This window comes from Salvelinus fontinalis, chromosome 3 (assembly GCF_029448725.1).
Source record: "Salvelinus fontinalis isolate EN_2023a chromosome 3, ASM2944872v1, whole genome shotgun sequence".
Lineage (NCBI taxonomy): Eukaryota > Metazoa > Chordata > Actinopteri > Salmoniformes > Salmonidae > Salvelinus > Salvelinus fontinalis.
Genome location: NC_074667.1, coordinates 48,196,142 through 48,268,230, shown reverse-complemented (window position 1 = coordinate 48,268,230; position 72,089 = coordinate 48,196,142). Strand labels below are relative to the sequence as shown.

At 44.4% G+C, this 72,089-nt stretch overlaps 1 protein-coding gene across 1 annotated transcript; it reads left to right on the top strand.

Annotated features, from left to right (window-relative positions):
- The first annotated feature begins 14,017 nt into the window (after positions 1-14,017).
- On the top strand, positions 14,018-58,184 carry LOC129851027 (A disintegrin and metalloproteinase with thrombospondin motifs 9-like). The gene is made up of 28 exons (XM_055917191.1): positions 14,018-14,396; positions 14,654-15,051; positions 17,346-17,508; positions 23,467-23,762; positions 24,312-24,395; positions 24,537-24,661; positions 25,015-25,055; positions 25,253-25,358; positions 26,060-26,206; positions 26,618-26,759; positions 27,162-27,266; positions 28,536-28,681; positions 28,844-29,025; positions 29,301-29,437; positions 30,062-30,179; positions 31,310-31,405; positions 38,047-38,213; positions 38,330-38,459; positions 43,319-43,445; positions 43,570-43,780; positions 43,867-44,034; positions 44,756-44,920; positions 46,433-46,552; positions 49,101-49,208; positions 49,309-49,476; positions 51,749-52,024; positions 53,121-53,282; positions 53,573-58,184. Exons 1-28 carry the CDS (start codon positions 14,297-14,299, stop codon positions 53,759-53,761), a joined length of 4,377 nt encoding a protein of 1,458 aa, XP_055773166.1. The 5' UTR covers positions 14,018-14,296; the 3' UTR covers positions 53,762-58,184.
- The last annotated feature ends 13,905 nt before the right edge of the window (positions 58,185-72,089 follow it).

Sequence of the window (72,089 nt, the reverse complement as noted above, 5' to 3'; positions counted from 1 at the left end):
CCAGTTCCCCGCAACTGTATTGGGAAAGAGGGTATGGCAGTCCACACGGGACATAGAGTCCCGCAAACTGTCCCCCCATTTCATTGGTCCATTTCCAATCTTAGAGTCCTTAGTTCCACTGCTGTCCGTCTCTTCTTACCCTGTATCCTCCATATTGCCCAAACAGTTCGAACTTCTAATTTTAAAAATGAATCTCTCCAGAAATAAGTCTCTCACTGTTGCCGCCTGCTACCGACCCCCCTCAGCTCCCAGCTGTGCCCTGGACACCATCTGTGAATTGATCGCTCCCCATCTAGCTTCAGAGTTTGTTCTGTTAGGTGACCTAAACTGGGATATGCTTAACACCCCGGCAGTCCTACAATCTAAGCTTGATGCCCTCAATCTCACTCAAATCATCAAGGAACCCACCAGGTACAACCCTAAATCCGTAAACATGGGCACCCTAATAGACATTATCCTGACCAACTTGCCCTCCAAATACACCTCTGCTGTCTTCAATCAAGATCTCAGCGATCACTGCCTCATTGCCTGTATCCGCCACGGGTCCGCGGCCAAACGACCACCCCTCATCACTGTCAAACGCTCCCTAAAACACTTCTGCGAGCAGGCCTTTCTAATCGACCTGGCCCGGGTACCCTGGAAGGATATTGACCTCATCCCATCAGTTGAGGATGCCTGGTCATTCTTTAAAAGTTACTTCCTCACCATATTAGACAAGCATGCTCCGTTCAAAAAATGCAGAACCAAGAACAGATATAGCCCTTGGTTCACTCCAGACCTGACTGCCCTCGACCAGCACAAAAACATCCTGTGGCGAACTGCAATAGCATCGAAGAGCCCCCGCGATATGCAACTGTTCAGGGAAGTCAGGAACCAATACACGCAGTCAGTCAGGAAAGCAAAGGCCAGCTTTTTCAAGCAGAAATTTGCATCCTGTAGCTCTAACTCCAAAAAGTTCTGGGATACTGTAAAGTCCATGGAAAACAAGAGCACCTCCTCCCAGCTGCCCACTTCACTGAGGCTAGGTAACACGGTCACCACTGATAAGTCCGTGATAATCGAAAACTTCAACAAACATTTCTCAATGGCTGGCCATGCCTTCCTCCTGGCGACTCCAACCTTGGCCAACAGCCCCCCCCCCCCCCCCCGCTGCTACTCGCCCAAACCTCCCCAGCTTCTCCTTTATCCATATCCAGATAGCAGATGTTCTGAAAGAGCTGGAAAACCTGGACCCATACAAATCAGCTGGGCTTGACAATCTGGACCCCCTATTTCTGAAACTGTCCGCCGCCATTGTCGCACCCCCTATTACCAGTCTGTTCAACCTCTCCTTCGTATCATCTGAGATCCCCAAGGATTGGAAAGCTGCCGCGGTCATCCCCCTCTTCAAAGGGGGAGACACCCTGGACCCAAACTGTTACAGACCTATATCCATCCTGCCCTGCCTATCTAAGGTCTTCGAAAGCCAAGTCAACAAACAGATCACTGACCATCTCGAATCCCACCGTACCTTCTCCGCTGTGCAATCCGGTTTCCGAGCCGGTCACGGGTGCACCTCAGCCACGCTCAAGGTACTAAACGATGTCATAACCGCCATCGATAAAAGACATTACTGTGCAGCCGTCTTCATCGACCTGGCCAAGGCTTTCGACTCTGTCAATCACCATATTCTTATCGGCAGACTCAGTAGCCTCGGTTTTTCTAATGACTGCCTTGCCTGGTTCACCAACTACTTTGCAGACAGAGTTCAGTGTGTCAAATCGGAGGGCATGTTGTCCGGTCCTCTGGCAGTCTCTATGGGGGTACCACAGGGTTCAATTCTCGGGCCGACTCTTTTCTCTGTATACATCAATGATGTTGCTCTTGCTGCGGACGATTCCCTGATCCACCTCTATGCAGACGACACCATTCTGTATACTTCCGGCCCTTCCTTGGACACTGTGCTATCTAACCTCCAAACGAGCTTCAATGCCATACAACACTCCTTCCGTGGCCTCCAACTGCTCTTAAACGCTAGTAAAACCAAATGCAAGCTTTTCAACCGTTCGCTGCCTGCACCCGCACGCCCGACTAGCATCACCACCCTGGACGGTTCCGACCTAGAATATGTGGACATCTATAAGTACCTAGGTGTCTGGCTAGACTGCAAACTCTCCTTCCAGACTCATATCAAACATTTCCAATCCAAAATCAAATCTAGAGTCGGCTTTCTATTCCGCAACAAAGCCTCCTTCACTCACGCCGCCAAACTTACCCTAGTAAAACTGACTATCCTACCGAACCTCGACTTCGGCGATGTCATCTACAAAATAGCTTCCAATACTCTACTCAGCAAACTGGATGCAGTTTATCACAGTGCCATCCGTTTTGTTACTAAAGCACCTTATACGACCCACCACTGCGACCTGTATGCCCTAGTCGGCTGGCCCTCGCTACATGTTCGTCGTCAGACCCACTGGCTCCAGGTCATCTACAAGGCTATGCTAGGTAAAGTGCCGCCTTATCTCAGTTCACTGGTCACGATGGCTACACCCACCCGTAGCACACGCTCCAGCAGGTGTATCTCACTGATCATCCCTAAAGCCAAAACCTCATTTGGACGCCTTTCCTTCCAGTTCTCTGCTGCCTGCGACTGGAACGAATTGCAAAAATCTCTGAAGTTGGAGACTTTTATCTCCCTCAACAACTTTAAAAATCTGCTATCCGAGCAGCTAACCGATCGCTGCAGCTGTACATAGTCCATCTGTAAACTACCCACCCAATTTACCTACCTCACCCCCCATACTGCTTTTATTTATTTACTTTTCTGCTCTTTTGCACACCAGTATCTCTTCTTGCACATGATCATCTGATGATTTATCACTCCAGTGTTAATCTGCTAAATTGTAATTACTCGATTTATTGCCTACCTCATGCCTTTTGCACACATTGTATATAGATTCTCTTTTTTTTCTACCATGTTATTGACTTGTTTATTGTTTACTCCATGTGTAACTCTGTGTTGTTGTCTGTTCACACTGCTATGCTTTATCTTGGCCAGGTCGCAGTTGCAAATGAGAACTTGTTCTCAACTAGCCTACCTGGTTAAATAAAGGTGAAATAAAATAAAAAAAGAATAAAAATATTCACCCTACTTTCCATGTGGGGATTAAGCCCGAGTCTCACTGTTCTTTGTCTTCTGTTTCCAGACCCACCCCCTCTCCCCGTGTCATTGATGGCCATCCGGCATACACGGTAAAACGCCTCATGGGTGTTCGACCACGGGGCAGGGGTTTCCAATACCTGGGGTGGGGGGGGTACTGTCACATCCTGATCTGTTTCACCTGTCCTTGTCTCCACCCCCTCCAGGTGTCGCTTATTATTCCCGTTGTATATATCCCTGTGTTTCCTGTCTCTGTGCCAGTTTGTCTTGTATGTTTATCAAGTCAACCAGCATGTTGTCCCGTACTCCTTTTTCTATTCTCTTTTTGCTAGTCCTCCCGGTTTTGACCCTTGCCTGTTTTCTGGACTCCATTTCTGCCTGCCTGACCATTCTGCCTGTCCTGACTTTGAGCCTGCCTGCCCTTCGGTGCCTCCTGGACTCTGAACTGGTTTTGACCTTTTGCCTGTACACAACCATTGTTTTGCCTACCCTTTTTGGATTATTAATGAACTTCAAAGACTAGCCATCTGCCTCCTGTGTCTGCATCTGGGTCTCGCCTGGTGCCCTCATTATGGGGTATTGTGTGTAGATTGATGAGGGAAAAAAACAATTTAATCAATTTTAGAATAAGGCTGTAACGTAACAAAATGTGGAAAAAAGTGAAAGGGATGCCTAGCCATCTGACATCGGAGGTACAGGAAATATCTATAGAAATGTATACAGAAGAGGAGCTGTGGTCAGCATGTCAATGCCTCTGGGAGCGCGGGGGAACGAGAGCACAGTACCAATGCAGACATTGTTCCTCTTCACAGCTGTGTTTTCAACTTAAATCCACAAGTCAATACCTCAGCAAGGCAGTAGCTGAAACTGAACTGCTGCCTCCAATTCATACAGTCCATATTGCATGACTGGCCTTTCGCTCTTTAATAAAGTTTTATTGTTTAAGATATTACAATGTTTTAGGATGGAGTTTGATATTTTGCTGTGTGATGCTCAAGTTCGTTTCTCAGTGAGTATAAATTGAATGCAGGTCTATGAGGGCAGCCAGCTACAGTACAGAGGCAGAGGTAGGATCCTGTACTATATTTCAGATGTGTTGGTTTTGTTTGAGTTCAGCCTGAAGTGGTTATAGAGGTGACTGCACTGCACCATGCACAGAGACAATATGAAAGCATTAACACACAACAGACAGTGCATTGTCAGGAAATAACTCACCTCAGCAGTGTGAGACGGCCCTCTGCAAACCCTCCTCGGTTAGTCCTCCATGGTGACAATGTTATTGGGGATGCAGGAATTTAGATTCGTCTTTTTAACAGAGCCATGAACCCCTCATACGAAGCCAGCTCCTCTCCTCTTTCCCAGACGGCCGTAGTCCACTCCAACGCCTGCGCAGTCAGCAGAGAAATAACCGTGGCAACCTTGGACCTCTCAGTGGTGGGGGCTCTCATCTAAATAGAGGGAGCACTGGAGTAGGAAGCCACGGCATTTAGATGGGGTTCCTTCATATTTATTCGGGAGGGACAAACGGGCATCACTGACCTGGGCGGACTGCTGATTGGACTGATGTTCTGGCTCGCTGGGTCGACTAGTGGAGGAGTATCCTCCGCAAATGGAAGGCAACACCTCTCGGGCATGTTCGAGACTGCGAAGAACCTCTTCCATAGCCGACCCCAGTTGCGCCATGCAGCTGGTCGTGGTACTTACAAAGTAAGTATCCTGTTAGTCGACCATCTGGGAGATGTTCGGATTTCCTGCTGCTTCCATTTGGTGAGGCAATATTCTGTAACGTGGACACTGGGAAGCAAGTGGCGAGTTTAATAATAAACGGCTCATGGACCTGAACCACGAGTAGCGTACATACATAAAACACATAGTCAATACTGCCTGGAGAATGGTACTAAGGGAGTGACAGATATAGAGGTGGTAATCAGTGAAGTAATGGAGTGCAGGTGTGCCTAATGATGACATGCAGGTGCGTGTAATGACGAATGCCAGGACCGGTGGTTAGTAAGCCGGCGACTTTGAACGCTGGAGGGGAGGAGCGGGAGTAGACGTGACAGCAGTTAGGTGATGTGGCCTTTAAATCAAATCAAACCAAATTTTGTGTTATAAGCACCACTGTGTTTGAATGGTTAAAAAACCTGCAGGGGAATTTTCAGGGGGGATTTTCCTAGATTAAAAAATGAGAAAGTAGCTAGAAGGGCAATTCTTAACATTTAAAATAAGATACTTTAAAAAAAATCTAAAACGGCACCTTTCTCATAGGAGGGCAAAAGTGCAGGTGCTCAGGAACCCCTAGATCTCTATCTGTGCACGTGCCTGGGACAGGCCAAAATTCTATGCTTTTTGTATATGCCAAGCTGTACTGTTTATAGTTTAAGAGTTAAATATCTGTGGTTCATCACCTCCATGGAATGAAAAACTGTTTAACATTCAAATACTGCATGGTTTTGACCAATAGCATCCTTGTTCTCTTATGAATTCTTCCAGCCAATGAAACAATGACCCCCCACTTTGCATCACTGCATTGCCATCAGACACAATTTCAAAGTGATTGTGCCAAACTTCAGTTTGACTTAATTCTAGTCTGTTTAACTGTGAAGAAATTGCATTACAGTTACAGCATTAACAGCGGGCCAGGTTCCTGGCAGCCCATGCGGTTGGATGTGATAGTAACACGTTTGGGAGCTTTCACGCTGTCAGTCACAGCCGTCACTTGGTGCCACTCACCCTACGGGGTTAATACCATAATCACATTATCAGGCCACATTGAATTCAAAAAGTCTGATTTGGGAAAGAGACGTTCCTTTGTGAGCAGTAATTCAGCAGATCCACTGGGCGCTCTGAAAGATTAGGCTAAGACATGGTATCCCTGCCCACTTCAACAGACTGTCTTTGCGGCTACTCTTCCCATCAATGGCTCCCATCCAGTTGACACTATTGAACTCAATGTTGGTTTTTAAGACTGTTACAATTACAAGTCTTGCACAAGGTCAAAAGTGTTCAAGCCATCAACAGTGAAAATGGTTTATGTGCAGCTATACAACATACCGGAAACTTTTTTCTACTTTCTTCCTACTTTTAAGTGAACACTCTAAGTGTGACATGAGCGTTGGTTGGACTTGGAAAGGTCATCATTTCTATTGTGTTTTGTTCCCTCCCATCCAGCAGGGGCCCCGTGCACACTGCTGTGCAACTGTCATCTGCAGTAAGCCTGTCGGTCCCTGGTGGTCCCTGTCGGCCCCTGGCGGTCCCTTTCGGGCCCTGACACAGTGGGGCTGCCAGCGGGACCCAGGCCAGCTTATTTTCCAGGCCTTGACAGCTACAGAATAGAGCCCCTGACCCAGAACACTAAACTATATCTAATATGACAAAGGAGCAGGGCCCAGGCAGCTGGAGCAGTGGGGGGAAAATTAAGCAGGATTTGTGGGTTTAAAGAGAACCCTGTGCCCCTCCAACCGCTCCTGTACGTACATACCCTGTTTACTGTGATGCTCAGTTCAGGTCTGTGCTGTCTTCATCTAGTTAAGGTCATTCAAGAGACCATGGAATAAAAATGTCTTAGACACTACAATGTATTTTTAAAGTTTAGAAGCATCACTTCTGTATTATGAAGTTTAATTATTGAGGATAAGAATTATGTGGTCCTATAAACTATCCTACTTTGATGTATTTTAATTGAACCTTTCTTTAACTAGTCAAGTCAGTCCAAACCCTCCCCTAACCCAGACAGCGCTGAGCCAATTGTGCACCGCCCAATGGGACTCCCGATCATGGCTGGTTGTGATACATCCCGGGATAAAACCAGGGTCTGTAGTGACACCTCTAACACTGAGATGTAGTGCCTTAGACCGCTGCGCCACTCGGGAGCTGACCTGGCATGAGAAACAGAACACACAGTGCTCACAACGATAATTAATTTAGGACAAATTATCGCACTGTATTTATTCTATTGATTTATTAAGTTTATTTGAGCAGGGACAATTATTTGAGCAGGGACAAAAACAGTCTGAGTACACTTGAGAGAAGACTTAGCTAGCAGCTCATTTCCATCTGCAGTCCCATGTTTGGCGCCCAATCAAAGGATCAGAGATAAATAACACTGTTTCTGCTATATTCCTTTTACTCCTCTTGACATCCAGCATTTTTGGAGTAAGGAATCTAAAATAAAGGCTGTTTTGAGCTAGAGGAAAGGTGCTGATAACCCCACGCCTCCCCCTACTCCCTCTCTCTTTCTCTTACACTCACACTCCTTCTCCAGCTGCCTCATATCAATACACTGGCTTGGGCTGGAAAGGGTGTTAGGTTATCTTTTTAATTTCTCTCACAGCTGAGAGTGATTAGGTCATCGTGTTGTTAAGCATGGGACGACAAGTGAGAGGGGGAACAGGCCCAGTGCTGCTAACTGATGACATACAGAACTGATACTACTACTTTCTCCAAAGTGGTCTGTCACATCCATTTCCAGTCAAACGGGGTGCTTGGATGTGCTGTCTCCAAACTGCGGTGTTACACCCCTCCCCACCTCCTGTCCCCAACACCACACCACAGCGCCACAGTCCACTGTGTCCATGTTATGAAATAATACATGCCCTCTGAAACCTTCAGCAGGAGAAGAATGACTCACTAAGTCTTCATTTGCCCCACTGGACATGTAAACAGAGGATTTGGTGGAAGTGTTGAGAGGTTTTTGGAGACTACATAACTGGAGGCTTTCTTAGTGTGTTGCACATCCAATCCCACTGGGTACAGATGTAGTTTCAAAGTCTAGCTTTAATTTACATTGGGTTGAGTTGTCAACTAAAGTGAATTCAACGTGAAATCAACAACAAATGTCACCATGTCATTAGATTCAAGTTTAAAGTTTTGTGAAAAAAATAAGAAATTCCCTTAAGTTCATGACTTTTTACAAATTAAATCAGTTTACCATGTTGATATAACGTCATCACATACATTTTTTGTTGTTGAAATTACATCATCATTTTTTGATAAATATGTGCTTTGGCATGTTGCTATTGTTGCCAATCCATAGGCAACTTCGATATCTGGGGACCATTCAAATTTAGGAAAGACCCCCTGAGCGCTGCACTACTACTTGGGCAGTGTCCAGACCAGAGGAGGCTGGTGGGAGAAGCTATGGGAGGACGGGCTCATTGTAATGACTGGACCGGAATACATTTAATGTTGTCAAACACATCAAACATTTGGAAAGTTTGGAAACCCCGTTTGACTCCTTTCCATTCAACTGCCGCGGTTCCGAGGAAAGGCAATTTACCATTTTCTCACAGAGAATAATATTATGTGAAAAAGTCAATACCCCCGGTGTGTCACAGTAGTAAAGAGAAACCAGTGTATTTCTCAACAACTGTCCCCTGACAGGATCCCAGCTGGAAAGGACAACGAGGCTACTGAGGTTAGAGCCTTGTGCCTCATACAAAGATGTAATGTAGGCAGCAGCATATAGCCATTTGTCAATGCATGTGAATAAAAAGTCTATATTCTCCTATCAGCCCTATTTGTATAAAACCAAAGAACAGAAGAACTGCTAAGCACTGAATACTATGGATGACAAATCACAATGGCAGGTAGCGGCAGGTAGCCTAGTGGTTAGAGCATTGGGCCAGTAACCGAAAGGTTTGCTAGATCAAATCCCTGAGCTGACAAGGTAAAAATCTGTCGCTCTTTAGTTAAATAATAGTAAAATTTTAAAAAACAGCACACATGGACCTCGCCCAATAATGAAGACAAGTTCAGTATGCCAAGGAAGTTAGTCATACGGGGAGGGGATGTTAAAAGCATAGCAATTATGTTTCTCTCTTTGAAAACCCAGGCCAGGATTTAGCCACCATTCAAGCTTTCCAGTCCTTATCGCCTGTCATCAGAACTGGAGGGGAAGTGAAGTTTACACTGTCATGAGGAGGCTGCCCTCTGTATGCTGTCAGATGCCTGTTACTGTCCCTGCAGGCCAGGCCAGGCTCCGTTGACCTCAGTGACTATCCACTGACTGTGCATTGAGAATAACTACCGGGTCTGTGAGTACCAGTCTGTTGAGTGAGGCCAACAGTAGCTAAACAGCCTCTTCAGAACAGCACAATGACAAAAACAAAATCCCACTATACAATAAGTGAACTGCCAACCACCAAGGCAACTGCCAACTACCAACCACCAAGTCAACTGCCAAACACCAGGTAAACTACCAACCACCAAGTCAACTGCCAACCAGCAAGTCAACTACCAACCACCAAGTCAACTGCCAAACACCAGGTAAACTACCAACCACCAAGTCAACTGCCAACCAGCAAGTCAACTACCAACCACCAAGTCAACTGCCAAACACCAGGTAAACTACCAACCACCAAGTCAACTGCCAACCAGCAAGTCAACTACCAACCACCAAGTCAACTGCCAAACACCAAGTCAACTACCAACCAACAAGTCAACTACCAACCACCAAGTCAACTGCCAACCACCAAGTCAACTACCAACCACCAAGTCAACTACCAACCACCAAGTCAACTGCCAAACACCAGGTAAACTACCAACCACCAAGTCAACTGCCAAACACCAAGTCAACTACCAACCAACAAGTCAACTACCAACCACCAAGTCAACTGCCAACCACCAAGTCAACTACCAACCACCAAGTCAACTACCAACCACCAAGTCAACTGCCAAACACCAGGTAAACTACCAAACACCAAGTCAACTGCCAACCAGCAAGTCAACTACCAACCACCAAGTCAACTACCAACCAGCAAGTCAACTGCACCACCACCATTGTATTTAAAGCTGAATGTGATGCCTTGTGGCAATATAGATATTTGTATCTTCCCCAAGACCCCTGTTATAAAAAGGTTTATGGAGAGTTCTGGGAAAGGGATAATTGTAACTGATGGGTTACATTTAAAGGGGTTAAGGTTACTGGATGTAGGATCCACCACTGTACTGGGCCCACAGTGCATTTTAATAATAGTGTGTTTTACTGTCTGTTCATAAGTCCAACATAGCAAGAAGATCTAGAGGGATCATGGATCCTGTCTTACTACTGCATGTTTGGAGAGATTGTAGGTATTTAAAAGAATCTGCCGTTAACAACAGCAAAAAAAGAAACGTCCTCGCACTGTCAACTGCATTTATTTTCAGCAAACTTAACATGTGTAAATATTTGTATGAACATAACAAGATTCAACAACTGAGACATAAACTGAACAAGTTCCACAGACATGTGACTAATAGAAATTGAATAATGTGTACCTGAATAAAGGGGGGGTTAAAATCAAAAGTAACAGTCAGTATCTGGTGTGGCCACCAGCTGCATTAACTACAGCAGTGCATCTCCTCCTCATGGACTGCACCAGATTTGCCAGTTCTTGCTATGAGATGTTACCCTACTCTTCCACCAAGGCACCTGCAAGTTCCCAGGCATTTCTGTGTGGAATGGCCCTAGCCCTCACCCGCCGATCCAACAAGTCCCAGATGTGCTCAATGGGATTGAGATCTGGGCTGGCCATGGCAGAAAACTGACATTCCTGTCTAGCAGGAAATCATGCACAGGACGAGCAGTATGGCTGGTGGCATGTCATGCTGGAGGGTCATATCATGATGAGCCTGCAGGAAGGGTACAACATGAGGGAGGGGGATGTCTTCCCTGTAATGCACAGCGTTGAGATTGCCTGCAATAGCAACAAGCTCAGTCCGATGATGCTGTGACATACCGCCCCAGACCATGACGGACCCTCCACCTCCAAATCGATCCTGCTCCATGGTACAGACCTCGGTGTAATGCTCATTCCTTCGACGATAAACGCAAATCCGACCATCACCCCTGGTGAGACAAAACCGCGACTCGTCAGTGAAGAGCTCTTTTTGCCAGTCCTGTCTGGTTCAGCGACGGTGGGTTTGTTCCCATAGGCGACGTTGTTGCCGGTGATGTCTGGTGAGGACCTGCCTTACAACAGGCCTACAAGCCCTCAGTCCAGCCTCTCTCAGCCTATTGCGTACAGTCCGAGCACTGATGGAGGGATTGTGCATCCTGCAGGTGTGATGTTCGGATGTATGGATCCTGTGCAGGTGTTGTTACACGTGGTCTGCCACTGCGAGGATGATCAGCTGTCCGTCCTGTCTTCCTGTAGCGCTGTCTTAGGCTTCTCACAGTACGGACATTGCAATTTATTGCCCTGGTCACATCTGAGGTCCTCATGCCTCCTTGCAGTATGCCTAAGGCACGTTCACGCAGATGAGCAGGGACACCGGGCATCTTTCTATTGGCGTTTTTCAGAGTCAGTAGAAAGGTCTCCTTGGTGTCCTTAAGTTTTCATAACTGTGACCTTAATTGCCTACAGATTTTGTCATAATTTAGAAGACAACAACTAATTATTTATAAAATGAATCAATAGAGGCTTGAACTTGTACAAGCTGGCTGGCTATCATAATTTTGTTTGACTGTTTTCCATCTAAAAATCCCTTGCTATAATGTGTGTTTTTCTGAGCCTACCACAGCCATTTCCTATGGGGCTATTGTGTAACGGCTCTCGTCGAAAGGAGTGGACCAAAGTGCAGCGTGGAAAGTGTTCATGATTTTCATTGTCAAAAAACACTCAAACAAAATAACCAAAGTGAAAAAACGAAAGCGCACAGTTCTGTAAGGCAAAGAAACTATACAGAAAACAAGATCCCACAAAACCCAAATGAGAAATGACAACTTATATATGATCCCCAATCAGAGACAACACTAGACAGCTGCCTCTGATTGGGAACCACACTCGGCCAAAACAAAGAAATAGAAAACATAGAATGCCCACCCGAATCACACCCTGACCTAACCAAATAGAGAGAAAAAAGGCTCTCTAAGGCCCAAAGGTGCGGACTCCGGCCGCAAAGCCTGACTCTATAGGAGAGGGTCCGGGTGGGCATCTATCCTCGGTGGCGGCTAAGGTTCGGGACGTAGCCCCCGCTCCGCACGCTGATCCCTCCGCCTCCGTGGAACCGAACCGTGGATCATCGCCGGAGGCTCTGGACTGGGAACCCCCGCCGGAGGCTCTGGACTGGGAACCCCCGCCGGAGGCTCTGGACTGGGAACCCCCGCCGGAGGCTCCGCTCTGGGGACCGTCGCCGGAGGCTCCGGACTGGGGACCGTCGCCAGGGGCTCCGGACTGGGGACTGTCGCCGCAGGTTCCGGACAGGGGATCCACACTGGAGGCTTCGTGCCATGGATCATCACTGCAGGCTTCGTGCCATGGATCATCACTGCAGGCTCCGGGCCATGGATCATCACTGGAGGCTTCGTGCCATGGATCATCACTGGAGGCTTCGTGCCATGGATCATCACTGGAGGCTTCGTGCCATGGATCATCACTGGAGGCTTTGTGCCATGGATCATCACTGGAGGCTTCGGGCCATGGATCATCACTGGAGGCTTCGGGCCATGGATCATCACTGGAGGCTTCGTACGTGGAGCCGGAACAGGTCTCACCGGACTGAGGAGACGTACTGGAAGCATGGTACGTGGAGCTGCCACAACGCGTACTGGCTGGATACCCACTTTAGCTCGGTGAGTGTGAAGAGCTGGCCCAGGACGCACTGGGCTATGAAGGCGCACTGGAGGCTTAGTGGGTAGAGCCGGCGCAGGATATACTGGGCCGTGGAGGCGCACTGGAGGTCTGGAGCTTAGAGCTGGCACAATGCGTCCTGGCTGAATACCCCCTGTAGCACGACAAGTGCGGGGAGCTGGAACAGGCCGCACTGGGTTGTGCTGGTGAACTGGGGAAACCGTGCGTAGAGCTGGTGCAGGATATCCTGGGCCGAAGAGACGCACGGGAGACTAGGAGCGCTGAGCCGACACTATCCGTCCTGGCTGAATGACCACTCTAGCACGGCAACTGCGGAGAGCTGGAACAGAGCGCACCGGGCTGTGAATGTGTCATATTGTTTTAGGTGGGCACCTGCAAACCATGTTAATGGTTCTCATGGCCATGTGTGTTGATTGTACCAAAGGATTTAGCTGTAACGTCCCATCTGCTAACATTTATCACTACGTAAGGTCTCTGAGGAGGAGACCATTGAAATGCGTACTTCTAGCCCTGGTTTGTGTTGTAACAAGGATATTTAGACTAGTTTTAATCTCAAGAATATGACTGCCTGGTGAAAACGTATTTCATCATATCCTATTTTATGGACAGAGCCTTCTAGGCTACTTATCTTTCACGTATGATAATGTTGAAGAACAAACTGTGTCTTTGCATAATATGATGATGTCTATGTGTGTGTGTGTGTGTGTGTGTGTGTGTGTGTGTGTGTGCGTGTGTGCGTGTGTGCGTGCGTGCGTGCGTGCGTGCGTGCGAGTGTGAGAGAGAGTTGGGGAAGACATTTAAAGGAACTCAATGACTTTCAATTCTAAATGTAGATCCCCCCCCAATCCTCATTTGTGAAGACACAGTGAATGAGCTAGAATCTGTAGAATAGCCCGAGTAGGCTAAATGTGGAGTAGCTTGAAGCCCTTTGAGCTTAACTGCGGTGTCTATACAAAGGACCCAATGTAGGCTAATGTCAGGAGGAGGATGTAACCTAATAAAGCAACTATCAGTAACAGTAAACAATGCCATTATAATGTATTTTTAACTCAAATGTTGACATTTCTCATTGCTTATCCAGCTACTACCTTCATGGTTTCTTCATGGAGAACTGCAACACCACCGCCAGCAATCATAATTGAAGATGTTTCTCAAGTAATTGCAGTGATACCACAATAATAAGTCAATTATGTCTGTCAAGTCACTCTCTAAGAAACGGGAGTGGCTTGGTTGAGGGGCGTGCTCCAGTAATGTAGCCTACCTTTTCACTAAACCCGCCCTAACATCGGCAGTCTGGTGCCTGCAGTGTAGCCCACCATAGTTGTCTATCTGTAGCCTACAACTGGCCCCTCTCTCTGCAGTATGCATGTTCGCCAGGGGATCCGCGAACCGCTCACGACCCAACGCACGTTACCGGTGAGAAACCCCCCAGCAACCAAGAGTCAAGCATAATCGATTTGGATGTGGCAGATGCACAAGCACTTGAGAATTGGAATACGTTGGAAAGCCCGAGCGACCGGAGCAGCTGTGTGCAAGAGGAATACTTGTATTCGGGGGTGCTGCTCTCTACTTAACGTGGACAATCATGCATGTGCTGTTTTGGGGACTAGGGTTTCTGCTATTTCTCCCTGACGTTTTGAATGTAGTGTTATCCACGGAGAAATCGCTATTGAATTCAAGAAAAGGTAAAGTATTTCGACCTGCCCCAAAAACATTTTTACCCTGTGATGTGTTATTTTGTAACCGGCAGATGGAGAATGAATGACTTTTTTCAGGATCAGCAAAGCACATGATTTACAATACATGTATAATGGTCTTATGTTTCTTGAATGGCTTCATTTCACAGGGCAAACGTAATTAACTCATATAACATTATTATTATTGTTATTATTTATTATCATTGCTTATGCTATAGCCGTTAAACCATGGCTTTTTTCACCAGCTAAAGTGTCTGAGCAGCTTGGCGCATACGAGATTGTAACTCCGGCGCGAGTGAATGAAGCCGGTGACAACTTTCCCACGAGCGTGCACTTCAAAAGGAAACGGCGGAGTGTGGACGATATCCCTGGCAACTCCTCTGATCAATGGGACTCTCCAACAATCCATTACAAAATATCTGCTTTCGGACAGAGCTATCACCTCAACCTGACACTCGAGTCCGGATTTATTGCTCCGCTATACACTGTGACAGTACTAGGAGCACTTACCGATAGTAACATAACGGATTTCACACCGGAGGTGGATTCGGAGGAGGATACGGAGTATCAGCATTGCTTCTATAAAGGACATGTGAATGCTCAAACGGAGCACACCGCAGTCATCAGTCTCTGCTCTGGATTGGTGAGTCCAAGCACGTTGAGTAGCCCTCCCTTCATACAGTGTGCTAGAATGTTTCTCTAGTTTGCACTATGATAGGTGCACATGTTGTATGACGAGATATGATACTGTAATGCCAAATGTTTACTATGTAGCTGTTCACATAATAATACTATGGCAACATGAGAACATTAGGGGAACCTTACCCTGGCAACGGAGTGCATTTCTACTTCTGCACAAAGCGTGCCTGTCCAGTTTTGTGGATTTGTGTTCAACATGCAATTGGTGACTGTTAGTGAGAATAAGGCATTATGTTAGCTCTTGTATCCCTGACAATCTAAAACGAGCTGCTTCGATAAATCACGTCGAGACTCGAGCATAGAAGTCCTCTCTCGTGCTCATCCACTTCATCCATCATTCACTCTGCATGCATGCTCCTCCGGTCGCTGGTGACGTCCTACGCACAATAGTGAAGAGGGAGCGCCAGTGGTGCCGACGTCATCACGATTCAGTCCGACTCCGAACATAATCTCCATGCATGCATGACGTTGTGGAGTAGAAGCAGTGGTGGAAAAAGTACCCATTTGTCATACTTGAGTAAAAGTAAAGATACCTTCATAGAAAATTACTCAAGTAAAACTTAAAGTCACCCAGTAATATACAAATTGAGTAAAAGTCTAAAAGGCCATCATTGTAAATAAGAATTTGTTCTTGTAAACAAGAATTTGTTCTGACTTGCCTAGTTATATAAAGCATGTCAAAAAATTATATTTATTTATTTTGTTTTAAGTATACCTAAGTATCAAAAGTAAATGTAATTGCCCAAAAATACTTAAGTACAAAAGTAAAAGTATACATTATTCCAAATTCCTTATATTAAGCAAACCAGACTGCACCATTTTATTTTTGTATTTAATTACAAACAAAGCATGTTTAGTGAGTCTGCCAGATCAGAGGCAGCAAGGATGACCAGGGATGTTCTCTTGATAAGTGTGTGAATTGGACAATGTTTCTGTCATGCTAAGCATTCAAAATGTAATGAGTACTTTTGGGTGTCAGTGGAAAATATATGGAGTAAAAAGTACAGAATTTTCTTTAGGAATGTAGTGAAGTAAAAGTAAAAGTTGTCAAAAATATAAATAGTAAAGTAAAGTACAGATACCCCCCAAAACGACTTTAAAGTATTTTTACTTAAGTACTTTACACCTCTGAGGAGAAGTCCCCTAGGGATACTTACAGATTGATAACAGTTATTAACTAACTGCCTGATGTGAACATCATTGACGTCATCACAAATCAAACAAATGAGGCTTGCCTGCACCGTAGGCCTAGTTGGTATGCTTGTGGATATCATTTCACATTGAAAGAAGCAAAGTTAATGTTGGTCTGGGTGTGATTCAGGCCAATAAAATGCACTGTTAAAAGTTGAAAATTATTAAGCATTTATAGTCTATTTATTCATACATCCAAGGACTTGTAAGTTGCTCTGGACCTAGTCACAGGGAAACAGTCAGAAGTAGGTATATGCACACTGATAAATTATGAATCATATCCACTTACCATGAATAAACCACTTTCTCATTTCAATTCCACTTTGCATTTTAATATTACATGAGTCATCATCCTCCGTCATAATGAGAGTGGCTCCCACAACTAAATCAATACTTAGTGTTGTCATTATACAGTATCTTGTTTACATGTGAGCACAATGGTGAATATTCCCGATGGTCATTACATTTAGCATACCTACAGTATATTTATGAGATTCCCTTTTCCCTAATTTGAGGTGGTTTCAATCTCATACATAAACAATGAAATGCATTTTCATGGAGAATAAGGTTCACTCTGGGCCACCCTATTGGTCGGTAGCATTACCCAGTGCAGCATTGTCCAACTCAATCTAAATTAGAAATGAGTGCTGTTTCCACATTGCTTAGCTTTGTACTTTGCTTGTCTGGTGTAGTAGTGCAGCCTGTGCTTTGTGAAATGCAACAAGGCTTCCACCAAGTCTACCAACTGTGCCAAGAAACAAACAATAATAGTTGCATTGTTTTCTGATAAGCATCATAGGCCTCATTGTTCTCCTTTTCCCTATCTTTTTCAGGGACCATTTTACTAATATGCATGCAAATACATGTATTTCAACACATTCTCATCAAATGAATAGCTGTGTAAAAAATCCTAGCCAATGGGGCCCTGGCAAGGAGCATTTCAACTAATCTTTGCTTTGGACTGTGTCCATGCAGTACGAATCCACGCTCCAATGTTACTGCAGTTATTTCAAACAATTCTGATTCCTCCTTTTTTATCTCCCTCAGCTTGGCACTTTCAGGTCACCAGAAGGGGAGTTTTTTGTGGAGCCCCTTCACAGCTACAATGGAGAACACTATGAAGAAGAACACACCAAACCTCATATTGTGTACAGGAAGAAGGCCCCCAAGAAAGAGGCAGCCAAGGAGGACACTGCTTGTGACACATCAGGTACAATGAAATTATGAGAGGAGAGACGCAATGGAGATTTTTGTTCTGATGATTTTTTTTGAGAGAGAGCGCGAGAGAGCAGAGCGCGAGAGAGCTGAGTCAGTTTCATTACGTAAGCCATTTGATCAGCTGACAGACTCAACCTTCACCTGGTGTCTGATGGCTCTGAGTGGAGAGGAGAAGAGAGAGGATGGGACTCCCTGTTGAGAGCTGCTAAATGTGTAAACAAATGTGTGTGTGTGTCTCAGTCTGCCTGATAACACACCCCTCGTTATCCAGACTAACAAGTTCACACAGACATAAGCAAGGAAGGATAATAATTGTCTCTCAATTACAGTATTATATCCCAAAAGTTCAGTATATGATTCGCAATAGGAACTTATTATAGTCATTTTACAATTACAGTCATGACCAATGACCATACTACTGTGCTTGTTTAGACTTTGGTGTAAAGCGGTGGCATCATTTTGCGGTGGCATCACATTTCCACAACAAAACCCAATATCTAACAAATTCCACAACAAAACCTAATACACACAATCTAGTAAAGGAATGGGATAAGAATATGTAAGTATAAAATATATGGATGAGCAGTGACAGAGCGGCAATAGATAGTAAAGAATAGATAGTGAAGGATACAGTATACATTATATACATATGAGATGAGTAATGCGAGATATGTAAACATTCTTAAACTGACATTATTAAAGTGACTAGTGTTCCATTTATTAAAGTGGCCAATGATATCAAGTCTGTAGGTAGGCAGCCGCCTCTGTGTTAGTGGTGGCTGATTATGGCCTTGAGATAGAAGATGTTTTTCAATCTCTGTCCCAGCTTTGATGCACCGGTACTGACCTCGCCTTCTGGATGGAAACGGGGTGAACAGGCAGTGGCTCGGGTGGTTATTGTCCTTGATTATCTTGTTTGCCTTCCTGTGACATCAGGTGTTGTAGGTGTCCTGGAGGGCAGATAGTTTGCCCCTGGTGACGCATTGTGCAGACCGCACCACCCTCTGGAGAGCCATGCGGTTGTGGTCGGTGCAGTTGCCATACCAGGCGGTGATACAGCCCGACAGGATGCTCTCAATTGTGCACCTGTAAAAGTTAGTGAGGGTTTTCAGGTGACAAGCCACATTTTTTCAGCCTCCTGAGGTTGAAGAGGCACTGTTGCACCTTCTTCACCACACTGTCTGTGTGTGTGGACCATTTCAGTTTGTCGGTGATATGTACACAGAGGATCTTAAAACTTTACACCTTCTCCACTGCTGTCCCGTCGATGTGGAAAGAGGGGTGCTCCCTTTGCTGTTTCCTGAAGTCCACGATCATCTCCTTTGTTTTGCTGCCATTGAGTGAGAAGTTATTTTCCTGACACCACACTCTGAGGGCCCTCACCTCCTCCCTGTAGGATGTCTTGTCATTTTTGGTAATCAAGCCTACCACTGTTGTGTCGTCTGCAAACTTGATGATTGAGTTGGAGGCGTGCATGCCATGCAGTCATGGGTGACCAGGGAGTACAGGAGGGGGCTGAGAACGCACCCTTGTGGGGCCCCACTGTTGAGGATCAGCGGAGTGGAGATGTTGCTTCCTACCTTCACCACCTGGGGGCGGCCCGTCAGGAAGTCTAGGACCCAGTTGCACAGGGCAGGGTCAAGACCCTGGGTCTCAAGCTTAATGATGAGTTTGGAGGGTACTATGATGTTGAATGCTGAGCTGTAGTCAATGAACAGCATTCTTACATAGGTATTCCTCTTGTCCAGATGGGTTAGGGCAGTGTGCAGTCTGATGGCGATTGCATCGTCTGTGGACCTATTGGGGCGGTAAGCAAATTGAAGTGGGTCTAGGGTGACAGGTAGGGTGGAGGTGATATGATCCTTGACTAGTCTCTCAAAGCACTTCATGATGACAGAAGTGAGTGCTACGGGGCGATTGTCATTTAGTTCAGTTACCTTTGTTTTCTTGGGAACAGGAACAACGGTGGCCATCTTGAAGCATGTGGGTACAGCAGACTGGGATAGGGATTGATTGAATATGTCCGTAAACACACCAGCCAGCTGGTCTGCACATGCTCTGAGGACGCGGCTAAACATGCCGTCTGAGCTGGCAACCTTGCGAGGGTTAACATGCTTTAATGTTTTGTTCACGTCGGCCACGGAGAAGGAGAACCCACAGTCTTTGGCAGGGGACCGCGTCGGTGGCACTGCATTGTCCTCAATGCACGCAAATTAGTTTTACATTTTTCTGGATGCAAGACATCGATGTCTTGCATCGAGTAGCAATGGTCAGGCGTGTTACTCGCTCGTGTACAGCAATCCTGATAGAATTTAGATAGCCTTGTTCACAAATTAGCTTTGATAAAATCACCAGCTACAATAAATGCAGCCTCAGGATATATGGTTTCCAGTTTGCATAAAGTCCTTCATGGGCAGATATAACAATTTATGAGTGGTTCTTTAGTGACTGACATACAGTATCTGAAAGTCAATGTAAATGTAACCAGTCATTCTTATGATCTCACCATCCTTCAGTCAAACACATTGTGGCACAGGAATTTCACATGAACAACTGATTACACAGAGTTGTATGCAGATGCTATGCACACCACAAAGCAGTATGTCCAAAAAGTCAGAGGTTATTCAAGTTTTGAAGTGCAAAGGGCAGGATATTGATGCATTTTACGTCTAATTTCCTGTAACTGGGTACTTTTTCAGCTCATGCACAGGACAACCATTTTGGAAGTTCTTCCTAGTATCGCCGAATCTCAGTTTATTTCTACAAGTTCCTGTTGACTCTTGTACGTCCTGTGATCATTTGATAAGAAAACACGATAGGCACACTACCATGAAGACAATGTGTAAATTGTATTGTAGGAAAGTGATGCCAACTTCAAACATTTAAGTATTAATTACTATGAAAATAAATCTGAATGATGTTGAGTAATATGCAAGACATTTCACTGCTCATAGGTGTGTGTGTGTGTGTGTGTGTGTGTGTGTGTGTGTGTGTGTGTGTGTGTGTGTGTGTGTGTGTGTGTGTGTGTGTGTGTGTGTGTGTGTGTGTGTGTGTGTGTGTGTGTGTGTGTGTGTGTGTGTGTGTGTGTGTGTGTGTGTGTGTGTGTGTGTGCGTGCGTGCGTGCGTGTGTTACATCCCAGATTTTATGACCTGAAAATTAATTTGAGTTCATATATGTTTCTGAAAAAGTGGGGATGAAACAGTGGCTTGCCAAAGTATTCACCCCCCTTGGCATTTTTTCAATTTTGTTGCCTTACAACCTGTAATAAAAATGGATTTTTTGGGGGGGGTTGTATCATTTGATTTACACAACATGCCTACCCTTTTGACGATGCAACATATTTTTTTATTGTGAAACAAACAAGAAATAAGACAAAAAAGCTGAAAACTTGAGCGTGCATAACTGTTCACCCCCCCAAAGTCAATACTTTGTAGAGCCACCTTTTGCAGAAATTACAGCTGCAAGTCTCTTGGGGTATGTCTCTATAAGCTTGGCACATCTAGCCACTGGGATTTTTGCCCATTCTTCAAGGCAAAACTGCTCCAACTCCTTCAAGTTATATGGGCTCGCTGGTGTACAGCAATCTTTAAGTCATACCACAGATTCTCAATTGGATTGAGGTCTGGGCTTTGACTAGGCCATTCCAAGACATTTAAATGTTTCCCCTTAAACCACTCAAGTGTTGCTTTAGCAGTATGCTTAGGGTCATTGTCCTGCTGGAAGGTGAACCTCCGTCCCAGTCTCAAATCTTTGGAAGACTGAAACAGATTTCACTCAAGAATTTCCCTGTATTTAGCACCATCCATCATTCCTTAAATTCTGACCCGTTTCCCCTGTCCCTGCCGATGAAAAAACATCCCCACAGCATGATTCTGCCACCACCATGCATCACTGTGGGGATGGTATTCTCGGGGGGATGAGAGGTGTTGGGTTTGCGCCAGACATAACGTTTTCCTTGATGGCCAAAAAGCTTAATTTTAGTCTCATCTGACCAGAGTACCTTCTTCTATATGTTTGGGGAGTCTCCCACAATGCAAATGTGTTTGCTTATTTTTTTATTTTCTGGCCACTCTTCTGTAAAGCCCAGCTCTGTGGAGTGTACTGCTTAAAATGGTCCTATGGACAGATACTCCAATCTCCCCTGTGGAACCTTGCAGCTCCTTCAGGGCTATCTTTGGTCTCTTTGTTGCCTCTCTGATCAATGCCCTTCTTGCCTAGTCCGTGAGTTTTGGTGGGCGGCCCTCTCTTGGCAGGTTTGTTGTGGTGCCATATTCTTTAAAAATGTTTATAATGGATTTAATGGTGCTCCGTGGGATGTTCAAAGTTTCTGATATTTTTTTATAACCCAACCCTGATCTGTACTTCTCCACAACTTTGTCCCTTACCTGTTTGGAGAGCTCCTTGGTCTTCATGGTGCCGCTTGCTTGGTGGTGCCCCTTGCTTAGTTGTGTTGCAGACTCTGGGGCCTTTCAGAACAGGTGTATATATACTGAGATCATGTGACAGATCATGTGACACTTTGATTGCACACAGGTGGACTTGATTTAACTAATTATGTGACTTCTGAAGGTAATTGGTTGCACCAGATCTTATTTAGGGGCTTTATTGCAAAGGGGGTGAATACATATGCACCCACCACTTTTCCGGGGGGGGGGGTTTCATTCTTTTTTTTTTCTCATTTCACTTAACCAATTTGGACTATTTTGTGTATGTCCATTACATGAAATTCAAATAAAAATCAATTTAAATTACAGGTTGTGTAACGGTTGTCCACCTCCTCTTCAGACCAAGAGGCGGAGTAGGGATTTGACCAAAACGCAGCGTTGTGATACGGCATGAATATTTATTAAACAAGACGAAAACTAAACATACTTGAGAATATACAAAATAATAAACGAAGTCAAATAGACCGGAACAAACGAACTTACATAACACGAAGAACGCATGAACTGGTACAGAAGACAGAAACAAACGAACAAACGAAACAGTCCCGTGTGGTGCACAGACACAGACACGGAAGACAATCACCCACAAACCAACAGTGTGAACAGCCTACCTTTATATGATTCTCAATCAGAGGAAACGTCAAACACCTGTCCCTGATTGAGAACCATATAAGGCTAATTACCACTAACCTAAACATAGAAACACAAAACATAGAATGCCCACCCCAACTCACGCCCTGACCAACTAAACACATACAAATTAAACAGAAAACAGGTCAGGAACGTGACAGGTTGTAATACAACAAAATAGGAAAAACTTCAAGGGGGATGAATACTTTTGCAAGGCACTGTATAAAACATTGTGCAAGCTTTTACAAAGACCCTTTGCAGCTCTGGATTTTCAAAAAGGTTATATCTTTCAGTCTGATAAGAATCATGGGTAGCAGAAACAGCTCAACTTTTGTGCTAGACGGGGTCGAAAAGAAGAGTGGAGTGGTATTTGTGCTACTCCCGTTATTGTTTTCAATACCGTCAAAACAATTGATTTAAAAATCAAAAATGTATTGCAGGCCCTTAAAGCTCTGGGATGCGTGCTACACCACTGCTTAAGTTAACTATCTAAGATTTGCCAAATAAATCATCTCCTGCTGAGGGCTCCAGCTATGCATTTGGTTTGCTAACTTGCTAGTTAAGTGGCTAGCTTGCCAGATCAAGCTTATTGGTTACAACAGAGACAATCAAGTCCTTCTTGGATCAAGATCCCTGCTGCCAACATTTTTTTGGTGCGTCAAAAGAAATGACGCTTGGAAAGAAATACCGCCCACTGCCGTTAATACAGTAGATCCCAGTATGGGACAGGAACGGATACCACTGAACCCTACTTTCTAGGAAGAGAATGACAGTTTATTGTCTGATAAATGCAATAGCCTGTCATACAAGCTTACCGTATAAGCTTGTATTTTATATTGAGAGTATTATATTCATTTGACCATCTCTTTTTCAGGACAGAAACACAGACACAAGAGGAACAGGGACAAGGTGAGGAGACGTCCGATGGCCAGCAGTAGTGACATGCTGAATGACCTGGAGAGCCTGTCTGCCGATCCCCTCTCCAGATCAGAAAGAGAGAGCAGCAGACGGCCGGCTAATGAAAGCAGCGGTGACTCAGGACCTCACAGGAGATCAAAGCGCTTCCTCTCCTATCCCCGCTTTGTAGAAGTCATGGTGGTGGCAGACAGCAAGATGGTGGAACATCACGGGAGCAACCTTCAGCACTACATTCTCACGTTAATGTCCATCGTAAGTTCTGCTCAGTTAACCACCATCCCAATGGCCAGCCAGCCTTTTTGATTGTAGGGGAGTGGGGCTGCATTTTGTTGTGTCCCAGGCCATGGGCAGCAGGCGGAGGGCTCACAGGGTAAGGCCCATGGCAGGAGTAAACAAACATGTTCGAACGGTCAGGAGAGGGGCAGCGTGAGGTTTACCTGTCTGACAGCTTTGATGAAAGTGAAAAAATAAGCTCAGGTATGTCACATAGATGGCATATTCCTGGCCACTTCATAAAAAGGCCTCCTCGGGTGTCTGTGGCTGAGAACCTAGGGGGTAGCTAGCCTGGCCTATATTCTGATCTTGGCAGTCTGCATTCGCTACAGGATCTGAGTGCAGCCATAATACACCTCTCAAACAAGACAACGAGACCAGGTTCTTCTCCTTAGAACTGCATGTTGATTTTGAATGTCTGAACCACTGATTGAGTACACTCCTAAAGGGTTTGATGAATGTTGGATACTGAAATGTATTGATGTTTAAAACACGCTTGATTTTTCTGTCTATAATCTTTTACTTCAGGTGTCTTCCATCTACAAGGATCCCAGCATCGGAAATCTTATTAACATTGTGATTGTGAAGTTAGTCATAATCAACAATGAGCTGGTAAGATTACAACACTAACTCTAATCCTAATCCTTTTCAGAGAAATACAATGCATTGCAGTCATTCATCAGCCCCAGAAGCACACTACAGTACTGTAAACCTCTCCCTTGTCTCAGTACTGTAAACCTCTCTTCTCTGTAGGATGGCCCTACCATTTCCTTTAATGCACAGACCACTTTAAAGAACTTCTGTATCTGGCAACAGAGGCAAAATCACCAAGATGAGAATCATCACTCCCACCACGACACAGCCATTCTCATCACCAGGTACACTGTCACTGCTACCACTACACAGCTATTCTCATCACCAGATACACTGTCACTGCTACCATGAGACAGCCATTCTCATCACCAGGTACACTATCACTCCCACCACGACACAACCATTCTCATCACCAGGTACGCTGTCACTCCCACCACGACACAGCCATTCTCATCACCATCTCTCGGGGTAACGGCTAAAGTGTTGTGTTGACAGTCCTAGCTTCGAGCCACGGTTGGGGCTACCCCCAGAATTTGCTGTAATATGTTGTCTTTTATTTATTCTCTGGTATCACAGTGCAATGGGATTCTGGGGTGTGAAACCAGTGACATAACTTCCATCTGTGTGTTTTTCACAGGCAGGACATCTGTCGAGCGCGGGACAAGTGTGACACATTAGGTAAGAGGAGCTCTCTAGACACATGCAATATAGACTGCAACATAACGTTTGATTGGTGACAGTTTCATAATAATATTGATGCACTTATTATGATGCTGCTTTTTAGGGTGCTAATGACAATGTAATGATGATGAAGGTGATGATGGTGATGACAATGCTCTACTAACAAACATGATGATTATACTCTTGGTTTGCAGGGCTTGCAGAGCTGGGTACAGTGTGTGATCCATACAGAAGTTGCAGTATTAGTGAGGACAATGGACTCAGCACTGCGTTTACTATCGCCCATGAACTGGGCCATGTGTGAGTACAGCATGCTCTCTATTCTTTGATTGATTTCATGTAATCGCAATTTTGCAGCTGTATTAGTTTGTCATGCTATCTCAGGCAAGTGTCTTGTATGGCCTTGGTTTTGCTCTCAAAATCTTTCTAAGCTCCAAGACCTAAGTGAGCATGTAAAAAGTCCCAAGTCAGCATGCGCCAACCAGCCTTCATCCAGCTTAGCCAAACAACTCCAGGCCACTACATTGGAGACTGTTACTGACTTTAACAAGTGTGTTAAAGACAAATACAATTTTTTCGCAACACACACAAAAGGTGGAATTGTTGAATTCCATTCTTACTGGCGTCAAGCGGTGACACCGCTGCTGAAGTCTGCTTAGCGACAACGCTTGTGGAATGCAGTACCTGTCATACTGTACCATAGAGGTGCCATACAGTACAGTACAGTACCATGGGAGAGAACTACCGTACTATATAATAAGTATCCCCTCTGACCCTACTCTCCTAGACACTGGCCCCGGCACAGACCAGCTGCTAATGTTAACCCCAACCAGCTCAGTCAGTTAACCCTGTGTGTTACCATTCTGTTGCCTAAAGGATGAGGTTTAGTAGTTAGCTTAGCAATCAGCCCAACATGTAGGTTTATTGATGGTGGGTTAGAGGGTTAGACCTGTGTGTTGTGGTGAATATATGTTCTCACTTGTGGTTTGGCCCCCTGACAGATTCAACATGCCCCATGATGACAGCAACAAGTGCAAAGAGGAGGGGGTTAAAATACAGCAGCATGTGATGGCGCCCACACTCAACCACTACACTAACCCCTGGATGTGGTCCAAGTGTAGCAGGAAATACATCACAGAGTTCCTTGAGTATGTAAAGGACATTGTTTTCTAGTATAGACATTCATGTCATTATGGAGAAGTGTTATTGTCGTTAGCGTTAGTAGCACCAGGCTCTTATCGCAGTAAGGGTTAAATGACCAGTCAACTATTCAACCAAAACTGGTATCTGGACATTTCTGGGTTGAAGGGAAACAACATTACTTCTGTGTTGTGAGTGTATGTTTGGAATTTGTAATACTTCCAAATATGTTTGTTTGTAGAGAGCCAGGTATTGTTTTCATATTAATAGCCTTGTAGTACTGTACATACATTACAGTAGTGGTTCTGTTATTGTACAGAATACTGCCTGTCCACCTGTACTGAGTGTGTTTTCTGTCTGTTTGTGTCTTTGTTTTTTTTGTTTTTTCTTTAAGTCATTTTATTTTTATTTCTTAATAGCACAGGGTATGGCGAGTGCTTACTTGATGAGCCCATTTCTAGGCCATACAGTCTGTCACAGCAGCTGCCTGGACGGATATACAATGTCAATAAACAATGTGAATTGATATTTGGGCCGGGGACACAGGTGTGCCCATATATGGTAAGAGAATGCACCATGCGGAATTAAAATGTCATGTTTTGTACGTTGGTCTGTCAAAGACGAGAAAGTACCCAGACACTCAGTTCACTGTCTAGTCCTACATTACTGTAGTCTATAACTCCAGACATTCTATACTAGAGTCACCTTAATCTGTTATGTAATATCCAATTGCTGTCCCAGTTGGCTCTCAGCTAGGCCTTCTGCATGTGTTAAATATGTTGTTTACATGCTACATCTCCTGTGAAGCCCTGCAAGCCACTTGGCTTGATGTTTCTCAGGGATTAGCTTCAGGTTTTGTTTAAAGGTAACACACCTTGTAAGAGATACAAGAGTATACAGCACTGTGTCTGTGTTTGTGGATGGGGCTCAGGCAGGGGAATGGTAACAGTGTGTGTTCTCCAGGTCCAGTGCCGCAGGCTGTGGTGCACCAGCCCAGAGGGGGCACAGAGGGGCTGCAGGACCCAACACATGCCCTGGGCCGACGGAACAGAGTGCTCTCCAGGAAAGGTAAGTAGCAGAGAGATCTACCACAGTATATAGGGATCTGACAGGGAGAAGGAAGAAAATGGACAGATTGTGATAATTGGAGAGGTTGAGATAAAGAGAAAGATCAAATTAAAAGTGGGAAAATAAGAGGACCTAGCACCAGATACTTATGTAGTGTGTACACACAGAGAGAGAGCGAGAGATATAATCAAATAGTTTAATTTGCCTGTGCATGAACATACAAACACACTCAAATACACCCCAAGCCACCTTAATCACTATGCTGGAGCATACTAGAAATGTTCAATGTTATGAACTGTCAAAAACACCCCATAAATAACCACAATAACCGCTGCTATTTGAATGACTCATGACTATAAAATCTGTTATTATTTCATCAAAAGCACAAATTACAAAATAAAACAACAAGTTCAGAGAAGCCTGCCATAAAATCAATTTACCAATGACAACTCGATATAAACTCATAATTGAACATGAGTGGGGCGCACGTGGTAGTTGCTCCAAATCCCTCCATTTGTTCAAACATATTTGGAACTTGGATTAGGATGGATTTGTTTTCTCCAGAGCTGGTATTATTATGAGGCAGTAATAGGCTTATGGTAGAGCTGTGAATAGAGGCTTGTGGAGATTTCCCTATCCATTACTGGTTTAGTGTAGCTTCTAATTAGGCCCTCTACCAAATTCTTCACTTCCTGGCTGTCTGTCTGACATAAAATAGCTGAGGTCCCACAGCACACATGTTCAGAGCCTGCTCTGTTTACACATTGTATTCCTGCACACAAACCAACCAACCTGCTCAACCCTTCAATGCTGAGGCTGCCGCCTTTTACAATGCAGTTGTTGTTGCCAACGAAAATGGATCCTCCGCTATAACCTGAAACATATCTTCCCCTTTGAGTTCACTTACCCTCAGACAGACACATTTAAAATGGATGTCTTTTTGGGTTCCGTCTTTTTCCATTCGTTTTGTAATTTTTCCCAGATTAACATCAAAGGAGGTTGTGAAGTACTTTCAGATAGATGTGTTGCCAGTGTGCAGGCTAAGGTTTCATTATCTCATGCTCTTCTTCTCTCTCTCTCTCTCTCTCTCTCTCTCTCTCTCTCTCTCTCTCTCTCTCTCTCTCTCTCTCTCTCTCTCTCTCTCTCTCTCTCTCTCTCTCTCTCTCTCTCTCTCTCTCTCTCTCTCTCTCTCTCTCTCTCTCTCTCTCTCTCTCTCTCTCTCTCTCTCTCTCTCTCTCTCTCTCTCTCTCTCTCTCTCTCTCTCCACAGCACTGTAAACATGGCCAGTGCATTACCAAAGAGCACGATGCCACGCCAGTGCAGGGGGCGTGGGGAGGCTGGTCTCCGTTTGGCTCCTGCTCGCGGACGTGTGGCGGGGGCATCAAAATCGCCGACCGCGAGTGCAACCAACCCATGTAAGCACAGCCTTTGTAGTCATGCACATCTACTGGACTGTGTCTCCCTTGGAGCTACCGTGGTCAATGTACCATACCGTCAAGCCTCCTTAAATGAATTCTTTCCATATCAATCCTAGAGTACAAGATTTGACTATGTATTTATTTACCACCTTCATCCAGGCCCAAGAACGGGGGGAAGTACTGTGTGGGGCGCAGGATGAAGTTCCGCTCATGTAACTCAGAGCCCTGCTCCAAGCAGAAGAGAGACTTCAGAGAGGAGCAGTGTGCAGCCTTCGACGGCCGGCACTTCAATATCAACGGTCTACCTCCTAATGTGCACTGGGTACCCAAGTACAGCGGAAGTAAGAACATCTTCTCTCTCTTGACACCTTCTGGTTTTTGCATCTTTCTAACACAGAGAAACATCTCTGTATGTACTGGACTGTTTAGACCTTTAGAAATGGTGCTGTAAGTAAAGTAAGGCTCATAGCACTCTGAGTGCTCAGTGAATCAATGTGATCCAGCTTGAGGACGCTAAGTAAACTTGTTAGAGCATCCATATGGTTGAATTCATTAGCCCCTTTAATGTGGTCAGTGGACTGTTTTCCCCATTCCCCTTCCCTCTCCTGTCCTGTAGTTCAGATGAAGGATCGCTGTAAGCTGTTTTGCAGGGTGGCTGGCAGCACCGCCTACTATCAGCTCAGGGATCGGGTCATCGACGGCACGCCATGTGGCCCCGACACCAACGACATCTGTGTGCAGGGCCTGTGCAGGGTGAGACTGACACACAGCCTTTAACAGCTTCAGTCTGACAGCTAACCTAATATACCATTCATAACAGTAATAAGATAATAATGACATTATTTTAAAATGAGAAGAATATTGATTACAGAGGTCCCTATTAGAGGGAACTTGAACTAAACCCAACTATATCAGAATAGAGTTTCACTTTGGTGCTGTTTACGCTAGAGAATTCCTGTCAGATGTGTTACACTGATATGGACTTAACACACTTAACCGGGTTAGGTTCTGTGTATTAGGCAACTATTTTCTTAGGTCATATGGTTTTTATCCCTGCAGGCTAGCAGAGTGTTGCAGAGTACAGTACAGGATTTCATAAGAATGCCACTACTTTAGTTACATTATCTCACAAATACTAAAATCCTAGCTGCATCAATGTTTATCAATGAGAATCTGCCAAGCAAATGAAAGTGAGAGTGATGCATTTTATGTGGTAGCACAAGTTGGATATTTATCCTTTCATGTCCTATACCCCCCTTTCCCTCCCTCTCATCATCTGCCTTCTCTTCTTCCTCCTCCACTTTCTTCACCTCTTCCTCCTCCACTTCCTTTTCCTCATTAACCACCTCTCCATTCTCCTTCTCATACCTTGTGCAGCAAGCGGGATGTGACCATGTCTTGAATTCCAAGGCGAGGAGAGATAAGTGTGGTGTGTGTGGCGGTGACAACTCCTCGTGCAAGACCGTGGCAGGCACTTTCAACATGGTGCGCTACGGTGAGCCTAGGGCCAGTCGTGGTGTTCAAACTACGTATCATAACAATGGCTGAAAAGGGTCACTGAACGCTTTTCATTAGCCCGTTATACACTACTGTTCAAAAGTTTGGGGTCACTTAGAAATGTCCTTGTTTTTGAAAGAAAAGCACATTTCTGTCCATTAAAATAACATAACATTTATCAGAAATACGGTGTAGACATTGTTAATGTTGTAAATGACTATTGTAGCTGGAAACGGCTGATTTTTTATGGAATATCTACAGAGGCGTCCAGAGGCCCATTATCAGCAAACATCACTCCTGTGTTCCAATGGCATGTTGTGTAGCTAATCCAAGTTTATCACTTTAAAAGGCTAATTGTACGCCTATGTAGATATTCCATAAAAAATCTGCCGTTTCCAGCTACATTAGTCATTAGTCACGACTCAATGAGTGCTTGGATACAGCCCTTAGCCGTGGTATATTGGTCCTATATTACAAACCCCTGACGTGCCTTATTGCTATTATAAACTGGTTACCAACGCAGTTAGAGCAGTAAAAATAAATGTTTTGTCATACCCATGGTATACGATCTGATATACCATGGCTGTCAGCCAATCAGCATTCAGGGCTCAAACCACCCAGTTTATAATGACCACTAATGTCACGATCGTCTTCGTGAAAGAGAGTGGACCAAGGCGCAGCGTGTGCAAAATACATCTCTTTTATTTTAGAGAAGGGAAAAAACATGCAACGAGCACTATTACAAAACAAAAACAACAAACGATCGTGAAGCTAAAGACGTAAGTGCAACCACAAGCTACAAACGTACAACATAGACAACTACCCACAAAAGCCTACTGCCTATGGCTGCCTTAAATATGGCTCCCAATCAGAGACAATGAATGACAGCTGTCTCTGATTGAGAACCAATCTAGGCAGCCATAGACATAACTAGACAACTATACTCTACTCTGCCCCATACACATACAACACCCCTAGACACTACAAAACACATACATTCCCCATGTCACACCCTGACCTAACTAAAAAACATAAAGAAAACAAAGAATACTAAGGCCAGGGCGTGACAACTAACTTAGTCATGTCCACTCAGAGACGTTGAGTTCTCTTCTGCTTGTTGTGCTGCAGGATACAACGAAGTGGTGAGAATACCCAGTGGTGCTACAAATATTGATGTTCGTCAACACAGCTACTCAGGGAAACCAGAAGACGATAACTACCTCGGTAAGACTCAGACTCACTATCAAAACACTTTTTTAGGGTCTTGTTGGCTGTTGAATTTAAACATGTCTACCTTTCAGAGGTGTCAAAAGGTTTAGTATTCTCTTCTTGAGCAGATATGAGATGGTTCAATGGCGCCAGAAGGGATGGCTGCCGTTTTCATCCATAGGCGGCCCTCCTAGCGGCCGGCGACTTTAATGCAGGAAAACTTAAATCCGTTTTACCTAATTTCTACCAGAATATATCATGTGCAACCAGAGGGAAAAAAATCTACACTATCTTTACTCCTCACACAGAGATGCGTTCAAGCAAAAACTAAAGCAGGAATTACCAGTGACTTGCTCAATACGGAAGTGGTCAGATGATACAGATGCTAAGCTAGAGGACAGCTTCCCTAGCACAGACAAGAATATGTTCCGCGATTCATCCGATGGCATTGAAGAGTATACCACATCAGTCATCAGCTTCATCAATATGTGTATCAATGACTTCGTCCCCACCATACGTACATACCCCAACCAGAAGCCATGGATTACAGGCAACATCCGCACTGAGCTAAAGGGTAGATTTGCCACTTTCAAGGAGCGGGACTCTAACCCGTACACTTATAAGTAATCCCTCTTTGCCCTCTGACTAACCAGCTAACAGGCAAAGCGTCAATACAGGACTAAGTTTGAATCCTACTACACCGGCAGGGTTTGCGAACTATTACGGACTACAAAGGGAAGCCCAGCCACGAGCTGCCCAGTGACATGAGCCAACCAGACGAGCTAAATTACTTCTATGCACGCTTCGAGGCAAGCAACACTGAAGCATGCATGAGAGGTCTACTTCTTGCAGACGACTGTGTGATCACGCTCTCTGTAGCCCATGTGCGTAATATCTTTAAACAGGTCAACATTCACAAGGCCGCAGAGCCAGACGGATTACCAGGATATATGTACGCAGAGCATTCGCTGATCAACTGGCAAGTGTCTTCACTGACATTTTCAACCTGCACCTGGCCAAGTCTGTAATACCGACATGTTTCAAGCAGACCACTATAGTCCCTGTGCCCAAGAACACCAAGGTAACCTGCCTAAATGACTACTGACCTGTAGCACTCACGTCTGTAGACATGTAGTGCTTTGAAAGACTGGGCATGGCTCACATCAACACCATCATCCAAGAAACCCTTGATCCACTCCAATTCACTTCCCACCCGAACAGATCCACAGATGACGCCTACATCAGAATGCTGTTCATTGACTACAGCTCAGCGTTCAACACCATAGTGCTAAGGACCCTGGGACTAAACACCTCCCTCTACAACTGGATCCTGGAATTCCTGACGGGCCGCCCCCAGGGGGTAAGGGTAAGCAACAACACATCTGACATGCTGATCCTCAACACGTGGGCTGCTCAGGGGCTCAGTCCCCTCCTTTACTTCCTGTTCACCCACGACTGCGTGGCCAAGCACTACTCCAACACTACCATTAAGTTTGCAGACGACACAACGGTGGTAGGCCTGATCACCGACAATGATGAGACAGCCTATAGGGAGGACAAGGTCAGAGACCTGGCAGTGTGGTGCCAGGACAACAACCTCTCCCTAAACGTGAGAAAGATAAATGAGATGATTGTGGACTACAGGAAAAGGAGGGCCAAGCACGCCCAATTTACATCGACGGGACTGTAGTGGAGCAGGTTGAGAGCTTCAAGATTATTGGTGTCCACATCACCAACAAACTATCATGGTCCAAACACACCAAGAGAGTATTGAAGCAGGCACGACAATGCCTATTCCCCCTCAGCAGACTGAAAATATTTGGTATGGGTCCTCAGATCCTCAAAAGGTTCTAAAGCTGCACAATCGAGAGCATCCTGACCGGTTGCATCACCGCCTGGTATGGCAACCGCTCAGCCTCCTTTCGCAAGGCGCTACAGATGGTAGTGCCAAGCTTCCTGCGATCCAGAACCTCTATACAACGCGGTGTCAGAGGAAGGCCAACAAAAATTGTCAAATAGTCCAGCCACCCTAGTCATAGACTGTTCTCTCTGCTACTGCACGGCAAGCTGTACCGGAGCGCCAAGTCTAGGTCCAAAAGGCTCCTTAACTTCTTCTACCCCCAAGCAATAAGACTGCTGAACAGTTAATCAAATGGCCACCCAAACTATTTGCATTGACCTCCTGTTTTTTTACACTGCTGCTACTCACTATGTATTATCTATGCAGAGTCACTTTACCCCTGCCTACATGTACATATTACCTCAATTACCTCGACTAACCTGTACCCCCGCACATTGACTCGGTACCGGTACCCCCTGTATATGGTTGTTATTTTATTGTGTTAGTTTCTTTTTACTTCAATTTATTTAGTTAATATTTTCTTTATTCTTATTTTTATTAATTATGCATTGTTGTTTAAGGGCTTGTAAGTAAGCATTTCATGGTAATGTTGTAATTAGCGCATGTGACAAATAAAATGGATTTTATTTGATTAGATTTATGGTTGGTGGTGCTACAGTAGTGTTCTGCTTGTCTTCAGCTGAGAGCTTTGGAGGGCCCATTGAACCTGGCCTGTACGAGAGTTTAGGGCACACGTGCTAACGCGTTAATGATCCAGAACTCATATAGCCCTCTGTGGGCCATTTCATTCTCTCTGTGCTGCTCATAAAGGTCACTATGCCTGTGTTTCTTTGTGTGCGTGCGTGTTTGTGTGTGTGTGTGTGCGTGCGTGCGTGTCTGTCTCTGCGGTTGAGCTGGGGCCTGAGGGGGAACAGGGGGTAAGAGTGGGCCGGTCTCTGCAGCCACATAACTGTGATGTGTGAAATGGCGAGGAAAGTAACTCAGGAAATTAGCTCCATAATCGCATTAGTGTGAATGTGTGCAGCAGACAAACTGATGAACAGAACAGGAGGAATGAGATTCCTCCAGGAGGAATGCAGGATTATTTTACCCCAATTAGGTTTATCTGTTCTCTGTTGCAGGCCTTGCTGTAAATGAAAACATCAGCTGTTTTGCTGCTCTTTTTTATCACTGAGTTAAGTGAGAGTTTGTTTACAGTTGACCGACTCTCAGTGTAGCCAACTCTACAGTATGTCCATGTAAACGCTCAGCCAACTCTACAGTATGTCCATGTAAACGCTCAGCCAACTCTACAGTATGTCCATGTAAACGCTCAGCCAACTCTACAGTATGTCCATGTAAACACTCAACCAACTCTACAGTATGTCCATGTAAACGCTCAGCCAACTCTACAGTATGTCCATGTAAACACTTAGCCAACTCTACAGTATGTCCATATAAACACTCAGCCAACTCTACAGTATGTCCATGTAAACGCTCAGCCAACTCTACATTATGTCCATGTAAACACTTAGCCAACTCTACAGTATGTCCATGTAAACACTCAGCCAACTCTACAGTATGTCCATGTAAACGCTCAGCCAACTCTACAGTATGTCCATGTAAACGCTCAGCCAACTCTACATTATGTCCATGTAAACGCTCAGCCAACTCTACAGTATGTCCATATAAACGCTTAGCCAACTCTACAGTATGTCCATGTAAACGCTCAGCCAACTCTACAGTATGTCCATATAAACGCTTAGCCAACTCTACAGTGTCAGTGTAAACACTTAGCCAACTCTACATTATGTTCATGTAAACACTCAGCCAACTCTACAGTATGTCCATGTTAACACTTAGCCAACTCTACAGTATGTCCATGTAAACGCTCAGCCAACTCTACAGTATGTCCATATAAACGCTTAGCCAACTCTACAGTATGTCAGTGTAAACACTTAGCCAACTCTACAGTATGTCCATGTAAACACTCAGCTAACGTTATAGTATGTCCATGCAGAGTATCCAACTCTACAGTATGTCCATGTAAACACTTAGCCAACTCTATAGTATGTCCATATAAACGCTTAGCCAACTCTTCAGTATGCCAATGTAAACACTTAGCCAACTCTATAGTATGTCCATATAAACGCTTAGCCAACTCTTCAGTATGCCAGTGTAAACACTTAGCCAACTCTACAGTATGTCCATGTAAACACTTAGCCAACTCTACAGTATGTCCATGTAAACACTCAGCTAACTTTATAGTATGTCCATGCAGTCTCCAACTCTACAGTATGTCCATGTAAACGCTTAGCCAACTCTACAGTATCTCCATGTAAACACTCAGCCAACTTTATAGTATGTCCATGCAGAGTATCCGACTCTACAGTATGTCCGTGTAAACACTCAGCCAACTCTACGGTATGTCCATATAAACACTTAGTCAACTTTATAGTATGTCCATGCAGAGTATCTAACTCTACAGTATGTCCATGCAGAGTATCCAACTCTACAGTATGTCCACGTAAACGCTCAGCCAACTCTACAGTATGTCCATGTTAACACTTAGCCAACTCTACATTATGTCCACGTAAACGCTCAGCCAACTCTACAGTATGTCCATATAAACGCTTAGCCAACTCTACAGTATGCCCATGTCAACGCTTAGCCAACTCTACAGTATGTCCATGTAAACGCTCAGCCAACTCTACAGTATGTCCATGTAAACACTCAGCCAACTCTACAGTATGTCCATATAAACGCTTAGCCAACTCTACAGTATGTCAGTGTAAACACATAGCCAACTCTACAGTATGTCCATATAAACGCTTAGCCAACTCTACAGTATGTCAGTGTAAACACTTAGCCAACTCTACAGTATGTCCATGTAAACACTCAGCTAACTTTATAGTATGTCCATGCAGAGTATCCAACTCTACAGTATCTCAGTGTAAACACTTAGCCAACTCTACATTATGTCCATGTAAACGCTCAGCCAACTCCACATTATGTCCATGTAAACACTCAGCGAACTCTACAGTATGTCCATGTAAACGCTCAGCCAACTCTACAGTATGTCCATGTAAACACTCAGCCAACTCTACAGTATGTCCATGTAAACACTTAGCCAACTCTACATTATGTCCATGTAAATGCTCAGCCAACTCTACAGTATGTCCATGTAAACACTCAGCCAACTCTACAGTATGTCCATGTAAACACTCAGCCAACTCTACAGTATGTCCATGTAAACACTCAGCCAACTCTACAGTATGTCCATATAAACGCTTAGCCAACTCTACAGTATGCCCATGTCAACGCTTAGCCAACTCTACAGTATGTCCATGTAAACGCTCAGCCAACTCTACAGTATGTCCATGTAAACACTCAGCCAACTCTACAGTATGGCCATGTAAACGCTCAGCCAACTCTACAGTGTGTCCATATAAACGCTTAGCCAACTCTACAGTATGTCCATGTAAACGCTCAGCCAACTCTACAGTATGTCCATATAAACGCTTAGCCAACTCTACAGTATGTCAGTGTAAACACTTAGCCAACTCTACATTATGTTCATGTAAACACTCAGCCAACTCTACAGTATGTCCATGTTAAGACTTAGCCAACTCTACAGTATGTCCATGTAAACGCTCAGCCAGCTCTACAGTATGTCCATATAAACGCTTAGCCAACTCTACAGTATGTCCATATAAACACTCAGCCAACTCTACAGTATGTCCATGTAAACGCTCAGCCAACTCTACAGTATGTCCATGTAAACGCTCAGCCAACTCTACAGTATGTCCATATAAACGCTTAGCCAACTCTACAGTATGTCCATATAAACACTCAGCCAACTCTACAGTATGTCCATATAAACGCTTAGCCAACTCTACAGTATGTCAGTGTAAACACTTAGCCAACTCTACAGTATGTCCATATAAACACTTAGCCAACTCTACAGCATGTCAGTGTAAACACTTAGCCAACTCTACAGTATGTCCATGTAAACACTCAGCTAACGTTATAGTATTTCCATGCAGAGTATCCAACTCTACAGTATGTCCATGTAAACACTTAGCCAACTCTATAGTATGTCCATATAAACGCTTAGCCAACTCTTCAGTATGCCAGTGTAAACACTTAGCCAACTCTATGGTATGTCCATATAAACACTTAGCCAACTCTACAGTATGTCCATGTAAACACTTAGCCAACTCTACAGTATGTCCATGTAAACACTCAGCTAACTTTATAGTATGTCCATGCAGTCTCCAACTCTACAGTTTGTCCATGTAAACACTTAGCCAACTCTACAGTATCTCCATGTAAACACTCAGCCAACTTTATAGTATGTCCATGCAGAGTATCTAACTCTACAGTATGTCCATGCAGAGTATCCAACTCTACCGTATGTCCATGTAAACACTTAGCCAACTCTACAGTATGTGCATGTACACACTCAGCCAACTCTACAGTATCTCCATGTAAACACTCAGCCAACTTTATAGTATGTCCATGCAGAGTATCCAACTCTACAGAATGTCAATGCAGAGTATCCAACTCTACAGTATGTCCATGTAAACACTCAGCCAACTCTACAGTATGTCCACGTAAACACTCAGCCAACTCTACAGTATGTCCATGTAAACACTCTTGTTTGATTTCCTCAACAAAAGGAAAAATGACTTTACAGTAGCTGAGCTCATCAAAGACACTTGTGGTTTCTCACCCTGTCTCATACTGTACTTTCAGACTCCTATGCCATCCTTTTTATTCATGTCAGTGTCACCCATTCTCTCTTTATGTGCAGCTGTTTCAAACATCAGAGGGGAGTATCTGCTCAATGGAGAGTTTGTGGTTAGCATGTTTAAAAGGGAAATCAAACTGGGCAACACCATCATCGAGTACAGCGGATCTGACCACATCATTGAGAGAATCAATTGCACTGACCGCATCGAAGAAGAGATCATTGTCCAGGTAACAACTCCTTACATAACTGTTGAGAAGGTGACACAGTAAAATGGTTATGATGCAAATGGAACAGTGGAACTGTACGTATTGTTCTGTTCCTCTGCCCCCCTCTCACTCCGCAGGTGCTTTCTGTAGGTAACTTGTACAACCCAGACGTCAGGTACTCCTATAACATCCCTATTGAGGATAAACCCCAGCAGTTCATCTGGGACGCCTACGGGCCCTGGCTGGAGTGCAGCAGGCCCTGCCAAGGTGAGGGCTGGGGGAGGGATGTGAAGGGAAGGAGGAGAGGGGGTGTAGGGGTTAGCGGGGTAAAGAGAAGATAGTGGAGGAGTGTGGGAAAGGAGGTGTGGGGGAGATGTAAGGTCGGGGGAGATAGGAGTTGAGACTGTATGTGGTTGTATCTGACCACCATGAAGTCGCCAACACGAAAAAAGCTCCTGCAACCAAGGGTTTTTTAGAAAGTTGAAAAGTAGACATTTCTTTTTAAATTGTGTAGAATAGTGGACCCTACGGTCTTGTCAGGGTGTGTGAAGCATCAGGAGTCAGATGGAATTCAGGTGCAAAATTGTGGTATTTATTAACAGGTGCAGAAGGTGAGCTGGATCTATGACAAGATGTTGACGGACTCTGACTTATACAGATAAACGAAATGGCCAATATACTGAAGCTTCAATTAGCTTCTAAGACAGAGCACCTTTAAACTAGGCAGAGCTCCTATGACTTTGACAAAGCATCAATGATTGCACACAGTTGAGTTTAGTAGGCCTAGACTAGAGCATTGGATAACATGTCACTCCAGCCTATGCTCTCCTGAAAATGGGCACATGAAGCCCAACCCGTAACACTGAGATAATACAAAATGTACCTAAACAAGTATTTCATAAATTATTATTAGCCTAATAATTCCCTTTACAATCAATACTTCTCAATAGTTGTCTTATCTATGACCAATCCATAATATATTTAAACATTTCAGGACAAATACTTTATTACATTAACGTTAAACTAATATACTGTAGATAGGCTATTATTAGGAAAACACCCCTCGACATAAAAGATTTGGAGAATCATAATTGTGTTTCCTTGATTCCTCGGGTGCTCTCTCCCAGCCGCCTCCTCAAAACTAATTGAATGAGGAGTTCAGAGGTCCCAGAGGAATCAAGGAAATGCTATTGAGATTCTCCCATTGTAATTACTTGGCACGTGAGTGGCCGGTGCGCTCTCTCCAAATCAGTAAGCAACCTGCAGTGGTGAGTGCAGCTCAGGGATACAAATGGAACTTAACTTCTTAAATATACAATGTTAAAACATTTCTACTCGCGTGTACGGTAGCAAAGCTAGCGGTAATTTACCAAGGTTACCGGAATCTTCAGTAAGATTCTTTGGTAATTTCTGCTTGAATAACTTTAATATATATATATATATAGAACATATGGTTTAAGAGAAAATAGCCTAATTAATGAAAATAGCATCTGATCAATAATGTCATTATTTTCAATTAACAGCAACTCTTCAACTATTTACTTTTTTCACAACTACCACCAGTTTGACGACAAAACAATTACAAATTGACATAATATTTTTTTATATATATAAAGAACGTTTCATGCTGAACTAAGTTGATGGTTTATATTTAGGATAATGATTACAGCTTTGTCCTATTAAATCATCCTATTAAATGATGTCATATATTTTATATTAAGCATCTCCAATCCAAAGTTAGATCTAGAACCGTCTATTTCGCAACAAAGCCTCCTTCACTCATGCTGCCAAACATACCCTCGTAAAACTGACTATCCTACTGATCTTAGACTTCGGCGATGTCATTTACAAAATAGCCTCCAACACTCTACTCAGCAAATTGGATGCAGTCTATCACAGTGTCATCTGATTTGTCACCAAAGCCCCTTATACCACCCACCACTGCGACCTGTATGCTCTTGTTGGCTCGTCCTCGCTACATATTCGTTGCCAAACCCACTGGCTCCAGGTCATCTATAAGTCTTTGCTAGGTATAGCTCCGCCTTATCTCAGATCGCTGGTCACCATACCAACACTCACCTGTAGCACGCGACCCAGCAGGTATATTTCACTGGTCATCCCCAAAGCCAACACCTCCTTTGGCCGCCCTTTCCTTCCAGTTCTCTGCTGCCAATGACTGGAATGAATTGCAAAAATCACTGAAGTTGGAGACTTATATCAGCTGTCAGAGCAGCTTACTGATCAATGCAGCTGTACACAGCCCATCTGTAAATAGCCCATCCAACCAACTACCTACCTCATCCCCATATTTGTTTTTGCTTTTCTGCTCTTTTGCACACCAGTATTTTTACTTGCACATCCTCATCTGCACATATATCACTCCAGTGTAAATTGCTAAATTGTAATTAATTCGCCACTATTGGCCTTAATTGCCTTACTTCCTTACTTCATTTGCACACACTGTTTACAGATTTTTCTATTGTGTTATTGATTGCACGTTTGTTTATACAATGTCTAACTCATTGTTGTTGTTTTTGTCGCACTGCTTTGCTTTATCTTGGCAAGGTCGCAGTTGTAAATGAGAACTTGTTCTCAACTGGCCTACCTGGTTAAATAATTGTGAAATATTATTATTTATTTTTTATGTGATAAGGCCACACAGAGGGCCAGAGATTTTTTACAGACACTTCTGATAATCTGAAGTACCCAAATAGGCCACTAGATGTATTGTGATCGATTACATAAAATCCTTGAAAGATACCAAAATTCTGGTAGTTTACTGGTAAACTTAGAAAGTTTCAGTAATATACACTCCCTTTGCAACCCTATTAGCTTGTGACCTTCTCTATAACAACGGTGTGACATTTTTATCGATAGGAATTTGCTTGAAAACGTTAGCAACACTAACAACCATTAGCAAACATTTACAATCTGAGTTTGTCGCTAAAATAGCCAAGTACATTAACTCCTCCACAGAGTTGAGCGCAGACTTGCCCATTCATAGACGGTAACTACTCTAATTATCACAGGTAGTCGCCTATGTCTTCCATCTGTTTTCTGTAAACAAGCGCTGTAACATGGAAATATGGCCGTGTGGGAACACTAAGCTTATAAACGTGTGTAGTAGTTTAACCTTTTTTTGTATTATTATTTCTTGCTGATATGAATTATATGTTCCTTATGTTTTCAAAACCGTACCACAAGCAATGCGTTTTAACTCTCCCTTCCAAAAAAGTCCTGCAGGATATATATCAATTTTCCTGTAGGACAACCTGCTGGATCCCTTCCTCGTCCTTCAGAGAATTTAACTAGTAGACAACTGGGACTAATGGAGTTGCAAATGAGACAAAGAATCAGAAACAGATGAATTAGTAAATGTATTGTTTTCTCATGCACTGACCAACTCTGTGGTGTGGTGGCCTTCTGCTAAACTGTTAGATATACAAGGCAAATAATTATAGTGTGTGTGTTTTCTGTGCTCCCTGTAGTCTAAGCTGTAAGGGAAAAGAAGAGAACTCACATGGTGGAGGTGGGGAAACTATCCAAGCAAGCTACAAGTAAAACAGAGAGAAAGTGATGTTAAAATTATTAATTTCTATTTAAATCAAACTGTTTGTTTATTCAATTGTGACCTTATTATTTCAGTGAAAATAATGTGATATTTCATAGATAAACAATGTTTTAAACCCCTTTTTACTATTTAAATGCAATCACGTCCTTATTTGTGACAGGTCATGATCGGTCATGTGATTTGGTTACCGTCTTCAAATGCTTGCCAAGGAGCCATTAGCCTAGTCATTAAAAAATCGAATCTATCACCATCCGTTTCAAAACACTTAAAAGTTATAGCCTATCTTGTGACAACAGTACTAATGAGACATAGCAAGAGGGATATCAAACCTAATTTTTCACTTTCCATGGAAACAAAAGTTTAAAATGTTTTTTTGTCAAAGCTAGCTAGCTAGCAGCCAGTGGTAGAGGACATGTTAGCTAAGCTAGCTAACTTATTTATACAAAATGTTATACAAACACAACACATTAAAAACTAACTATGCCACCCCCTAGCATGTTCATATAAACATTTGTTATAGTTAGTATGTTTCTCTGACCCCTTACCTGTCAATTCTTTTAAAAATATTAGCAGTACTTGAATTAGCTAAACTGCCTGGCAGCCATTTCCTCAACTCCCATCTGTCAACTGTTGCTATGGTGACCAATATGTCACATAACTGTTAATCTTCTTGTTGTAAATTGTAAAGGAGAGTTAAAAACACATATTTTTGGAATAGAAAACTAGCTGGCTATATACATCTGCACCACGTCCACATACATTTTATCTCCTCCTTCAGCAGTTCTCCATATCCTGCAGGAATATCAAAATCCTGCAGGTTTTGGTCCTGCAGGGTACCTGCAGGAATGTACTACATGAGTCCTGTAGGACACCTGCACAATTACTTCACAAAGGGTCAAATTCCTGCAGGATTCCTGTATAACTTTTTTGTAAGGATTAAGAGAAAGCGTCAGGGCTCTTAACAAACCCCCCCCCCCCCCCCCCCAGCAAGACGATACAATTGTCAATAGGCGCTAAAGGTAGTTAGCGTCTATGAATTGGCTAGGAGTTGCCAGTGCTAAAAAGGACAAACATTTTACATGTAAATATGCAATGGAGTGAAATGTCGACGTCACAGGCGCTCTTCAGTGGCAAAGCCACAAATAGCTAAAGAGAATAAGGGCTGAAGATGCAGTTTCTTTCTTTACTAACACATTTCTATTTATCCATGTAGATTTACTGGCAGTTCTACTGATTTACTGCTCTTAATGTTTGGTTATAAAAAATTGAGAACAGAAGGTATAGGTGGAGGATCCAGCTTTAAGAGCAAGGTTTCTGTAAACGCTTTTTGAAATAAGAACGATTTTACAATGATTTAACCATGGACGTCAAACCTGTCTCTTCGAGGAACACACTCCTGCTGGTTTTCATTCTTGCCTTTTGACAAGTGTCTGATTTAGACTTCAAAGAGTCCAAGGGTGCATGGACTTTTTAGCCAATCGATTCAATCCCAGGGAGGAACCAAAAGCAGCAGGACCATGACCAAGGAACTAAACCTTCTCTTACACCCCATCAGGAGAGCGTAAGAGGAAGATCCTGTGTAGTAGAGAGTCGGACCGTGTGGTGGTCTCAGACCAGAGGTGCCATGGGGCTGCCAGACCAGCCATGGTCACAGAACCCTGCAACGCAGACTGTGAAATCAGGTACTGCCTAAACCACTCTCCATCTATCCATATCACAGATTCTTCATCACTATCAGTCTTTATATATGCGATCTGTATGTTTCCTGTCATCGTCTCTCACCTATGACCTTTCCTGTCTGTGCAGGTGGCATGTAGCGCGGAAGAGTGAGTGTACAGTCCCATGTGGAGTGGGATATCGTACACTGGAGATCTACTGCGCCAAACTCAGCCGCACCGATGGAAAGACCCAGAAGGTGGACGAGCGTTATTGCAGCAGTCAACGTAAACCTGAGGACAAGGAGAGTTGCCATGGTGACTGTAACCCGGCCGGTTGGGAGTACTCCTCTTGGTCAGAGGTGAGACCACCTGTTTTTGGGTGGGCTAAGAAAAAGAGAAGGCAAAACAGAAGGACAAAGGTTTAATACGTGTGCGTATGTTTCAGTGCTCCAAAAGCTGTGGCGGAGGGTCCCGGCGTCGTGCAGCCGTGTGTGGGAAGTCCTCTGAGGCAGAAAGTGATGAGAGTAAGTGCAGCCAGAGAGACAAGCTGACCACCGCCCAGAACTGCAATGAGTTCCTGTGTCCCGCGTGGAAGACCGGAGACTGGTCTGAGGTCAGTTCCATGGAGAATGTTTGGACTACGCTTTGGAAATGTTGATTATCACTTGAAATGAATTGAGGAATTTAGGAATTTAGAACCCAAATGGCCTTTTTATGCTACGTCTAGTTTGTTGTTAAAGATGTAAAAATTACAGAGTGTCCTTGTTATATCTTGTCATGTACAGTGCAGTATGTGGTGCAATAACTAGTGGTACTGCATAGTTTTCACATTCTGTCCAAGCAGCTAAAAAGGCTATGTGTCACATTCCGCAAATGTTTTATATTATAAACCGGGTAGTTTGAGTCCTGGATGCTGATTGGCTGAAAGCTGTGGTACAGTATATCAGACAATATACCATGGGTATGATGCAAAATGACTTGTTTACTGTTCTAATTACATTGGTAACCAGTTTATATTAGCAATAAGGCACCTCTTGTAGTATAAGGCTAATATACCATGGCTAAAGGCTGTACCCAGGCACTCAGCTTTGCGTCGTGCTTAATAACAGCATTTAGCCGTGGTATATTGGCCATATACTACACACCTTGGGCCTTATTGCTCAAATATCCCAAAAAAACACATACTGTACACACATAGCTAACCTACTGTACATGTCAAAGCTACTGTTAACTGCACACACACACTGTTGTCCTCATTTTCTGAGTGTACTTTCCAAAGGCTTTATGCTATGTGTGCCCATGTTTCTCATTGTGCCTGTTGACTGTTGTTGCAGTGCCCAGTGACGTGTGGGAAAGGGTACAAGCACCGGCAGACATGGTGCCAGTTTGCGGAGGACCGACGGGACGACCGCTTCTGTGACTCTGCGTCCAAGCCTGAGTCGGTCCAGACGTGTCAGCAGCAGGACTGTGCCTCGTGGCAGGTCGGACCTTGGGGCCAGGTGAGGCACACCTGTTGACAAACCGTATAGTGACATGTGTATGAGAGTGTTGACATAGCTTTGTGCCAGGTAATATTATGATGTTTGACAGGTGGGACACACTGTGTTCCAGGTAACATCTGTGGCTTACCCTCTGTTCCCCAAAGACTGTAGTGTTGTATCTTACAACAGCTAATGATTATGTATTTGTATTTATTATGGATCCCCCTTGGCAGCAGCTACTCTTCCTGGGGTCCAAAACATTAAGGCACTTACATCACACATACAACAAAATATAAAACAGTACATTACTTAACATTATTGCACCATTACATATCTACAATACAAATGGTATAATACCACCATACAGCAATATTACAATGTACGTGTGTGTAGAGTGCGTGTGCTCGTGTGTGTGTGCATATGAGTGTGTCTGTACCTGTGTGTGTGTGTCTCTTCACAGTCCCCGCTGTTCCATAAGGTGTATTTTTATCTGTTTTTTAAATCAGATTCTACTGCTTGCATCAGTTACTTGATGTGGAATAGAATTCCATGTAGTCATGGCTCTATGTAGTACTGTGCACCTCCCATAGTCTGTTCTGGACTTGGGGATTGTGAAGAGATCTCTGGTGACATGTCTTGTAAACATATTGTGTTATTCCAAATGTGTCCAAATGTTTAAAATATTAGAATATGACCAAATGGTGCAGCTATTTATACTACTGTATCTATCATAATAAGCCCAGTTTGCTATAGAGTTTTAGCTATGTGGAATGCTGTACTATGCTTTCTCCAGATGTAGAGCATTGACAGAAGAAAAATAATCTAAGACACTGATTTAGTCTATCCCCCATTCACATACCAAAATAAGCACACCTAATCTGTACACAATCGTTATGCTTGCTAAAGCATAATCAGTGTAGATCTCAGAGGATGAAAAACAGCTGCTTTGTAGCAATCCTTAGGCTCTAGTCTAGAAAGGTATTGCAACATTTTGCAAATCAAAACTATGCTCTTATAAATCAGCTTGTGTGTGCAAACTGCCTGTAAGCCTAAATGTGTGATGGAGATTAGGTGTTCCTATACCATGGAATTGGCCAAAACAGATTTTTTTTAAATAAAACTTCAGTTCCTCACAATAAAATGACAGCTCCTCACAATAAAATTACAGCTCTTAATAAAGATTGTTTAAAGTTGCTACCACACAAGTTTGACCTCGTTTCATTGGAGTCAGTGAGGTAGAAAAGAGTGTGGTATATCTACCCACTGACTTGGATACAGTGGGAAAAAGCAATGGAAAGTAGATGAATTACTCATGCATTATGGTCATGAAGGCTGTCATCTGCTGGCACTAGTCTGACCAGGCTCAAAGGGAGTGCACTTTTTCCCCTTCACTTAGGCATTTTTGGGAAGATTTGCTATGTTGGCTTTTTGTTGTCCGTCTCTGACTTTCTCTCTGTCCCTTTTTTTTATCTTTCTCTCTCTCTTCCTTTATATCACTATTTTCTCTTGTTCTCTCTTTGGTGAACACAGTGCACTACCTCGTGTGGACCAGGCTACCAGATGCGAGCAGTGAAGTGCGTTGTGAGGTCATATGGGTCTGTCATGGACGACACTGAATGTAACGCGGCCACACGGCCCACTGACACTCAGGTAAGGACACAGTCCACTAAGACCCATCTCAACATCTCTATACGTTCCCCATCTCCTCTGCACAGATCTGGAGAATTAACATGGGATAAGTGAAAGCAGTTTTGTGGATGCTTTGGCTACAGCCCTTGTATACTACTCAGTTTTCAAGTGACATTTGTGAGGATATAACCTGTAGTGCGGCCTACATGCAATTTTCTCAGTATTAGACCACCCAGGGCTTGATTTGTCAGACTCAGTAGAACACACAAACACCCTTATCTGTTCCTGACACACTACTTAAATGCTTAGTTGTGAGCTGACCATGTGACTTTCCCCTTCCCCTGCATTTGTAGAATGGTGTTACATTTTATAGTGAGGAAAGGGGGTTTTCCTGTGCAGGCTGCGACACAGGTACAGTCAATGACACACTGTGACCCAGTCCATTATCACCTGGACTCAATAAAGCCTTGTTGTCTAAAGAGGGGTCAGTGGGGGGCTGTGCCCGGCCGCTTTTACCCCCAGTCGGAGACACATAGCTGCGATTGTCTCCCTCCAGCCGTCCGCCTCCTTACCAAGCATGAAGGAGCAGGAGAAAAGGACCTTTCCACGGCAGGGGGCGCACGAAAGCTCCTGTCAGGGAGCAGAGGGGTTCTGGGGGTGGGTGATGGAGGGGGAGGGGGAACTGGCTCTAACCCCAGAAACCCAGCCATGGGGCAGGGCTGGTGATGGTGCAAAACATTCCTGGATTATTCTTGGAAACTGTCCTCGCCTTGGTTATTATGTAAGTCACACCTACAGTCTGCCAGGGGTATCGTTTGTCAAGAGTCTTGTACTGTAGTGTAATAGTGTAGTTTCCCACCTTAATGTCGATATGTTAACAGTCTTGTACTGTAGTTTATACCATGGCATTGTTGAATACTCGTTTCTGATTGACTTGAAGGGCGTTCTAGAGCGTGCAGAATTTCCAGATAACACACGGTATATTTATTTGCACGGTAGAATTCAATGGCTATAGTTAATTCTTACTGTGTTTGAGCTGCTTTTAAAAGTAAAAGTCATATATATATTTTTTTAGCATTGTTGAATTCGATGTTCATAATAACAAGCTAGGATGAATAGTTTGGTTAGCTCAACTAGCAAGTCTGTTTGTTTGGTTACCAAGGCAACTACAGTCTCTATCTAGTAACTTGCTAGCTACTTCAGTCAATGTTGAACTCATAAAAGGGATAATCAACTCGTGGCTCTATGCATTCTATGGAAAATAATGAACAACATGGAATGTGTGTAGGCTGGTTCTCTCCACCTTATGTGAACCTATCTGAAAAACCCCTTCAGTAAAACAATTCCTGCTGTGTTGAAAATGACCAACACATAAACAGTGAACACAAACTCACATTCATACAATTGCTGACTAATCGTCATACATTTCATGAACCTCTACTTTTATGGACTTCTCACCATGCATCAGTTTAGTTTATTAGGGCTTGTTTCTTTCTCTCTCCACGCTAATAGTTGGAAGGCAGAATGGTCTGTTTTCCTGGGGCATGGGGTGGGCAGGTCAGGGTGGGGTGTGGAGTGGTGGGCTGGGCTGGGCTGAGCCATAAACGCAGATTGAGACTCCGGTCCCAGGGAGGCCCCCCTGGTCCCGGCCTTAATTCCCGACTCAGCCGTCAGGCCCAGTGACCCTGAATCAGTCACTTCACCTCCCTGTGATTCCAGCCAGTCATCCGTGAAGTCGGCTCCGAGACCGCCCACCCTAAACTACTGCATGGCTGGAAAAGGGGGAAAGAGAAAAGAATGGAGCTTATCTCTACCTGAGTTGACCAACGAGATGGAGTAAACCAAACAATACACAACGACGACTTAACACTTGCCTCCTACACACCTACGCACAGACATGTACACAACGTACATCAACACACACCCACAGTGTTATAGACAGGCCTTGGCTGCCTTTAGAACCAGAGTACCTTCTCATAATTCACCTCCTTCGTTCTTTCTCTTCTTCTTCTCCCACCACCTTCACAACCATTTACTGCATGTTTTACGGTGTATTTTACTGCGTGAGTGTGAGGCTGTGGAGGTTGTGTTCCCCCTGCCTTTCTGCCTGCCTGCCTGCCTGCCTGGCTAGCTGCCAGGGTCCTGTTTGTTTCCACTCAGAGGACTCAGTGTGGAATGTGGAGCCCTCTATGGCCCTGCTAAACCTGAGTTACGCCCCTCTGCTCACCCCAGAATTAGGGGTTCAAAGGTCATGAGAGGGCACCGGGGAGTAGAGCAGGGCAGAAAGTGGGGAAGGAGCCCAGTGTTGGCATTGGAGACTGGGATAACACTCCACTGTGACACGTTATGACAGGCGTCAGGTTATTCAGAAGGTTGGCCTCATGTGGAGGAGCTTAACGTTGTGTGTTTCTGGGATCTGTCAGAGTAACACTGTTACTTTTAGTCTGGTGAGTACCCTTCTGTCAGAGCTGTCTAGGTTGTGTCCAGTAAGTAGATGAAAGTGTAGTACTGTGTGGTGTGTTTCTGTCAGTGTGATTGGTTTGATGGATGTGTCCGTTTGTCCCTGTAGGACTGTGAACCGGCCCAGTGTCCTGTCAGCCACCCAGTTCCCCCTGGGACCAAAGTCCCCTCACACCTTTCACACAAAACGCAGTGGAGGTTCGGCTCTTGGACACAGGTTGGTTTTATTGGTTGCACTACCACTCGCTGTAGCAATTAAATACTGTGTGTGTGTGTGTTGCACTGTACTGTACTGATTTCTTCCTACTTCACCACAGTGTAGCTCCACCTGCGGCAAAGGGACCCGGATGCGCTATGTTAGTTGCCGTGACATCCAGGGTGGGGTTGCAGAGGATTCTGCCTGCTCACACCTGGTCAAGCCCCCAGCCAGCGACGGGTGCATTGTAGTGCACTGCGGACAGTGGAAGGTCCTAGAATGGACATCAGTAAGTAACTACTGTCTTTCAATCAACCACCATGTTAAGTGCATATACTGTGTACACTTAAAATATATTGAATGTATAGAATATCCACTTAATATTTGACATTACTAGAGGGTCTTCTGGCTACGGATATGGTGTTTTTCTCCATTGCTATAGTCTTTAACCTTTGTGAAGAGTTCTTCTAGAGGGAAATCTGTCTACCATTATACGCTCTCTCTGCACTGTTCATTAACTTGTATTTCTAGCCAGCTCAGTGGCCTATAATATCTGAAGTATATTTAGCTGTGGTTTGTGCTTTTTAGACCACAATTCATAATGACTTTGTGTGATTGGGTGTTTCTCTGGTCCAAGGGGAGGAGGTGATAAAACAGGCTCAGGGGTGTTTGGAAGGTTGGCTGAGGGGTGGAGGGAGGCGTGAGGGGTTAGGGAGGTGTGAGAAGTGGAGGGAGGTGTGAGGGGTGGAGAGAGGCGTGAGGGGTGGAGGGAGGCGTGAGGGATTGAGGGAGGCGTGAGGGATTGAGGGAGGCGTGAGGGGTGGAGGAAAGCGTGAGGGTTGGAGGGAGGCATGAGGGGTGGAGGGAGGCGTGAGGGGTGGAGGGAGGCGTGGGTGGTGGAGGGAGACTTGAGGGATGGAGGGAGGCGTGAGAGGTGGAGGGAGGTGTGAGGGGTGGAGGGAGGTGTGAGGGGTGGAGGGAGGCGTGAGGGGTGGAGGGAGGCGTGAGGAGTGGAGGGAGACGTGAGGGATGGAGGGGGGTGGAGGGAGGCGTGAGGGATGGAGGTGTGAGGAGTGGAGGGAGGCGTGAGCGGTGGAGGGAGGTGTGAGGGATGGAGGCGTGAGGGGTGGAGGGAGGCGTGAGGGATGGAGGCGTGAGGGGTGGAGGGAGGCGTGAGAGATGGAGACGTGAGGGGTGGAGGGAGGCGTGAGGGATGGAGGTGTGAGGGGTGGAGGGAGGCGTGAGCGGTGGAGGGAGGTGTGAGGGGTGGAGGGAGGCGTGAGGGATGGAGGCGTGAGGGGTGGAGGGAGGCGTGAGAGATGGAGACGTGAGGGGTGGAGGGAGGCGTTAGGGATGGAGGTGTGAGGGATAAAGGGAGGCGTTAGGGATGGAAGGAGGCGTTAGGAATGGAGGGAGGCGTGAGGTAGGCATGAAGGATGGACTGAGGCGAGAGGGAGGCGTGAAGGATGGAATGAGGTGTGAGGGATGGAGGTAGGCATGTGGCTGGAGGGAGGCGTGAGGGATGGAAGGAGGCGTTAGGGATAGAAGGAGGCGTGAGGGATGGAGGCGTGAGGGGTGGAGGGAGGCGTTAGGGATGGAAGGAGGCGTGAGGGAAGCATGAAGGATGGACTGAGGCGAGAGGGAGACGTGAAGGATGGAATGAGGCGAGAGGGAGGCGTGAAGGATGGAATGAGGCGTGAGGGAGGCGTGAAGGATGGAATGAGGCGTGAGGGAGGCATGAAGGATGGATTGAGGCGTGAGGGATGGAGGTAGGCATGGGGCTGGAGGGAGGCGTGAGGGATGGAGGGAAGTGTGAGGGATAGAGGGAGGGGCTAGGATCCTTGTGGTTTACTGTTTTTTCTCATCAGACAGAGATCACTAGTCCCACCATGCTGCAGCTATGGCCACCATGCACACAGACAGACAGACAGACAGACAGACAGACAGACAGACAGACAGACAGACAGACAGACAGACAGACAGACAGACACACAGATAGACAGATAGATAGATAGATAGATAGATAGATAGATAGATAGATAGATAGATAGATAGAGGCTGTTCCTGACTGCTTATTTATGCCAGAGCGACTCAGTGACCTCCAGGCAGACAGGAAGCAGCTCAGCCCAAGGCCACAGCAAACAGAAGCACAGAAAAAGAGACAGATCTGACTCTGAAAGTTCCCTTTAGACACTCCTGATATGGAATGGAACCGGAAATTAACCCTGATGGAGAGGGTGATAACTACAGAATGGCATGGCGGATGGATGGGCCAGTTAGTTCATGAAGTTTAATGACTGTGTTCTACCGTTATGAGACCCAACTATTAAAGCAGCCTCAGTGTTGTAGTTTTAGCTTGTACATAGGCATATACAGGGCCTGTTAAAAGTTCCACTGTTCTGACAAACGGGTCCCTTAAAGTACTTTAACTATGCTTTCTGTTTGTGTCAGCCGTGTTTAAAGCGACAAGACACTGACCTAAGCTGCTACGGCATTGTTTGTTTGTGTTTGTATGTTGTTTGTCTTACTGTGTGTGCCTGTGTGCGTGTGTGTGTACGCAGTGCTCTGTATCCTGCGGGCAGGGGAAGACCACTCGCCAGGTGGTGTGTTTGAACCTCAGTGACCAGATAGTGGATGTGGTGGAGTGTGACCCTGACGACCGTCCAGCCACAGAGCAGGAGTGTGCCATGTCCCAGTGCCCTGCTCTCCGCTCCAGTGATTCTCGACCCTTCCCCTCGCCCAGCGGGGGCGTCCGCAACAACCTGCCCACGGCTGCCGATGGGCGCAGCGGAGGACGAACCCAGGCCCACCAATGGAGGACAGGACCCTGGGGAGCGGTGAATTTCTTATTAACCATTTACAACCATCTTGCAGTCCTAGGGTCCTTAACATTGAATTAATGCATACAACCTATATCAGGGGTCGGCAACAGGTGGCCCAATGGACTAAAAAAGTCTCTTACTGATTTTTTGGGAGTGGATAGATTTTAGTTTTTGGTCAAAAAAGACTGTACATTCACCAGGAATTTACTTAAAAATGTGTTTAATTTAGGAAATCTGTTCCTAAGTATTCTAACAAATGAAAAAAATGACATGTGATTGTGTCTCAATGTTATCAAGGTATGAAATTATTGTTATTTTCAAATTTAATCCTTTTTGGGCTGAGTTGTAGTCAATTTGCAGTGTATAAACTATTATAATTATGTTCCGGGCCCCTGACCATCTGCTCCAACAAAAATTGTCCCGCGGCTGAATCTAGTTGCCTACCCCTGACTAAGGTCAATCGAGTTGTGCTGATGGCTTTGGCGGTTAATAGCCTATTGTACAGCTGTTATTAAAAACTGGGTTATTATAGTTGCACAACAATCTGTCCCCAAATAGCTGGTGTTATTTAATGGATCATGGGAAATAGCAAGAGTTATTTTCTCCTTGAGGATATGTGTTTTAATATAGCAGTGCATTATCCATCCAGTTTCCCAAAGCACATAGTCTCTGCGGTCAATCGGACCCTTGCCAGATTGATATATGTGTGTTTTTGTATACGTGTCTGTCAATGGGGACCTTTTTTTACATACTGTAGGTTGGTGTGTTTGTATTTATTAATGGTGAGTGAGTCTTTATATGTGCGCTTGTTTCATTGTAGCTGATGTCTGTATGTGCAAAGGTCTACAATATGTGACACTGTGACTCTGGGTAAATGTATTATTGCAGGATCCCCTTGTCTCAGTGAGTTATGTGTGCATAGATGAGCACCATACATTTGCATGGATGTGTTTGAACATGTCTTTGTTATTGAGTCCATACATGCTCATGAATGTATGCGTATTAGTGTTTGAATGTCTACTGGCCTGTCTCTGAGTTAGTGCATACATACCTGTACGTGTGAGAGTCTGTGAACCATTTGTCTCACTCTGTGTTTTCCCTGTGACGTCAGTGCTCAAGCACGTGTGCGGGTGGCTTCCAGAGGCGTGTGGTGGTGTGCCAAGATGAGAATGGTTATGCTGCCAACAACTGTGAAGATCGCTCCAAACCCATCGAGCAGCGCTCCTGTGAGTCCGGACCCTGTCCACAGTGGGTCTATGGGAACTGGGGAGAGGTGAGAGAACCCAAGCCGTCCTACAGCACTCATACACTGAGGGGGTTTAGTCACACTTTGAATGCATCATCTCATTGTTATGAAGCTTGGCGTTATCATAGCGGTTATTATTCTACAATTCCATTCTTCTGAAATTGCTTTGCTGGGCTGTATGTCATCATGTACCTCCTGGGTTGTGCTGGAGGTGAGGGGTTAAAGGTCAGAGGTCGTAGATAACTGTATTGTGACAATGTGAATCAACTGTCCTGACTCTGTTTACACACTATTCTTTCATCTGCTCTGTCCTGCAGTGTACCACGCCGTGTGGTGGAGGAATAAAGACACGGCTGGTGGTGTGTCAGAGGCCCAACGGAGAACGCTTTAATGATCTGAGCTGTGAGATTCTAGAAAAACCGCCCGACCGTGAGCAGTGCAATACTCATGCGTGCCCGTCTAGCCCCCATTGGAGCACAGACCCATGGAGCTCGGTGCGCTCGTAAATATACATGTTTTCTTCCGCCATCTTTTTTAAAAGTCCTCTCATTTCAATACACACAATGACAAACAAACAATCACACTTGAGAGAGCAGGTTGTTTCTGTCGCGCTTACATGCTGGAAACTCCACTTTCCATTTCACTGTTACCCTTCCCTTGGCACCTGAGACTTGTCATCCTTCTAGAGACAGTTGTGAATTGATTTCTGTTCCACATAAGAGACAGGACACACACACAATACACACAACACACCAAAAAGTACAACATATGAAAAGCTTAATTGACAGTTGTGACCATAAGAACACTTTCTCTGTTATAAGTCTTAGTGTTAAAAATTCAGGATCAGTTTGTATCAAAATCAAAGCTAGTTTGTAAAATATTGTTTTAAAAGATAATTTATTACTTAAGAGTTTTTCTTCTTCGTTTCCTATGTATATAGAATTGACATCCAAAGTTTCTGTGATTGCTCTTTGTAATCGCACACTTAGTCATTCGTTGTTCATATGCAAATATTGATCAATGTTTCTGTATATCAGGAGTTTTAGATGCATTTTTTGGGGGGGTAACACCCAAAGAATGGACATATACTCGAGTGTTGTTGCTATTCATACTCTTTTTTTTTACGTGTTGCAAAGAAAATGTGGTTTTATGTACTCTAGAGATGGATACATCATTCTAATGCTAAAGCTTTATTTACCATCATAACTGTAAAAATGTAATTTGTCTTAAAGTGTGTAATATGCAGTTCAAACAATAGCGCCACCCCCCCAACTCTGTTTCGGTAAACATCTAAGGGGTGGGGCTGGATAAATGTAACCACTCTTAAATGCATACACATAGCTATGGATGCAAGGACTGACCATCCATTACATGAAAATTATAGTTTTAACCATGTTTTGAGGCTATACAGTGTTTTGTTTACAATTACATTGTTTACGAACAAAGAAGTAAATAAAGGTTATATTTTGGGTTCTGATGGTGTTAGACAGTTAAACTAAGTTCCTTAGTTAAAATAAGTTATATTCTTCAAGAATCAATGGCTATATAGAATGACAAAAGTTTTTTTTTTTAATGGATGTAGCAATCGCAGATTGCCCCTTTAAGGCACATGCAGTTTTTATAGAGAATTTACTAATCATCGTATGTTTACACCTTATTTTACAGTCCACTATTTACCTGGTATTTATTCAGAAATGTCATTGTAAATGGTAATTACATGATAATGACCTAATAATTACTTTTTAGTAATGTAAGTGTTGGGTAGTTATCAATTATGCAAAATTCTTTAAAAGAAACAATAGTGTTTCTCAGTCAACACCAGCTGAAATAGGACTGTAGAATAAAGTGATAACTGTATTATTTGATAAATTATGTGATTCTTCTGGGTAATAGTCATTTTACCACAGCTTGAGGTCTTGACCCAAATTCCTTACTTTTTACTAGCACAGACATAAGAACCCGGCCCAACCAGTAGGTCCAAGGCCCACCGCTCAAAAAGTGCTTGATATGAGTGTATTTATGTAATGTTAGATATGTCTATATATTCGCTTTTGTAAATATTTTATTTTGGTGCGATCACCAGTGCTCAATACCCATGTGAAAATATGCTATGCTCAACCATACCTCACTTGGAACAAACACAACTCAACTAGCCATTAACTTGTACTTACAATGGTGCTTTTGCAAAACAAGGGAGAAATGAGATATAAACATCAAAGAATCACTATGTATTTTATTTCAAACTTAAGGTCATAAACTGTTTATTGTGACATAGAGATATGTACGTATGTAAACTGGTGTTTTGAGAAGTTGTTTATATTCTTTTATTTTGTAATGTTTTTTTACGAAGAGTTGATTATTGATTATGTCCCCCGAAAATATTGTAATGTTAGGTGAAAATGTGTTGTAGTTTTTAAAAAGGTAAAGATAATTTTTTAAGTGTGTTCTTTTTATTCACCACCAAACCTCTGTCTGTTGGAGCTGAAAGAGAATGCCCCATGTCCTAGCTTTGTGAACACACAGTTAGTGCCTGCGACCACAGGGAGAGTTTATAGTGTTCTATATACCTGGAGCGCATCCTCTGAGCCAGTCGTATGTTTCTACCTCATTCTCTTCTAACATCACTCCCCACCCACCTATTATCTCCTGCCGGAGGGCTGCATCCTCATTCACTTTCATCATGATCTAGGGTCTGTGTTTTGTTCTACCTCAATGGCTAAGAGTGAAATTGGGGTAGTGAAAGCTGATCTTGGATCTGTGGTAAAGGTGCAACCTCTGCCTGGAGCCCACCCAGTCATTTCTAAGGCTAATTGTAACCTCCTGGTCATTAATGTCTGTGCATACATTGCAGACATCACACCTTATTTTAAGGGAATGTTAACACAGCTCTCAAGCAGGCAGTGAGTGCATTTCTCACTACACCTTGTTCACTAAAGAAAACGTTAATTTCCAGCTCTCTCTAATATGAGTAATGAAAAGGAAGCACAAGGATTGGGTTGATTATGATGAATCCAAAAAGAGTGTGAGTAACTTTTTACACTACCTGGAACAACCACATGCGCACATAAGTCTCATGTCACTGTGAAATTGTCGATAATTTGATTTGTAGAATAAATTGCAAAACACAGTTATACAGTATATGCATGATGATGCATTTACAATGTGTTTGATACCAACAGCAGACTCTAGAAATAAAGCACTCTATGCCTCTCCTTCCATATGGCAGTATCAGTTCAGGTTTCAAATACATTTGTGTATATTTATATAATGATCTGTATTTATTTCTACTTCATTATAATGTCATGTCAATATTTAATTTTATATGAACTTGCTGAATTTATGTTAGCTCACAGAAAGGTAACGATTAAAATTAACTAGAGGTGCTCTTAAAAAGTGTATTTAATTTATTTTATTTACTGTAAAAGATCATGTTCATGAACTATCACGAACGATTGCTTATGCTCAAATGAAGTTCCAAAACATAAATTTATATATGGATTTTCTTTCAAGTCTATCCTCTACTTTATGTAGCATACAGCTAGGTAGTTTTATTCCATGACTGGCTAAAGTGAAAAATGAAGCTCATATGAGAGAAGATACATTTTAAGATAGATTTTAATGTAGTCAACTGGGTGGGGATTCCTATGGGTTGGGAGTGATCAGCCAATGATCAGAACATTATCTTCTTCAAATTGGTTAGCCTAGTTTGTAAATGGCTTTAAGCTATATGACTGCCATCTAGTAGCCACAATACATTCATGACACACAAGCTTTGGTTCAAGAATCCAGCACTGCAGGTGGTGGTAAATTACCAATATTAGCTTTACACGTTTTTCAAACATCAAAAGCAGAAGAAGATGGACTACTTTAAATGGAGATGCAGATGCCATAATGGCACAGATACAATGTTGCGAACTCTATACATCTGAATGGAGAAGAGAGGCAAAACATCTGCGCTCTTGAGCTCATCTTAGTTACAGGAGGTCTAGTGTCTAGGGAAAAAACTGATAAACGTACACTCCGGGACACTGGTTTCTAAAAAATAGTTTCATTAAATGAGATAATTGCCGTGAGGAAACACTAATAGTGAAGCAAACACATTCACTTACACTACCACAGGCAAGCTTGTAGTCCTGTTAAAAATCTAATCAACAAGTCTGTGCTTTAATTAAGATGATTTCCTTCAGACTTTACACTAATTACACTAGGAAAGTGGAAGTGGTCATTATAATTAACCAAATTACCTACTATGGATTAAATAGGAAATTATCTCTACAGAGAGCATTGCTCGAGCTCACTAACTAATGTTTGGAAAGGGGCGTTTTCAGTGAATGAAAATGTACAAATCACTGAACAATATCTTGTCTTATGAGGTCAGGGCCCCAGTGACCTATTTGAGCAATCAAGATTTTTCTGTCGGCCAAAGTTCAAAGCCTTTTGTACCAAGGGAAATCTTTATTCTCTGTGACACTGACAAGATGGATCGCCCACTTACTGCGCTTATTCACTCCTCATGCCTGACATGTTTTTTTCTTGTGCCTGGCGTCACGTGCTCTTCAACTACGTTGCCCCCTCATCCGCCCCTCGCCAGTCCCCCCTCGCCCAATGCGGGTTGATGACATTGTTCTGATGGTGGGGGGCTGGTGACAGTGACTCAAATGATAGCCCGTCAGAAAGACAAGGGTCACGTTTGATCTGGGATGGGCCCCTTCGGTGTACAGCTAATCAGCATGGATGGACTTCTGGGAAAGGGCTGTGATCCAAGGGAAAAAAGCCAGAAAAGCCCTGTTGTCTGTGGGGGCCAGGAAGGCCCAGTCGCCTTTGATTCCGGGACGGAATGCATGCTTTGGAATGTGGTTTATTTTAGGCACAACTTGCTGTCTGTCCGGGGCATTGTTATATTTGACACTGTAAATAAAAGCATCTGATTTGAATGGTACAATCGAATTGCGTCTGACTGCATGATAGTTGAAAATAGTGTGATAGTTGAAAATTGTGTTGTAGATTAAAGGTAGTTTTGTGATGATTACACTTTACATTGATTTTAATATATCAATTTCACTCAGAGTATGCTAAAGTATAAGCACATTTATACCTGGTTGCCATAATACACCCTTTGTCCTGATCTTGTCCAGATTCTGATTGTGCCCACATTGTGTCTGGAAATCTTACAAGTGTAGACGGATCTGGACAGTGAAAGCATTTAAATCATTATCCTGTTCTCTAAAATCATTGACACGTGGCACTACTGACTTAAGGCTTCAATATGTGTCTTAAAATAAATTAATATCTGTCAAATAATCTGCCAAATAAGTTGCATAGGGAGAGACCAGAAACTCTGGTCATAATGCAGAAACAGTGTACAGATAAGACACATTTTAATACCATGCAAACATGCATTTCTGAAGATGTGGGCACAATCAGAAAGTGGACAAGATCAAGACATACTTGGTAGTGACAGGTATAAACAAGGCTATAGTGTCTAGTTTATGTAATGGTTGTTGGGCAAATTTCTGTATGAATCATAATAACTAACTGCATGTAATAAAGGTGTCTAGTTGACACCCACATCACTTGTGGATATAGAGAATTGGTGGGTGATTTACTTGTGTTCACTAACTGGTGCTTAGTGACAGTGCTGTTATGATTGAAATCCAAGGTAATAGCAAGTTATTGGAGCAGAGTAAAATATCTGGAAAGCTCAGTTAAAGAGTATATAAAACCTTGAGGAATGATCTGATATTTGAAAAGCAGCACAGTCTGGCTGCCTGCCCTTTGTTGTAAATGCCTTTTATTAAATGATTTAACCCTTTGTATAATACGATTTCTCCTAAACGGCCCTCCAGTACCATGATTCTAGCCTGTGTGTTTGCTCTCTGTATCTACCTCAATCCTAATTCAAAATACCACTGTAATGCCTGCTCGTAGGCCAGTGGGTGAAGCAATAGGATCTAATTTTGAATGTTACCTAAAACACTATAGATGGGCAATAAGTGCACCTTAAAAGTAGAAGTGGCCTGCATGCTCTAAGAGTCCTCATGCAGACGGATGGCTGGTCTCAAGTGGTACTTCTAAAGGAGAACTAACTGTAACTGGTAACAGAACCTCGCAATGCTGAGCCCAATAACAGCCTCTTACAGATGTGAGAAACATCTGGAGACTAAGGCCTAGATTAAATCAGATCGAGCGTTAACCAACGTTGGCCGACCGACATCCGCATAGCAGATGTTTTGGCGGTGTTGGAGGTGTAACTGTGGTAGGAGCTGACATATCGGTGACCGGCTTTTCTTGTGTGCAAAAAACACCCTTATTATCCCTTCCATGTTAGAAGCTCAAAACGGAGCTAGAAAGTGTAGGTTCTATCGCTGTTAGAAATAATTACTTTCAAATGTCAAACCATTGATGTTAGGCTAATGCATGTTTTCATGTTCATTTGGATGTGGGGGATTTATGCCTATCAGTCTAATTCAAGTGTTTGAACTTGTAACACGGCTGCATGAACTTTAACCCAGCTGCATAGGATTTGTCAGATTATAGTCAGGTGTGGTTTTGTTGCATCCGATGGCATTATGCACGATAAGGTCACACAACGAGCTGCTTGTGAATTTGACAGCTTTAACGCAGTTCCACTTCCAACACCGCCAAAACAATCTGATTGAAATTAGCCTTAAGCCAAAACACCAAAATGTAATGGAGGGCTCCTCACAGAAAGACATGTATACATTACAGTACATACATTAAAATCATCTCCCTTATGTTTATTGAAATTCATTAGAACAAACGTTTTTCAAATGTATAGCGGTACAGAGAGTAACCACACATTGCTAGTGTTTTGGCATCTTTTTAATTTGATCATGCCATTCTCAATCAAGTTTACTATGCGAAATTGGTGTCTGTGGTTATTATCGCAAACAATTTGTGATTCATCACTGTACACTATCAATCTCTTAAAGATGCAATATGCTAAAATTCTAATAGTTCGCCTCATTTCAGTTTATGTGATAAAACAAGCAAAGTGTAGAGAATTATTGTACCATCTAAACCGCTGTGAAATATCTTTTCAATAACCACAAATATTGTATTTTCAGCTGTTTGATCCTGTTGTAGCAAACTGAACAAAACATAGAATAAATCTACTACTGTCACGATCGTGTGGAGGAGAGACGGACCAAAACACAGCATGTGAAAAATAAGCCATCTTCTTTTTATTTTACTACGAAGATGAACATGAAACGAAACACTATAACAAACTATACAAAAACAACAAACGACCGTGAAGCTATAAACGTAGTGCGCACACACACACACACACACACACACACACACACACACACACACACACACACACACACACACACACACACACACACACACACACACACACACACACACACACACACACACACACACACACACACACACACACACACAGGCTACAAACGTTCAACATAGACAATTCCCCACAAACAGCTAAAGCCTATGGTTACCTTAAATATGGCTCCCAATCAGAGACAACAGTATCCAGCTGTCTCTAATTGAGACCCAATTCAGGCAACCACAGACTTTCCTAAACACCTACACTCAACCATAGACACACCTAGACAACTACACTAAACATAAACCCAACTACTCTAAATAAACCCCCTAAACCTTACAACCACCCTAGACACTACAAAACCCACATAAATTACCCATGTCACACCCTGACCTAACTAAAATAATAAAGAAAACAAAGAATACTAAGGCCAGGGCGTGACAACTACTTTTTAGACTTGCTTTCAAAGAGGATGGCAGATCTATACCTCAAATTTCTATGTGAATTTGGTGGTCCCAAAATGTTACATATTGCAGCTTTAAATTAAATTATTTTAGTAACTTTAGATTTGTCATTCCTTTTCATTTTGTGTTTTTGTTTTCATTTGTTAATATAAAATGAAATGCCAATAATAGTGTACAATGCATATAAAACAAATCCATTCACAACGTGCTCACTTCTATAGTAATTTCCGGTGGGAAGTAACTTCCAGTTGTTGTCCTCTGGACCCTGGGGACATTTAGCCCCGCCCTCCCTCTCCTAAATGAGGTGAAAGGTTGTCGTGGGTTCCTGTCCGGCGCGGTCCCTCACTGAGCAGTGCAGTGCGCCATGCTGGGATACGTACTCGTTCAACCGAGAGCCTGTCGCATCCTATCTGTACTTGCAACTCTACACTGCTCATGGGGCATTTAAGCCCTGAACAGCGCCTGACAGGCAGTCCTGTCTCCCAGGCTGTGTGCCACCCCCAAGACCAAAGCCAATCGCATGCAAGGAACAACGAGCAATGAAGTCACATTCAAACAGAGCCAGAAAGCTGAAGCCTAGAGGATAAAAGGTAATATAGCTTGTATCTTTCAAAATTAAGACAACTGGCACCGGAAGTTGCAGCAGTTTACGGGCGCCTAACCAATTTTGCTATTATGTGGGTTTTTTCGCATTATTTGTAACTTATTTTGTACATAATGTTTCTGCTACCGTATCGTACAGCAAAAAAAAATCACTCACCTCGAATAAGAGTTTTTCTTCAACAAGCAGGACGCACAGGATGTACTTCGAACACGCTACAAGGCCAACATCCCTGTCATTGGCAAGAGAAAGAGACGCAGGTACAGAGGACGCAGAGCGGGGTGCCTCGTAAGGATCCACAGACGGCGAGTGGGAAAGCAGCCGTTACCGTCAATATTACTTGTCAACTTGAAATCATTGGACAATAAATTAGACATGGTACGATCACGAATATCCTACCAACGGGACATCCGAAACTGTTTCGGAAATCGTGGCTGAATGATGACATAGATATTCAACTAGCGGGATATACGCTGCACCGGCAAGATAGAACAGCACCCTCCGGTAAGACGAGGGGGGGGGGGGGGGTCTGTGCATATTTGTAAACAACAGCTGGTGCACGAATTCTAAGGAAGTCTCCTTATTTTGCTCGCCTGAAGTAGAGTGTCTTATGATAAACTGTAGACCACACTACTTGCCAAGAGAGTTTTCATCAATACTTTCGTGGCTGTTTATTTACCACCACAGACGGATGCTGACAATAAGACTGCACTCAGTCAGCTGCATAAGGAAATAAGCAAACAGGAAACCGCTCACCCAGAGGCGGCGCTCCTAGTGGCCGTGGATTTTAATGCAGGGAAACTTAAATCAGTTTTACCTCATTTCTATCAACATGTTAAATGCGCAACCAGAGGGAAAACAATTCTAGATCACCTGTACTCCACAAACAGAGACGCATACAAAGCTCTCCCTCGCCCTCCATTTGGTAAATCTGACCACAATTCTATCCTCCTGATTCCTGCTTACAACCAAAAATTAATGCAGGAAGCACCAGTGGCTCGGTCTATAAAAAAAAGTGGTCAGATGAAGCAGATGCTAAACTACAGGACTGTTTTGCTATCACAGACTGGAACATGTTCCGGGATTCTTCCGATGGCATTGAGGAGTACACCACATCAGTCACTGGCTTTATCAATACATACCCCAACCAGAAGCCATGGATTACAGGCAACATTCGCACTGAGCTAAAGGGTAGAGCTGCCGCATTCAAGGTGCGGGACTCTAACCCGGAAGCTTATAATAAATCCTGCTATGCCCTGCGACGAACCATCAAACAGGCAAAGCGCCAATACAGGGCTAAGATTGAATCGTACTACATCGGCTCCAACTGTCACGTTCCTGACCTGTTTTCCTTTGTTTTGTATTCATTTTAGTTGGTCAGGGCGTGAGTTGGGTGGGTTTGTCTATGTTTGTATTTCTATGTGGGGTTTTGTGTTCGGCCTGGTATGATTCTCAATTAGAGACAGGTGTGTATTGTTTGTCTCTAATTGAGAGTCATACAAAGGCAGCCAGGGTTTCACTGGTGTTTTGTGGGTGTTTGTTCCTGTGTCCTCACAGGACAGTTGAAGGTTAGTCACATTTGTTGTTTTGTAGTTTTGTAGTGTATTGTTTTGCTGTTTTCCATTAAAAGATGGCTTATTTCCCTCAATCCGCATCTTGGTCCTATCCATGCTCCTCCTCGTCTAAGGGGGAGAACAACAATGACTGCCTTTACAGAAACACCCACCACAACAGGACCAAGCGGATTGAGGAGAGAGAAAAAGAACTAAGGCACTGGACACAGGAGGAATGGTCTTGGGAGATCATGGACGGAAAGGGACCCTGGGGAAGGGTTGGAGAGAATCGCCGCTCTCGGGAGGTGAAGAAGGCAGCCACAGCCCAGGAGCGGTGGATTGAGGAGGCAGCACGTATGAGAGGCTGGAAGCCCGAGAGGCTCACCCAAGAATTTCTTGGGGGGGGGCTAAAGGGGAGTGTGGCGAAGCCGGGTTGGATACCTGAGCCAACTCCCCGGGCTTGCCGTGGAGTAAGAGGGCGTCGTACTGGTCAGACACCGTGTTATGCGGTGAAGCGCACGGTGTCCCCAGTACGCGTGCTTAGCCCAGTGCGGGCTATTCCACCTTGCCGCACTGGGAGGGCTAGGTTGGGCATCGAGCCGGATGCCATGAAGCCGGCCCAACGTATCTGGCCTCCAGTACGTCTCCTCGGGCCGGCGTACATGGCACCAGCCTTACAGGTGGTGTCCCCGGTTCGCCTGCATAGCCCAGTGCGGGCTATTCCACCTCGCCGCACTGGCAGGGCTACGGGGACCATTCAACCTGGTAAGGTTGGAGAGGCTCGGTGCTCAAGAGCACGTGTCCTCCTTCACGGTCCGGTATATCCGGCGCCACCTTCCCACCCCAGCTCAGTACCACCAGTGCCTACACCACGCACCAGGCTTCCAGTGCATCTCCAGAGCCCTGTTCCTCCTCCACGTACTCTCCCTATGGTGCGTGTCTCCAGCCCAGTGCCTCCAGTTCCGGCACCACGCACCAAGCCTCCTGTGCGTCTCCAGAGCCCTGGACGCACTGTTCCTTCTCCCCGCACTCGCCCTGAGGTGCGTGCCCTCAGCCCGGTACCTCCAGTTCCGGTACCACGCACCAGGCCTAGAGTGCGCCACGAGAGTCCAGTGTGCCCTGTTCCTGTTCCCCGCACTCGCCCTGAGGTGCGTGCCCTCAGCCCGGTACCTCCAGTTCCGGTACCACGCACCAGGCCTATAGTGCGTCTCAGCCGGCCAGAGTCTGCCGTCTGCCCAGCGGTGCCTGAACGGCCCGTCTGCCCAGCTCCGTCTGAGCCATCTGTCTGCCCAGCTCCGTCTGAGCCATCGGTCTGCCCAGCGCCGTCTGAGCCATCTGTCTGCCCAGCGCCGTCTGAGCCATCTGTCTGCCCAGCGCCGTCTGAGCCATCTGTCTGCCCAGCGCCGTCTGAGCCATCTGTCTGCCCAGCGCCGTCTGAGCCATCTGTCTGCCCAGCGCCGTCTGAGCCATCTGTCTGCCCAGCGCCGTCTGAGCCATCTGTCTGCCCAGCGCCGTCTGAGCCATCTGTCTGCCCAGCGCCGTCTGAGCCATCTGTCTGCCCAGCGCCGTCTGAGCCATCTGTCTGCCCAGCGCCGTCTGAGCCATCTGTCTGCCCAGCGCCGTCTGAGCCATCTGTCTGCCCAGCGCCGTCTGAGCCATCTGTCTGCCCAGCGCCGTCTGAGTCATCCGTCTGCCATGAGCCATTAGAGCCGCCCGTCTGTCCCGAGCTGGTCCTTATCCCGGTGCTGCCCCTTGTCCCGGTGCTGCCCCTTGTCCCGGTGCTGCCCCTTGTCCCGGTGCTGCTCCTTGTCCCGGTGCTGCCCCTTGTCCCGGTGCTGCCCCTTGTCCCGGTGCTGCCCCTTGTCCCGGTGCTGCCCCTTGTCCCGGTGCTGCCCCTTGTCCCGGTGCTGCCCCTTGTCCCGGTGCTGCCCCTTGTCCCGGTGCTGCCCCTTATCCCGGTGCTGCCCCTTATCCCGGTGCTGCCCCTTATCCCGGTGCTGCCCCTTATCCCGGTGCTGCCCCTTATCCCGGTGCTGCCCCTTCATTTAAGTGGGGTTAGTGGGAGGGTGGTCATTGGGAGGGGGATAAAGAAGCGGGGATTGATTATGGTGGGGTGGGGACCTCGTCCACCGCCAGAGCCGCCACCGTGGACAGACGCCCACCCAGACCCTCCCCTAGACTTTGTGCTGGTGCGCCCGGAGTTCGCACCTTAAGGGGGGGGTTCTGTCACGTTCCTGACCTGTTTTCCTTTGTTTTGTATTCATTTTAGTTGGTCAGGGCGTGAGTTGGGTGGGTTTGTCTATGTTTGTATTTCTATGTGGGGTTTTGTGTTCGGCCTGGTATGATTCTCAATTAGAGACAGGTGTGTATTGTTTGTCTCTAATTGAGAGTCATACAAAGGCAGCCAGGGTTTCACTGGTGTTTTGTGGGTGTTTGTTCCTGTGTCCTCACAGGACAGTTGAAGGTTAGTCACATTTGTTGTTTTGTAGTTTTGTAGTGTATTGTTTTGCTGTTTTCCATTAAAAGATGGCTTATTTCCCTCAATCCGCATCTTGGTCCTATCCATGCTCCTCCTCGTCTAAGGGGGAGAACAACAATGACTGCCTTTACACCAACGCTCGTCTTATGTGGCAGGGCTTGCAAACTATTACAGACTACAAAGGGAAGCACAGCCGCAAGCTGCCCAAGGACACAAGCCTACCAGACGAGCTAAATCACTTCTATGCTCGCTTCGAGGCAAGCAACACTGGGGCATGCATGAGAGCATCAGCTGTTCGGGACGACTTGTGTGATCACGCTCTCCGTAGCCGATGTGAGCAAGACCTTTAAACAGGTCAACATTCACAAGGCCACGGGGCCAGACAGATTACCAGGACGTGTGCTCCGGGCATGTGCTGACCAACTGGCTGGTGCCTTCACTGACATTTTCATGTCCCTGATTGAGTCTGTAATACCAACATGTTTCAAGCAGACCACCATAGTCCCTGTGCCCAAGAACACTAAGGCAACCTGCCTAAATGACTACAGACCCGTAGCACTCAGGTCCGTAGCCATGAAGTGCTTTGAAAGGCTGGTAATGGCTCACATTAACACCATTATCCCAGAATCCCTGGACCCACTCCAATTTGCATTACGCACAATCAGCTCGGGGATTCATTAGATGCATATGATACTGTGGGTGAGCGCTATTCCAGCCAGGCTGATCAGATTCAATAGCAGACTCAGAGGCTCATAAGTCAGGATGCTGCCATTCATGGTTCCGTGTTGAATCATTTAACCCATTCCCTTCTCTCTGCTAGCTCCCTGTGCCACTCCAGGCTAGCCAGGTCTCTATACAGCATGCATGTAGTGACCAGTGTGCTGTGAGCCCAGTGGCTGCCATAGAGACACAGCCAACAACAACACAGTCAACGCAGGCAGCCCTGTCAGCACAAGCAACCTGCTCAACCTTAACAGGCAACCTGCCCCTCAGAAGGCAAGCCCACTTATCGCCTCAACTCCTTTCTCTGGGTTCAACCTCTTATTAAGATTGAATGGACAGACTGCATGCATAGTAAACTATTGCATATTGTGTCATTCTTAATCCCTCTTTAGGGTCTTTAATGAAAAGAAGACAATGTATTATTACTGAGGTCATACAGTATATGATCTGTATGTCCCATTTCTCTCTGCCTGTGTGTAACTGTGTGCATTTTGTCCCTCCAGTCACTCCATACCCAAAGCTAGAGCTCCTCTACTATGCTGAGCCTGGGGTTCCGGAATTCTAAAGGAGTTCTATAGGAGTCCAGTTGACCTACAGCTCCAGCAAATGGAGATTTTGTTTTAATTTCTAAAAAGGGACTGGATTTATTTTATTTGAACCAATTCAGTCAATTGTTTATTACGTGATGTTGATGTGGAAATCTGATGTCTCTAACTGTGAATGGGAAGATATGATTAAGATGTAAACCATGTTTGGCTAGTTTGGAATAAATTTGCCAACCCTTTTAATCACAAGGCACTTTTTTATATTGTACTGTTCATATCATGGAACAAAAGGGTGTGTGTTTTATAATGACACTCTGTATACCCTGTATAGTGCACAACTAGTCCTGGCCATAGGTAGTGGGAATAAAGAGACATTTAAGATGTAGATGCTCATTGCTTGCTTGTTTACCAACTAGTAGAAAGATGCCAAAGCAACCCAGAATGATCCTGAACTGTAACACTAATGTCATGACGTTGCCTGTTTGGGTATAGCAAGCCCCATCCCACTCTCCCTGCCACTCCCTGCCTCCCCCTTTCCTCCTTCAACTAGGTTGCTGTGGTCAGAGAGACGTCGTAAATTCCTGAGAATCTCCTCATGGACACACAGTATTAGAGAGAGGGTACACTTTCATAGAGAACAAAGGAAATCCTTCCACCTCACAGAACTTGAGGTACGAACACATTTCATGTTCCGGAAAAAGTATAAAAGATCGGTGAAGATTCCAGCTATTAACTGGTCCATTTGTCACAACTTGGGAAAACTCATGGGAGACTGTGTGGCTAAATTACCATACCACTGTTTATATAATAGCCTCAGATATGAGGTTTACATCTAATTGTTGTATAAGATGAATGAGTGAGTATGATACTGTTTGTATAATTGTGTAATATGATTTTGGACTGTTTAATGAAGAAAAATACAATTCCCTTTTGATTTGAACTAAATCAAGGGACTGCCCTGAGCCCAGTTTGGTCAGACATCCTGGGACAGCCCCTTTCTGCAATTCCGAATAAAAACCCAACTCTGAGAAATTATCACTAGACCATGTTTTTCTCCATTAGGAGGGGAACGAAGGTTGTGGACAATTGCTGAATCTTTTAACCATACCACGTGGTTAAACTCTTAGACTATACCGACAGAATAAGAACAAGTCTTTGATATTGATTACTAGTCTGCAGCTAGGAATTCGGTATCATTGAACGCAAAGAACGACAACCGCCGAAACATCCATTCTATAACGAATGTCACTCTGAACTATCCACGATAACCACGACAGAGAGAGGGAGAAAGCGGACGAAACTCTCCAACAGAAACTAACTTTTCACCAGCGATCAAGACGACACACTGAGCGTAAATATATATATATATTGATTGCAATTGTTCCCGAATGAGTGAGCGTTCATGTGTAAAGGATTAGCATGTCAATTGTTATAATTATGAACTCTGTAGTGACTTCTTGGTCGATCCCCCATTTCCCCTTTGTCTAACAAGCCGCCATGCCGGTTCAGCCCACTAGGGCATATTCTCCTATCATTTCATGTAACCATTTTAAGTTTGTTTATGCATTTCTGTGAATTACTTAGTTAGTAATAAATAAATGTTTAAGACAATTGATGTATGGATGACTCATAGTGAAGACTGGGTTCGTGCAGATAACCAACAATTTACGACGTTTGGAATGAGACTAACGTGACTAACGTAAATAAATCATTAATCAGAAGACTTTTGATCAGATATGAAAATATCTGAAAGGTTATATTGGGAAATTATAACTTTGTAATCTGAATACTTTCCCTGGTGCCCCAACTTCCTAGTTAATTAGTTACGTTATTATTTAGTTGATCACGTAATAACTAATTACAGAGAATCTTTGATAAAAACTATAAGTCTTTAATTTGATGATAGTAAAGACACGACACTAACATGTCAATCTGCTTGTTGATGAAGGTCCTTCTGAACTAGGCACTGTTCAGAAGTCTTAACCTTTGTATGATATGGATCAGTTCATGCCCAGTTTGGGAGTTGAGGTGTTTTGTGGATTAAATAATTTGTGAAAAAACTATCTCAAACTGGACCTCCAGAAGAAGCACAGTGGCTATTATAGAGGGTATGCTCTTTTGAGAGCATGTTTCAGAATATTGCTAATAGAAATGTAATGCATAGAATAATTTCTGGTGTTTACGGACATATTCAATCAAACCTTATCCCAGTCTGCTGTGCCCACGTGCTTCAAGATGGCCACCACTGTTCCTGTTCCCAAGAAAGCTAAGGTAACTGAACTAAATTACTATCGCCCCGTAGCACTCACTTCTGTCATTATGAAGTGCTTTGACAGACTAGTCAATGATCATATCACCTACAACCTACCTGATATCCTAGACCCACTCCAATTTGCTTACCACCCCAATAGGTCCACAGACGACACAATTGACATCACACTGCACACTCCCTCCCATCTGAACAAGAGGGATACCTATGTCAGAATGCTGTTCATTGACTACAGCTCAGCATTTAACACCATAGTACCCTCTAAACTCGTCATTAAGCTCGAGCCCCTGGGGCTCGACCCCGCCCTGTGCAACTGGGTCCTGGACTTTCTGACGGGCCACCCCCTGGTGTTGAGGGCCTCATTTCATTCATGATTATCATTCACTAAATATCTGCTCCGAGCACATGGAATAGAGCAGCCTTTAAAAATAAATACCACCACTAATACTGACCGTTGTCTTTGACAGTTATTTATTTGGGACCAGGTTATGACTCTGTCATTTCTCAAAGCATGTTGACATCCCGTGCATGTGCTACACAAAAACAAATATAATTCTGTTCATGGACACCCCTGGCTATACCTATTCACTACTTATGTCTTTCTTGTACACTTCATTGTGCCAGATTAGAGCAACTGAGAACAGTAGCTGGAAAGTGGTTGCTGATCACAGGAGAGTATATGTTTCATGGTCTTAGGCTGCATTTACACAGGCAGCCCAATTAGATTTTTTTGCCCAATTATTGGCAAAAGATCTGATCTGATTGGTCAAAAGACCAATATTAGGCTGCCTGTTTAAACACTGCCCTATTGTAGGTAGGCCGTCATTGTAAATAAGTTAAATAAAGGTTAAATACAAGATATTATGTGCTGTGGTGAGTGATCTGAATGGTCAGAGTCTGCAGCTGTACATCTGTGATGTCACCACTGAAGTACATAATGTAGAATACCCTTAACTACAACTCAAGTATGTAAAGGACAAAACAGACCAACACGAACGTCAGCCGTGAGCAGTAGAACACCTGCTGGGTGTCGACGAACAGTGGCCATTCAACATGTAGAAACATTGGGAAATAATCATAAAATGGCTGCAAATATTCTGACGCTGTGCAAGACCAACGTTAGCGTTGGTCGGTCATGTTCTTTATAGGGAACAAAGTTGGATGAGACAAGCCATTATCTTCAACAGTGCATTTAGGTCGAATTCAACATTGCTTCTTATCCGAACACAAGCCGGAAGGAAAAATAACACCAAAATGTACACAAGCACTAGTAGGAATAGCAACAAAAAAAACAACAATGCTTAAATAAGAGTTAAGGTGCAACCCATTTCAACAGGAGGCAAATGTAAACTGGGGGAGTCCTTTGTAGTCTTGGTAAGAGAACTCATCTCCCCACAGCTAAGGCAGGGAAGTCCTTAGGGTGGTCTGGGTTTGGGGCTACAACATAAGCCTGGAGAGCAGCACAACAGTACATATGAATATACAATAAGTGGTTAGGAGATAGGATAGGATTCTAATACAGCATTTCTTCATGCTTCTAGAAAGAGAGGTTGCAGCACCTCACAAAATTTACAGAATTTTATGGTCGTCTTGTCATTGGTTTCCAGCATCTTGTCTAAAGGAGAGGATACCTACCCTCTGAGTCTTCTCTGCTCTCTCTGGGCGACTAGTCGTTCCTCCTTCTCGCCCCCCTGCCTCGTCCCGTCGACTAGGGCGCTGCAGTCTTCTTGGACAGGACGCTACAAGCTTGGCACATCTGTATTTGGGGAGTTTCTCTCATTCTTCTCTGCAGATCCTCTCAAGCTCTGTCAGGTTGGATGGGGAGTGTTGCTGCACAGCTATTTTCAGGTCTCTTCAGAGATGTTTGATCGGGTTCAAGTCAGGGCTTTGGCTGGGCCACTAAAGGACATTCAGAAACTGAAGCCGCACCTGCGTTTTCTTGGCTGTGTGCTTAGGTTTGTTGTCCTGCTTGACGGTGAACCTTTGCCCCAGTCTGAGGTCCTGAAGGCTCTGGAGCAGGTTTTCATCAAGGATTTCTCTGTACTTTGCTCCGTTCATCTTTCCCTCAATCCTGACTAGTCTCCCAGTCCCTGCTGCTGAAAAACATCCCCACAGGATGATGCTTCCACCACCATGCTTCACGGTAGGCATGGTGCCAGGTGTCCTTCAGACGTGAAGCTTGGCATTCGGACCAAAGAGTTCAATCTTGGTTTCATCAGACCAGATGATCTTATTTCTCATGGTCTGCGAGTCCTTTAGGTACCTTTTGGCAAACTCCAAGCAGACTATCATGTGCCTTATACTGAGGAGTGGCTTTTGTCTGGCCACTCTACCATAAAGGCCTGATTGGGGGAGTGTTACAGAGATGGTTGTCCTTCTGGAAGGTGTCACGTTCCTGACCTATTTATGTTAGTTTGTTATGTGTGTTAGTTGGTCAGGACGTGAGGTTGGGTGGGCATTCTATGTTTTCTGTTTCTGTGTTGGTTTTGGGTTGCCTGGTATGGCTCTTAATTAGAGGCAGGTGTTTGGCGTTCCTCTAATTAAGAGTCATATTTAGGTAGGCGTTGTCACAGTGTTCGTTGTGGGTGATTGTCTTGTGTCTGTGTAATTGTTTGCACCATACGGTACTGTTACGGTTTGTTCGGTTTGTGTAGTCTAATTGTCCTATTCGTGCGTTCTTCTTGTTTTATGTAAGTTCGTCGTATAGGTCTGTCTACACCGTTTGTTGTTTTGTTAGTTTAGTTAAGTTCGTGTTTTCTTTAATAAATTATGTGTTCAAACTCCACTGCGCCTTGGTTCGATCAATACTCCTCCTTTTCGGGCGAAGAGGAGGAGGACCGCCGTTACAGAATCACCCACCAAATCTCCAGAACCAAGCAGCGGAG

Bases quoted from the DNA above. Each gene is read 5' to 3' on its own strand.
- LOC129851027 (XM_055917191.1), top strand. From the start codon at position 14,297: ATGCATGTGCTGTTTTGGGGACTAGGGTTTCTGCTATTTCTCCCTGAC. The intron at 27,267-28,535 runs GTAAGTAGCAGA...CTCTCTCCACAG, and splicing joins CAGAGTGCTCTCCAGGAAAG to CACTGTAAACATGGCCAGTG. The intron at 31,406-38,046 runs GTAAGACTCAGA...CTTTATGTGCAG, and splicing joins AGAAGACGATAACTACCTCG to CTGTTTCAAACATCAGAGGG.